Source organism: Nicotiana tomentosiformis, chromosome 3, assembly GCF_000390325.3.
Source record: "Nicotiana tomentosiformis chromosome 3, ASM39032v3, whole genome shotgun sequence".
Classification (NCBI taxonomy): Eukaryota; Viridiplantae; Streptophyta; class Magnoliopsida; order Solanales; family Solanaceae; genus Nicotiana; species Nicotiana tomentosiformis.
In genome coordinates this window covers 37,729,665-37,801,753 of record NC_090814.1, presented here as the reverse complement: position 1 = coordinate 37,801,753, position 72,089 = coordinate 37,729,665, and the positions used below count along the sequence as shown (strand labels likewise).

General features: G+C 37.7%; 3 protein-coding genes across 3 annotated transcripts; all 3 read right to left on the bottom strand.

Moving 5' to 3' along the window:
- Positions 1 to 46,135: 46,135 nt before the first annotated feature.
- On the bottom strand, positions 46,136 to 47,467 carry LOC117280310 (uncharacterized). Its single transcript, XM_070198245.1, has 4 exons — positions 47,330 to 47,467; positions 47,048 to 47,160; positions 46,694 to 46,928; positions 46,136 to 46,561 (listed from the first exon to the last, which is right to left on the bottom strand). The coding sequence occupies exons 1-4, from the start codon at positions 47,465 to 47,467 to the stop codon at positions 46,136 to 46,138; spliced, it is 912 nt and encodes a 303-aa protein (XP_070054346.1).
- Positions 47,468 to 55,947: 8,480 nt separating this feature from the next.
- On the bottom strand, positions 55,948 to 57,946 carry LOC138907010 (anaerobic nitrite reductase MHB1-like). The gene is made up of 4 exons (XM_070196857.1): positions 57,775 to 57,946; positions 57,141 to 57,255; positions 56,875 to 56,991; positions 55,948 to 56,256 (listed from the first exon to the last, which is right to left on the bottom strand). The coding sequence occupies exons 1-4, from the start codon at positions 57,870 to 57,872 to the stop codon at positions 56,128 to 56,130; spliced, it is 459 nt and encodes a 152-aa protein (XP_070052958.1). The 5' UTR covers positions 57,873 to 57,946; the 3' UTR covers positions 55,948 to 56,127.
- Positions 57,947 to 64,838: 6,892 nt separating this feature from the next.
- Positions 64,839 to 66,835, bottom strand: LOC138907009 (anaerobic nitrite reductase MHB1-like). The gene is made up of 4 exons (XM_070196856.1): positions 66,666 to 66,835; positions 66,032 to 66,146; positions 65,766 to 65,882; positions 64,839 to 65,147 (listed from the first exon to the last, which is right to left on the bottom strand). Exons 1-4 carry the CDS (start codon positions 66,761 to 66,763, stop codon positions 65,019 to 65,021), a joined length of 459 nt encoding a protein of 152 aa, XP_070052957.1. The 5' UTR covers positions 66,764 to 66,835; the 3' UTR covers positions 64,839 to 65,018.
- Positions 66,836 to 72,089: the final 5,254 nt, after the last annotated feature.

Sequence of the window (72,089 nt, the reverse complement as noted above, 5' to 3'; positions counted from 1 at the left end):
CGTGTGCGACAACGGGAAACAATTGATCGGCAGCAAAGTAAGCAAGTTTCTCGCAGACCATAAGATTAAAAGGATCCTATCAACACCCTACCATCCTTGTGGGAATAGACAAGCAGAATCGACCAACAAAACCTTACTCCAAAACCTCAAAAAGAGGTTAATTGACACCAAAGGAAAATGGAAGGAAATCCTGCCCGAAGTCCTATGGCATATTGTACGACCTCGAAGTCCAGTATCGCGGCCACCCCTTTCTCACTAGCTTACAGCACCGAAGCTCTAATACCGGTCGAAGTTGGAGAACCAAGTCTCAGGTTCCTATATGCAACCAAGGAATCAAATGGCGAGGTCATGAATACGAGCCTGGAGCTATTAGATGAAAGGAGCAAAGCCAACCTTATCCGGTTGGCCACCCAAAAATAGCGGATCGAGAGATATTACAATCGAAGGGCCAACCTTTGACACTTCAGTGTCGGAGACTTAGTGTTAAGGAAGGTCACACTAAGCAATCAGAACCCAAACGAAGGGAAGCTAGGGCCGAACTGGGAAGGACTGTATCAAATTATCGAGATCACCGGAAAGGGATTGTATAAACTTAGCAATGAATGGTGAACGACTACCGAACAACTGGAACGTAACTCACTTGATGCGATACTACTACTAAGGTACGATCCCTTTCATTCTTTTTGCTTATTTGCATTTCAAACTAACACTTCCTGGCAACCGTCAAAGAACGATACAATTTTTAGGCCTGAAAGCATGCGTTGCACTCTTTTTTCCTTGAACTAGTTTTGTCCCAAATGGGTTTTTCGGCAAGGTTTTTAACGAGGCAACAGTAAATCGTGCTAACTTAGAATCGAAGGTCGGTTAAGAACTGGTATCGAAGATCATGACAACAGTATTCGAGGCCTCTCTATGATCGACCCGAACACTGGGGGGCATTACCCTCGGATAACGACTTTAGCAAGGAAAGAAACTTTGCGATTGAATGGTCTCGGCTTGATCGATAGGATTTACTGTAAGGACCAAACGGTCGAATGAACCGTGCCCACATAGACTGCTCGAGCCTTGACATAAAGCTTGTATGCATGAGTAATTGTATATATTACGCACAAAAATAGGAAGTCTCTACCTTGCAGATAAACATCTTGTCCCTTAAAAAATTTCTTTTCTTTCTGAATTTCCTACATTCGATCCCCTAAAGGTATCGAGCCCAAGGGCCGCCTTTATCCGGGTTCAAACGATCACTCCCACTTGGGGACTACCGTCCAGAAATAAAATCTGACGGCCCGGGCTATCAGAGCCCGGGGGCACAAGACCTATTAGGCAGCACCCGAACCTTAAAGTCTAAGGCCATCCCTATTCGGGGACTGTTATCTTAGGCAAGTCCGGATAACTCGAGGTGACAAGCCCAATGGGCAACACCTGAACTAAAAGGCAATAACCATATTAAAATGGCTTGGAGACGTCCGAGACCCGTAACAAAAAACAAAGCCTTGAAAATTTTCTTAACCGATTCTAAAGTCTACCCTCAGCAAACTATAATCTAAAAATTTATAAGTACTTTAGAGAAACTTTCTGGTCATACCAAACCCCCATGATGCCTTAAACAAAATAATGTCAAAGGCAAGGCCTGTTCGAACCTCCGAACATGACCTAACTATTTTATTCTAAGGCATTTTGATCTTTGCAAACATAAAGAATAAAGCAAAGGAAAACAAAACTCAGAAATTGTCGAAGGGAAAAGGAAGCCTTGTATTATATATACATATAGTCTTTACAAAGGAAAAACGGCCTTGACAAAAAGTAAAAAAGTACAAAAATACAAAAAACAAAGAAAAATATACAAGGATCTTAAACGGCCTGGTCTTCACCGAAGCCCGCCTTGTCCCCAGGGCCTTCGGAATCTCCTCCACCCTCGGATCTGCTCGAACCCTCGGAGTCTTCTTCATCCTCGGGTTAAGACAACTTCTTGGCCTCAGCTTCGAGACCCTTAGCACTCTCAATTATGGCCGACAAGTCGAAACCCCGAGCATGAATTTCCTCAAGGGCCTCCCTTCGGGATTGCCTCTTCGCGTGCTCGATGATATTCTTTGTTTGATCTTGGACTGCCTCGGCATAGGCCTTATATTAGGCCACCATCTCATCAACATCGGCTTTAACCACCACGGCTACTGACTTGGCCGTTTCAAGCTCCTTAGCCGGAGTTTCTTGATCAGAGGCGGACAAACTTAGCCGAGACTGGAGCTTCTCAACCATTTTGGCCTACACCTCGGCCTTTTCCTTTGCCGCTCGAAACTAGGCCTCAGTTGAAGTCATTTGCGCCCGAGCATTCTCCTTTTCAGAGGCCAGACGGTCCATCGTGCCTCTCCATTCATCGGTCTCGGTCTTGACATCATCCATCTCAGCTCAAAGTTGGTCGATCCGATCAATTTTCTGTTGGACCTGCAGATTCCGACTATTAGTCTCCAAGTCTAGCTCATCGTCACGAACCTCAAATATTTTTACCTGCTCGACCAGGTCGGCATGCTCTTTCTGAGCACCTCCAGCTCAGCTCGGAGGCTCTAAGTGATAACAACATGATAGGGGTCCAAGAATTACTAAAGAAAATCAAGAAACGTGCGGAAGCTAAAAGAAAATAAAGAAACAAAAAAACAACGGAAAATTAAAGATAGATTGAATTCAAGAAAGAGTTTCTTGAATTCAAGAAGTCTATTCTTGAAGTTGAATCCTAACAACAACAATTAGCTAACAAAGAACTAATCGCCTTTGGTAGAGAATTAAAAACAAGAGATAGATTGTGAAACCCGACCCTTTAGAATAACAAGAACAACAATAAGCCTAAACTAATCACCTTTCTTGAATACCTAGAAGTGATCTAAGATTTCGAAAGAGTTTAATCTTACCACCTTAAGTTGAGTCTTAAAGGTTGAAGAATAAATCCAAGAGTAGCCACACACAAGAGTGCAAGAAAAATCTCACAATTTTTATTGATATTGTCTATAATAATCTAAAATCTAAAAACAAAGATGACACCCCTTTATATAGAGAGGGTCACGAAATTTCTACCTAAAAACAAGGAAATAAAGTCCTAAACTACTTTGGACAACAAGTCCAAATACCTTAGGAAAAGAAAAAATATTAGGAAACAAAAACCAAGTCAATCTTGGAAAGTAACTCCAACAATCTTAGGAAAAGGAAAACATAACCTTAATTACCTAGGAAAGCAATAAATCTAGTAACAAAATATATGGAAATAAGTTAAAACCAATCTTGGATAGAATCTTGAAAGTCCCAAACCAATCATGAATAGGATCTTGGAAATCTTGAAGGCAACTTGCAAGAAACTTGGCACCAACTTGTACCCAACTTCTATCACGCCTATTGAGCCTTTCTTGGGCAGAAAGTAAGTCCTTTTTATGTTATAAAAATGTGGCTTCATGTAGGACTTATTGGGCTGCAAGTTTGGACACATTTTTAGGTTCCAAATAGGTCCAATAGTGGCCTGATCTGGACCTTCTTCAGAAGATGTCTTTTGGGATCTAATCCACCTTTTCTTGGACATTAATTTGGACCATAAAATAATTATAATACCTAGACAACTCATATCCTTTATCCTTGAGCTCTCCATCCCAATTAACAACTTCTTTATTTACACTTGAAGTCTAATGACCTTGTTTTGCAACTCTTTAGCTTGACATCTTGTTAAAGGCCCTCTTTGAGATTCCAAAGCTTTATTCTTGTCCTTGAATAGATTTGAACTTCCTAAGATGCTATCATTCCCCTCTTCTTGAAGAAAATTCGTCCTTGAATTTCGACCTTGCAAGAAAAAAAAAGTCACGCACTAGTAAATGGCATCCACTAATCTGAAAAAATGGTAGGAATAAAACAAGATAATGACCATGTGTCCACTTAACCCAATTAAGCCTAATAGGTGTAAATACTCCTTTATAAAGCATATGGACATCATCATCCCAATAAAATTTATGCCTACTTAGAGTTGTCCAATAAAAACCTCTCTTAGATGCACTATGTAATGAAATTTGCAATGCGATCTTGTCAATAAGGTAGTCCAAAGATGTGCATGCCAAAGAAATTACAAAATATTGGTCATGCATCCATTTAACACAAGTATCTCTGCCACATGTATCAAATAAGACACTCTTATGATATAGCCAAGTATCAATTATAAATCCCATGGATTCTTCTACATGTAAGTTATTCAAAGAAGCACATAAATTCTCAGAAAGGTCAGAAGAACCCATAAATTCCAAAATATAAATTTCAATACATTCAAGCTCATGATTATAATTTTTCCCAATAATATTCGCAACATCAATGGATTCTACATGATTCCTCAAACTGTCACAGAAAGAGTCATAGATAGGTTCATGAAAGAGTATTTGATCACTAATGTCACAATAATTATGCATATCCTCTTTACTAGTAGCAAACACTTTTATTGAGATAGTGGTAGTTGCTAATAAGTTTCCAAAAGAGTTACAAGAGGCAGATATAATATAAATATGAAAAGATAAGGTGAATATAATGATGAAGTATTCATACCTCTCTTTTCTACTGTTTACCCTCAGAATCTGATAACAATTAAATTTGTAAGTGATTTTAAGGATACGCGGATTAACTTGATACAAAGTGATAAATTAAGTTGCAATTTAAATAAACAATGACAAAGTAAATTCAAATCACACAAATTGGCAAGTTTCAATCTCGGAAGGTTAGCCACCCTTGAGCCAGATGCACTTTGATCGGTATCACGATACAGAAGAACAAGAGCTTAAAGAGAAAAATAATAATGTATTGCTTTGGAATGCATGCTAAAATATCTCAAATAAATTAACAAACCCATTTTATATAGTCGAGGAGTCCTACTTTAGGTATAATTCTATAAAAGGTAAAAACTCTCTTGATTTGCTGATTGCCGGTTCCTTATTGATACGTGCCGAGATTCCCGCCGTAATATCCGACTAGTCACGGATATTTCAATCTTCTGTTGGCTACACTAACAATGTTCTTTCGAGCTCTCTCGAGGCTAGGACCGATTCTGGGATCACAATCTCGATATTCTCGAAGGCAGACGTTCTGCCCTCGGGTTCTAGCCCGGAGGACTTGGGGTCGATATTTAGTCCTTTATTGCCATGTTTCGGGCTTGACCTGTCATGTCGTAGGTGAGCTCGATTTTGATCGTATATAGATAGTCCCCTCAATTTTTAGAGAGTAGTCGACGAGAAATGATATGAGCTTCTGATTCTTACTTCGATACCCCGTGACAGAATGACAAAACAAACGAAACGTCTCGTCAGTCAAGTCTTAATGGCATTAAATGCATGTCAGCCGCCGGTCGTCCATTCCTGGATGTGAACCGCCATTGAAATACTATAAATACCTCTTCCCTTGTTCATTCCAACTTTACATTCAAACCTTCAACCCTCGTACCTTCGCAATTTCAATACTTTCTAGCAGTTATACTTTGGTTATTTGAGATCCTTTGCAAGAACCCTTTGTTCATTTCCATATCAACCCATAGGTGTACTCCTTCATCTTTCTCTCTTCCTCTATTTTTAAAGAAATGGCAAAGACTTCAAAAATAGTTCCCCAAAAAGAAAACCCTTCAACTTCGCGGCCGGTTACTAAGGCCAGAGAAACTGTTTCGTATACTGTCATCGACGAACCAGTAACGGAACCCCCTTTGAAAATGTTCGTCCCTGGAGGATGCTCGGTAACCGTCGATTTTAAGGTTGAAAAACCTTCTTCTATACAAGGTCGGTGTGAAGAGGTCTCGAGATACATATGCTCGATTACTGAAGAAGTCCTCTCTATGGTAAAAAAGGATTGTAATTGGGTTGACAAGCACATGGTGGTTCCTGACCCCGATGAAGCCATCACCACCCATGACTAGGGATACCAAAGTGTCTACACTTATCCCTTTACATTGGGCCCATTGGATCCGGTCATCATCGACTTTTGCGAAAGATACGAGGTATGCCTTGGTCAAATTCACCCCTCACTCTGGAGGATCGTGATCCTTCTCTGGTTCATTGCGAGCAAGATTGATGGATGCTCATTCACTGTCAACCACCTTATGCGCTTATACAGTCCCCGAATCTTCCAGGGGGCGGGGGGACTGATAAATCTCACGCGCTGGGCCAGCAAAGCCCTGTTCTCGAGTTTTGATGAAGACCAGGATCGAGGCTGGCAAGGCTGTTTCGTCCGAGTGAGGACTTCGAATTTGATCCCAGCTGATCGTATGCCGTTATTCGAGAAGTGGAATACATCACGTAAGTAAACATTTTGCTTTCAAAACTTTATCTTACGCTTTTTTCCTTCTTTCTTATCGATTCTTTGTGGTGGTGCAACTGTTGCTCGGGTCCCAAACGCAGTCCCTCGACTCAAGGAGTTGGTCGAGGGCATCGTATCACAAATGCCCTATCCCGAGCGCTCATGGTGCAAGCTTTCGAAGGGCCGTTGGGAGGCCCGTTCTCATGGTGAGACTCATTTCCTGAGTAAGTAATTTTTGGGTTCCTTTTGTGTCACTAAGTTCTCACTTGTTTTATTTCTTTTCGCAGGTTTATCCAAGGATGTCAAACCGAGGCCTCCAGCAGGTAGTGAGGACTTACCTATCGAGTCATCTGCTCCGAGATAGGCCAAAGAGAAGAAAAGAAAGAGGGCTCTGAGTTCTCCGAGCTCGGAGAAGAAGAAAACAAGAAGAAGGCTGGTGCACAAGTCTAAAGAAAGCACCAGCGCTCGAGCACCATCTTCAGATTCACTCTATCGGTTGAGGGATGAATCCGAAGAAGAAGATGAAGCTTTAGACCTGATGGGCCGCATTTCGTCGCGACTCGAAGGGCAAGGGGCCTCTGAATCGGAGAGAGGCAAAGCCGACCTGCCTCATGTTAGGGAGGCCGACAAAGAGGATGGGGCCGAGGTTTCCTGGAATGCCGGCAATGCCCTGAAGGAAGTAATCAGTGTGATAGACATCACTGAGTTGCCTTCATTCACTGAGTCCATGTATAACAAGGCTCAGACGGGGAAAGAACGTCCCAACGAGGGGGCCCACGGAGCAGACGATCCCTTTTGCGGCTTTTTTGATAGCGTGGATTCTACTGCCACGGAGGATGTCACTGGATTAGGTGACTTAGAGGTGCCGAAGAAGAGTCCATCTTCGGGAACAAGCGGGCCTTCCTCAAGACTGAAACTCATCAACCGGTTCCCAGCTCCGAGTGTGGATCCTGACCGGAAGTGATCGATCGTCATCTCCATTGCCCGAGTCCTCTCTGCCCCCGTAGGGGTGGCCAGTTACCTTCGGTGTCTGGTGACTATGGAAGACCAAGTCAAGATGAATGAGGTGGACGCGCCCTTCCTGTTCAACGAAGCACAACAGGCGCTAAACCGGGTAACTTCATATACTTCTTGATGACTTTTGTACTTAGAATAATTTATAGATAATCCTAACATTTTTTTGTGTCTATAGGCCTCGGTGCTTCATCATGAGACTTTTCTCAGATATCGGGACGAGCTGAACCAGCTTGAGGCTGAGGTCCGAGGGCTCACTAATAAGAGAGATGCTTACAAACTTCTCATCGAGCTGCGTGAAGGGGAGGCTTAGTGATAGCATCCTAGGAAGCTCAAATCTATTCAAGGACAAGAATAAAGCTTTGGAATCTCAAAGAGGGCCTTTAACAAGATGTCAAGCTAAAGAGTTGCAAAACAAGGTCATTAGACTTCAAGAGCAAATAAAGAAGTTGTTAATTGGGATGTAGAGCTCAAGGATAAAGGATATGAGTTGTCTAGGTATTATAATTATTTTATGGTCCAAATTCATGTCCAAGAAAAGGTGGATTAGATCTCAAAAGATATCCTCTGAAGAAGGCCCAGATCAGGCCACTATTGGACCTATTTGGAACATAAAAATGTGTCCAAACTTGCAGCCCAATAAGTCCTACATGAAGCCACGTTTTTATAACATAAAAAGGACTTACTTTCTGCCCAAGAAAGGCTCAATAGGCGTGATAGAAGTTGGGTACAAGTTGGTGCCAAGTTTCTTGCAAGTTGCCTTCAAGATTTCCAAGATCCTATTCATGATTGGTTTGGGACTTTCAAGATTCTATCCAAGATTGGTTTTAACTTATTTCCATATATTTTGGTACTAGATTTATTGCTTTCCTAGGTAATTAAGGTTATGTTTTCCTTTTCCTAAGATTGTTGGAGTTACTTTCCAAGATTGACTTGGTTTTTGTTTCCTAGTATTTTTCCTTTTCCTAAGGTATTTGGACTTGTTGTCCAAAGTAGTTTAGGACTTTATTTTCTTGTTTTTAGGTAGGAATTTCGTGACCCCCTCTCTATAAAGGGCTGTCATCTTTGTTTTTAGATTTTAAATTATTATAGACAATATCAATAAAAATTGTGAGATTTTTCTTGCACTCTTGTGTGTGGCTACTCTTGGATTTATTCTTCAACCTTCAAGACTCAACTTAAGGTGGTAAGATTAAACTCTTTCGAAATCTTAGATCACTTCTAGGTATTCAAGAAAGGTGATAAGTTTAGGCTTATTGTTGTTCTTGTTATTCTAAAGGGTCGGGTTTCACAATCTATCTCTTGTTTTTAATTCTCTACCAAAGGCGATTAGTTCTTTGTTAGCTAATTGTTGTTGTTAGGATTCAACTTCAAGAATAGACTTCTTGAATTCAAGAAACTCTTTCTTGAATTCAATCTATCTTTAATTTTCCGTTGTTTTTTTGTTTCTTTATTTTCTTTTAGCTTCCGCACGTTTCTTGATTTTCTTTAGTAATTCTTGGACCCCTATCGTGTTGTTATCAAGTGGTATCAGAGCATAGGCTAATCAAGATTTCAATCTTGATAATCTTGGGAGGTTCTTGAGTAAAACAAAACCAAAAAAAAAAACGAAAATTAGCCAAAAGAAAAGCATTATGGCTCATTATTATTTGTAGAATTCAAGTGTTATTTGGTTTCCAAATCAAGAAAGAAAACAAGAAGAGGGGATCCTAGTTCTTGAAGATTAAGGTAACTTCTTTCCTTATTCTTGTGGGTTTTGGGTTTCCTAAATTCTTTCCTTATTTTTTCTACATAACCAATTTCTATTCTTCCAAGGTTTGGTCCTTCACTTTCCTTTTCTTTTTCTAACTCTACATTCTTATCACTAAGGGTTGTGACTAGTAAGGTTTATTAATAAATCTAAAGTTTAACGACTAAGAGTTGCTTTGAGTGGAAAAAGGCAAGAGAGGCGAGAACATTAGAGGAAAAAGCCAAAATTTGAGAGATACATAATTCTTCTAATCTTTGTTCAAGATGTTTCAAATAGGTAGTTATAGTGAAAGGAGGCGAGTTATGACTCAACAACTTGAAAAGTCGAACTTACAGTATACCGAATGGAAGGAAGACAATGGTAAAATTATTTTTCAAACAAGAGCTAAAGTGATGTCTGCGATTTGTGCCCTTAGAATTGACAAAGAGTTTGGCTATAACTCAATTAGCACTTATATGGTTGAAAAATTGAACTTGCCTTGTGTTGAGCATATTGAACCCTACATGTTGAGAGGAGTAAAGGTAGATAAAAGAGTGTTATTACTATTCTCTATTTGAAGGTATGAGGATGCGATCTGGTGTGATCATCCCATGAATAATTATCATATCTTGTTGGGAAAGCCATGGTATGCCTATAGAAGAGCTTCATATAATATAAAAAAAAAATAGATACTCTTTTGAGGTTAACGAGAAGAAACTTATTCTTGTACCTTTGACTCCCTCACAAATTTATGAAGATGAAAAGACTGTTAAAGAGAATATGGAAAAATATGAGAGAGAAAAGAATGAGAGGAGTAAGGGAGTGCATGTTGACATCCCAAGAGAGGAAAAAGGAGGGGTTGTATTGAGTGAAGAGAATGGGATGTCAATTGAGAAAAAGAGTGAGCTTGAGGGAAAAGAAAAGAGAGAAGGCAATGAGATAAGAAAAGTCTTTGAGGTAGAGAGAGAAAAACAAGAGGGTTTCAGTAACGAAGAAGAAAAAAACTTTAGTGAGAGAAAAAAGGCTAAGGGTGAGGGAAAAGTTAGTTTCGTGATAAAAGCCAAAGAGAGTGTAAGCAAGAATAAAATTTCTTTACTTCCTAACCCATTAACTCATTCTTGTTTTAGTTCTTGTGATTTTGTGCAGCCACGTGTTGAAAGACCTTTTGAAAGGAGAGGTGAGGCGCGAGAAATGGTGGTAAAGGATCCAATTGGATTCCAACATGAATTAGGCGAAATTAATTCTTGTTGGATGGTGGAAGATAAAAGCTTGGTTAAATTCTTTGTTATTGAACCTTTTGACTATTTTAATTCTTATTTACAGGTTTATGACATGGAGTTTCCTAAAGCTATTGCTAAGCTGGAATCATTGTATAAAAGAATACAAGGTGATGTTGTTCCATTAGTAAATAAGTCCAAGTATGATATGTATAATTGGTTCATTCACATTCTTGGCCTTTCTAGAACACCTAAAGTGTATGTTTGGAGGTAATGAACTATACTCTTATTTCTTATGTTGGTGACTTTATAATTTTTGTGGATGATGATATTTTGATGCATACCAAGTCATTAACTGTAATATCTAAGTTAAAGTGCAAGAGTAATTTGCTTTCTTTTGAAATTGAGTATGACATAGATGATTATGCATTCCAACTTGGTGGAAAGAGGCATGAAATTTATGAGAAGAGGCTTGCTAATGAGTTAAATGTTCTTTCTTCTCTTATTCAAGTGTCTAATGAGTTTTCATGTAAATTGCTAGAATGTGAGTTTTGTTGTTTGATGGGAAGTCATTCCTCTAGTCATGTTGATTGTGAGCTCAAACTCCTTTCTTAGTTGAATCTTTAACTTCTCAATTTCCTCCTGACTTTTGGAAGCTATCAACATATCATCAACGTATAAGAGAAGATATATGAAGGATCCATCTTCAAGCTTGTGCAAATACACACAATGATCGTAGGAGAGCAGTGTCAACTAGCTCTTGTAGCAACCACCTCAAACATCCCTAACCACCGGACCACGATAACGATTCTCAAGACCATCCACGAATCTTCTCATATTTTCCTGCTCATCTGCAACCATAAAGTGTGCATACGTGGCTAACTTAGTAAACTTAACCTCATACTTTGTAATTGTTATAGTTCCCTGGCGCAGTTGCTCAAACTGATGTCTCATGTCATTTCGTTTTCTCAGTGGAACGAACCTATCCATAAATGTAGCTGAAAACTCTGACCAAGTAATAGGTGGCAGACGTACTCGTCTACCTCTCTGAATGGAATCCCACCATGACTCTGCAGATCCTAAAAATAGAAAAGTAGCAAACTCTACCCCACGAGTCTCCTTCGGTCCCAATGTAGTTAATATTTTTTCACAACGCTCAATGAACTTCTAGGGCTCAATAGAAGCCTGTGTAGCATCGAACTCTGGCGGCTTAACATCCATGAAATTCTTAAGATCCTTAGACTGCCATGTATTTGCAACTGGCTGAACAACTTGCTAAGGGGCCATCTTAGGAGCTGCAACATTCAGCTGAACTTGTGTTTGCGCCTGCGAAGTAGTCTTAGGAGCTGGAACTTCCCCCTGAGTAGGCACTAATGGCTCTAACACATTCAACAACCTCATCGCTGGCACTAGTGGTGGAGCATCATGAACCACCTATTCTTGCACTTGATCTGCCATAGCAGCTTGGGATTAACCCATATTTACAACTTCAGGTTGAGGAATGACATGTCTTCTAGTCTGAGCTCTAGTCTGATGAGCCCCAACTTGACCACCACCCGGGGTAGTACCACGTCCAGCAGATGAGAGTGTGTGTGTGTCCTAGCCATCTACGAAAGAAACGCTCCAAACTCAAACTCAAGTTATCTCAACGCATAATCAAGGAATGAAAGAAGGGAAAATATCCTAAATGCTTGGTAACCTCAAATTCATAAGTATGAGCACATACCCATGAACAAGACTCTACTAAACACTACTGAATGACCCAGGACTTAAAGCCTAAGCTCTGATACCAACTTTACCACGTCTCAAACTACCCCCTAGACATGACTGGCACCGAGCTAAGATCACTCGCCAGGCGAACCAATTTCTGTACTCTTAACCTTTTATATAAGTCTTGAGAGAAATACGTACAAGTCCAAATGTAGTAAAAATTATTAAATGCGAAATGATTATCCAACTGAAATTTTAATTTATTAATAAAATCTAATGAGTACTCAAATACTAAACCTCTAACCCAAATTCCATACTAAGGTCAGGGAGCATCTAATAGTGTAATATGAGTTTAACTGATGGGCATGCAACCCCCAAAAGAAATAATAGATAAAAGATAGGTAGAGCTGAAAATGCGGCCTCCGTAAAAAATGCAGCGGCTCACCTCAGCAATAGAATCCACTCAGCGAACTAGTTAGCCACTAGCCTCGTCATCAGGAACAGTATCTGCATGGACATGCAGGTAAGGAATGAGTTATACGTAAATATAACCTAGTAAGATCCTCGACCCGCCACTCTGAATACCTCTGGAATAAGTGTTAAAAAATACAAACACACAACGACCACAGAAATAATATGCACAGAAATGTTTTCACCATATAATTACTCTATAAGGTCCAGACAATTATTGAACAACAACACTATATATCTCAGCACAATCTACACTAAGGACTTGTCATAAACTGCAGCATACACAATGCCCCAAATCAATTACGGCAATGAAGAAATAATTTCTAACGCCATAGCACGTAGTTACGTCACACCACACCATACCACAAATCACTTATTAAATAATTTCAGTTTTTACAAAATAATATATATTTGCGGTTGGTCAAAAACCTTCGATTCTGCCAAGCGCACGCTCGTCCCAACACATCGACCAGGCAGACAAAACAAATTTTCAAAACGGGTTTTGAAAAAGTAAGTATCAAAGCTTAAAGTCTCACTTATCTCGCTAACGGGAAGTTCCCAAACTTTACAATGTCTATAACACCAACCAAACGGCCTCTAATGGCCTCAATCTATCCAAAATATTGAATAACACGTCCTAATTAGTCTCGGTGAATAATGTTCATAATCTTAGGACGAGTCAAAAACCAAAGTCAACCCCGAGTCCAATTAATAAAATTCATACACTATTAAATATTAAATAGAGCACTTTAGCTGTGCATAAATCGGCACAACGGTGGCTTTAAAAGCATCACATTAGCTTATACTCCAATTCTTTAAAAAATATTAGTAATATTATTTTCATATGATTGCTTCCTACCATGGCATAATAATTATATCCCCTATTTAAAAAAATAGAAAAAGCATTATTATTTTTCATTATGCCATTCTTTAAATTCCATTCTTATATCATTATTACTAAATTATTTATGTCAATCATTAAACATTATTATTATGGTCCCATCACTGTTATCCACTCATTAGATAATCATAATGTAAAATAAATTAGAAGTGAAAAATACCAAATTATAACAGAACCGATACAAAATCAGATTATATCATTCTTGCAAATTATAGATCATTATGTAAATATTGGGAACCAATCATCACCTAATTACACCCACATGACTACCCAAATAATTAGATAATCGTTATTTTCCCTAAATTGAAGATAGCATAAACGAATTGCACCGGATTAAGTATTCCAAGTTTCAACTCCAATACATTATATCCAATTCAACTACTAGCCAATCATTATCAAATTAGCGGCCTACATTCCGTTGTTTTTCACCATTATTAGTTAATCAAAATAAATATCAATCGAACAGCATAACTTAGTGGGCGTTTGGACATAAGAATTGTAAAATTTGGGGAAAAGGTGAAATTTCTTATCAAGTGAAAATGATATTTGAAAACTAGAGTTGTGTTTGGACATGAATATAATTTTGGGTTGTTTTTGATGTTTTGTGAGTGATCTGAGTAAAAATTTTGAAAAACAGCTTTTTGGAGTTTTTTAAATTTTCGAAAAATTCTAAAATCAATCTTCAAGTGAAAAATTAAAAATTTATGGTCAAACAGTGATTTAGAAAAAAAGTGAATTTTTTGAGAAAAAGTGAAAATTTTCTTATGTACAAACGTGCTCGTAGTTAAGTACTACCTGAACTTGTGTTTCTCCTCGTATTTGGTATGGACCAGTCACCGTTTATTTTTTTTAGCAAATCCACTAGGTAAGGTGTCTAGGGCTAGTTTTTATATATATAAAACTCAAAATAAAATAAAGTATCAGGAGGTCTTATAAGATGAAAGAAATATACTTTGACGAATACATAATTTCTATTATCAATGTTGGACAGTGTGCTCAACACTGATATCACAAAAAGTAGGCTAATAAAGCAGTGAAACTGTTTTATAAAAACTAGCCATGCTAAATCTTCACAATTGAAGCCCATATGTAGCCTTCTTTTGTTGCAATTTTGACTATCTTCCCTTTGATGTATCAACTGTGAACTTAATGAAACTAGTAATGAATCTTTCAAATTGATTTGCAAACCTGCATCTGCATCTTCCTCAAGTGTGTCCTACGATCATCCGCATAATCTGTAGCAACTTCTATTGCAAAGCCTTGGAACGCCCTTGTCTTTCCAGAAAATTATCGTGACTACCCTTACCTCTGCCAATTCTATCCCTTAGTATTATTTGATTGTCATGATGCCTAGTATCCAGTAATGCAACTGCATTCTCACAGTTTCTTGGACAACTATACTTGCTTCTCAATGAGACTAAGTTCCAGCATTTTCGAGCATGCATGAGCATACACTGTTTGAGCAGGTAGTCGTGTGATCTCCAGCAACCATCTGTTGATGTCAATGGTTGGCACCATTCTTGGGATGTAGAGGTACTGATATTCATTAGAGTGATGTTCCACTATGCATCCAGTGCTCCAAATTTTGAGTTCCAAAATCCCAAATCATGTAGTAAATCGATCAAGCTTCTGGGCAGCTTTCTCTTGCATATCCCATATTTAGACATGTGATCGTGTGATATCCAATAGTAATCTGTGGTAATCATTGATTGGAACCATTCTGGGATATAGAACTAATAAGGTGTATTGGTGTTTTACAACACAATGCACTCATTGTTCCCATATTCGACTGCCAAAATCCCCTGTCGATTAACTTTCTAGGCAGAATTTTACATGTTTCCATGCTTATGCCTACTATTAATACTCCTTCAAGGGAATGAGCATCAACTGCTAATACCACCCTTTGAATTTGTAGCAGATAGTAGGACATGGATACAATAAAGATCCCTGCAAAAAAAAAGAACACAAAGTTAGTATAAAAAAATATCATCATCTCCTCCTCCCTAAGGACTTGAGTATGATGATCCGCAGAAACATATTGTTCTGCACAACTATTCGTCTGGCTCCCTGTATGTGATGTCTATGCAATGTGCATTAGCTTTCTCCACAACACACTCCTTGATCCTGTTAACTCCAAACTGCATTCAATCCTTATTGCTTCATGTAACCATATTTCTCCAGTTGTTTCCAGCCTGCTACTCCACCTTGTTATATCCTCTCCTCCTAATTTCTTGCTACTTTTACTCTTAGATACGGGCATTGTAATTTGCCATTATTCACTATCTTCCTCCCTTGATTATCTAGCTCCCAAAAACAGTGAGCCTTAATAGATCCAACATCTAATGCATAATTAGCTAGATGATCAACCAATCTATTTTCCTCCCTTAATGTATGGGCCACTGTTACGTTGATCCTTGCCATCATTTCCTTAATCTCCTCTACCTGTGCAGTAATGGTACATGGCACACTCCATTCTCCAATTATCATATTTTTTAGCATCATTGAATCAGTGTGAAGCTCAATAAGCACATAGGCATTTTTCACACAAAACCTTAAGGCTTCCAAAATTGCCTTTGCTTCAGCTTTAGTATTTGTCCCTTCCTGCACCACCCTTCCACATCCATATATTACATCGCTCTCCTCATTTCGTAGCACAAAACCAATGGAACTTCTTTCAGGATTTCCCCTAGAAGCCCCATCTGTATTAACCTTGATCCACCTTGGACTTGGATATTACCACATCACCTTAGTAACCTTCAGTTTAGGTATATAGGCCTTCATCATATTCAGCAGTTCTGGAAATTTATGTGGCACATTCTGCAGGCCTGGCTTTCTAACTTTGACTAAGGATTGCATAGTCGTGAAAACCTGATAGATGACTCTATTTATAGTTACCGCATCTCCATATTTGTAGCTGTTTCTTCTCTTCCATAACTCCCATAATAACAGCCGGTAAAGCTTGCAAAATAGGCTGCAATCTAGGAATCACATCAGCAGTCCAGCACTTAGTCACATCCTGATGAAATGTAATCCCATCCAAAGCAATACCTTTATGCCCAAGAAAATATTTCCACACTCTACTAACAGCATCTGATGTAAAGAAGAGATGCTGCCTTGTCTCCTCCTTTGGTTTAGTATAACACCAGCATTTAGAAGCCATTAGGTATCCCACTCTCCTGAAAAAATCATCCAAAGACAGCTTATTTCTCCATACTTTTCACATGAAGAAAGGAATCTTGAAAGGCAGACCTTTCACCCATATTTTCTTGTAAGCATTGGAAGGTTCATTTCTTCTTCTCAAGTATTCCTATGTTGACTTTACACTGAACTCTCCTCTTGTTTCCAGCATCTATTGAGGCTTGTCTAGAACATCATGCACCACTGGAGGCTTCATCTGCAAATTCTTCTTGCAGTATCTCCAGAATTTTATCTGCATTCCAAACACTATCATCCATCACATCATACACATTATGGACTGTTTCATCTACTCCAAACTCTGGAAGAACAAGGAAATATAAAGCTGCCAGTCCCGTCTAGTTATCAAACAAAAAAAGAGAGGATCCCATCTTCGGATACTAAGTAATTTGGTGTTCAATTAAATCCCTGCACTCCAACATCTTCTTCCAAATCTGACACCTCGCCCTCCATGGTACTATTACTGCATTTAGTTTCTTGTAATATTTTTGACTCATAAAGGCACTCCAAAGGCTTGGCTTAGTTCAAAAATTCAACCACAATTTGCAGAATAAAGCCTTTGAAACATCATGCAAAGATCTAAAACCAATTCCCCCCTCATCACATGGCATGCACAAATTATTCCAAGAAACCCAATGTCTACTACTGTCACCTATAGAATTGCTCCAAAAGAATTGAGCAAAACTCTTGTGCAATTTTTTGATGACATTATTTGGAGGATTAACTGCTGATAGTAAATGAATGGGATGCTTTGAAGCATATGAGAGATCAACACTGCTCGACCACCTATGGATAACAATTTACCCTTCTATGCTTGTAGTTTATCCATCACTTTAGTGATCAATCCTTGATAGTAATCCATCTTCCTCCTAGCGTAAAAGATAAGACATCCTAAATACGTAAATGGAAATTCCTGTCTACCAATTCCAGTGATCCTTTCCACCATTGTAATTACCTCCATGCTAGCAGAGTGATGCATATAAATGGATGATTTGCTCTTATTCACCAACTCTCCGGATGCAGCTTCATATACTCCCAAGACCTCCATCACCAATTGTAAAGAAATAGTGCATGAAGAGGAAAAGATAATGGTATCATCCGTATATGATAAGTGATTGATTTTAGGACTCCACTTAGGTAATCCAAATCCACAAAAAAATGGATTCAAATGCAAAGCATTTAAGCCCCTGGACAATGCTTCAGCAGCCAAAATGAATAAAGTCGGTGAGACTGGATCCCCTTGCTTGATACCTCTAGTTGATTTGAAAAAACCATGAGGTTATCCATTTATGAGTACTGAATACCAATTGTTTGAGACAATTCCAAACACAAGCCCTATGAATCTCTCGCTAAACCCCATCTTCCTTAGTACCTTTGTCAAAAATAACCAAGAAAGTCTATCATACGCTTTGGTCATATCAAGCTTAATAACTACATTAGGTCCAGCCTTAGTTCTTAACCTAATGTCCTTTATAATTTCTTGAGCTAGAAGCACATTTTCAACAATGTTCCTCCCCTTCACAAATTCAGCTTGCTCCTCATATATTATGTTAGGAAGCAATCCTACTAACCTCTCATGTATCACCCTTGAGATGATTTTGTTGGTGTGCTAAGGCTTATGGGCCTCATGTCTGAGAATGTTGTCACCTCTTTCTTCTTTGGCAATAAAACCAGATTTGTGTGTGTAACACATTTGGGCAATTCTTGGCCATTGAACTAAGCTCGAACCATATCAAAAATATCATCCCCAATGATATCCCAGCAAGCATGATAAAAACTGCCTGTGAATCCATCAGGACCTCCTGTACTTTCTCCGTTGAGACCATAAACATCTATCTTGACCTCATCTTTAGTTGGCTATTTGATCAACTCTACATTTTGTTCTATCTCTATCAATATCGGTACATAATCAATTATGCCAAATGCTGAAAGGACCGATGATTCTGTGAACTGATCCTTGAAAAATCGAACTATCTCCTCAGCCATTTCATCCTCTTCTTCTATCAAATTTCCAGCACTATTTTGGATCCTTTTAAGCTGGAGTCTTTTCCTTCGACCATTAACCTGTATATGAAAGAACTTAGTGTTTCTATCCCCATCCTTGAACCATTGCATTCCTAACTTTTGTTTTCAGAATTCTTCTTCACTAGCAAGATATCTGTTCATTTCTGCCTGCACCTTTTGTAGTCTTTCTATATTCTCTTGTGTAGGAAATGCCTCAAATTGAGCTTCATGAACCATCACCAGTTCCTACAAACTAGCTATCTTCTGAAATATATCACCATATGTTGCCCTACTCCAAACTGTCATTGCCTTCTTCAACTTCTTCAGTTTGTGGTTAAACATGATAAACGGATTGGCACTAAAGTCAACATGCCAATTCTCCCTCACTACGTCTTTAAATGTATCATTCTTGATCCAGAAATTGAGAAATCGAAAAGCCTTTTTCACTGGAGCAGTTTCAATGTCACGCTTCAAAAGCATAGGGTAGTGATCTGATCCTATCTTTGATAGATGTGTGACTTCCAATCCAGGAAAGGTTTGTTAAAATTTCATATTAGCTAAATATCGATCAAGCCTTTTAAAAATGTATTCATCATCTGCTCTTCCATTCCACCATGTGAAGATGCTACGAAGCCCAAATCAGTGAGATTGCTCAGCCGTTAATTTGCTCAATCGTGCGCTTGTTTTTCCTTTTCTTTTTCTTCCATTTCTAGTAATTGGGACTTAAGTTTCAGTTATATAGCCTATGCAATCTCACCTAACTAACTAGTAAACTGCGAGCTTGGCCCACTTTATATCTTTATAATAGTTAATTAAACTCACTTACTTATAACCCACTAACCACTTATTTAATATACTATCTTATATATTATAATAAATTCTCTTCTACTATCTTAGACCCAATAACAATATAAAAAAATTAATTATTCAATCCCACAACTAATAAGTATATCAAAATATTTTGGGTTATTACACAAAATGTATTCCCAAATCCCTAATTTTTATTTTCCAAAACATAATTAAAAACCCCTAAATTTCTCTTCCAAATTTCATAATCTAGGTGTATTAATCTATGGAAAACAAGATATAATATCAAAATCAATTAGAAATAACTTATCCTCTTGCCTTCTGTGAAAATCCTCTTCAAAAATCGCTCATCTCCAAGTCTAGGGTTCAAAATATGAGGTGATAGGTCTAAGCCTCGAAATTCCTTCATAATAACTAGCTGCAGAATTCGCAAATATGGCCGGGGGTTCACAAATGCAAGCCTCGCAAATGTGAGGAATGGCTCGCAAATGCAAACTAGCTCCCTCAACATCAGTCCTCGCAAATGCGACAAGGAGAGTCGCAAATGCGACCATGTGTTGCAAATGTGATATTCCTTTTGTAAATGCGGATGTCGCAATTATGACACCAGCTTCCCAAATGTGAGGCTGGCCTTCTCGGCCAACCATCACAAAAGCGATCAAATGCCGATCTTCGCAATTACGAGCAGACCATCGCATTGCAAATCTGAAACCTTCCCAAAACCAATTTGAAACTCACCCGAGCCCCTCGGGCCCAGCACCAAGCATCCACATAAGTATATAAACCACATACAAACTCGGTTATAAGCTCAAAACATCAAAATAACATCCACAACCACAAATCAAGCACCCAAACACATAATGCAAGCCTTTATGTTCAAGAACTTCAAATATTTAAAACCAAGCGGCGGATTCATACCAAACCTAACTCGGAATGAAACAAAACTTTGCACACCAGTTCCAAGTGACAAAAAGGACCTCCTATAGGACTCGAAACAACAACCCGAACCTGATAGCCTCAAAATCAATTGTTGGTCAAACTTATAAACTTTCCAAAATCTCAAATTTCCAACTTTCGGCAAATAGAGTTAGGAGCCTCCAAATACAAATTCGGGCATACTCCGAAGTCTAAAACCACCATACTAACTCATTGGAACCATCAAACCTTGGTCAACTTCTATAACTTAAGCATTGAAAAATGGAACTAAGTGTTCCAATTTATTTTAAAATATTCCCGGAACCAAATAAATCATCCCCGCGAGTCACAATATAACAACCAAGCACACGAGAAGCATCAAATGGTAAATCGATGCTCAAATACACAAAATAATTGATCGGGTCATTACACAAAGTTTGCTAATGTCTAGGTGTAGCAATAGGTCCCTCAGGTGCCTAAGCTGGTCCCACCTGCTCAACATGATTGGGAACCTACCCCTTAGTTGGAGATACTAGTGACTCCACAGTGACTGCTCTAGCAGGACCTCTAGCTGCGGCGTGTGCCCCACCTCGGCCTTTGCCACGGCCCGGGCCTCTAACGGCTCTGATAGGGAGCACTAGTGTCTTCTCAGCTACTCCAGAAGAATATGTCCTCACCATCTATGAGAGAATAGAAGGTAAAGGTTCAAACTTTGAAATAAACAAATCCGCATAATAAATAATGAAAGAAAGTGAAGTTTCCTAACAATCCAGTAGTGTAACGACATGACCGGTCGTTTTGTATAATTACGTCCTGTTACCCCTTTTTATGCTTCACACATGTGTGTTTAAGATTGTATGACTTGCAGGGTGGGTTAGTTTCATTCTGGGAAGCTTTCGGGTTGATTTGGACCCTTTGATTCTTAACTTAGAAGCCTAAGTTAGAAATGTTTACTAAACTTTGATTTTTGTGTAAATAACCCTAAAATAGTATTTTTGATGGTGTTGATAGCTTCGTATTGTGAATTCGGACTTGGGCATGTGCCCGGAATTGATTTCGAAAATCCGTAGGTTGATATGTGTTATTTTGCTGAAATTTGGCAATTTGAGGTTGAAAAGTTTGACCGTAGGCTGAAATTTAGCTATCAAGTTTGGAATATAATTTTGGGACTTGGAATAGGTCCGTTATACCATTTAGAACTTGTCTGCAAAATTTGGTATCATTTGAAGTTGATTTGGTAGGATTCAGATGTTTAATTGTAATTCTGGAGATTCTTGAACTTTACTTTGAAATACATGCATTTTAGTGTTCGATTCGTAGTTGTAAATGTTATTTTTGTATTTTAATCGCACGAGCGAGTTTGTATGATAGTTTTAGACTTGTGTGGATGAGTTTCAGACATGTTTCAAAATGGATTGAATTGAAATTGAACTGTTGGTGTTGCTGGTGCCCAGTTATCATAATTTGCAAGAACCAACCTCACAATTGCGAAGGTGACATTAGGGGCACAGGTGTCGCAATTGCAACTTCCCCTTCACATTTGTGAAGTCGGCAAGATTTTGGCTAGGTTTGCAATTGCGAAGCCTTTTGTAGCAAATGTGATGTTGATTGAGGCGGTCAGGGTTCGCAAATGCGAGTTCTGGTCCTCAATTGCGAGGGTTCGCAAATGCAAACCTGTGTCGCAAATGCGACAACTGTAGTTGGTACAAAGGGCTGGGAAACGGGACTTTTCAACACATTCCTTCATTTTAGAACACTAGACTGGGTAGGAGGCGATTTGGAGAGGGGATTTTCATCTACAAACTTTGGGCAATTGATTCTAATCTACTTCTAATCATATTCCATCTATATATCTTAGATTTTAACATCAAAATCATGTGAATCAAAGTGAAAAATTATGAAACTTTGTCAAGTTTTTGATAAATAAGAATTTGAGTTTTGAGAGTCAATTTGGACTTGGATTTTAAAACTAATCACAGACTTTTGTTGACGTTTTTGGAAAAGTGTAAAGATCTTAGTTTAAACTATTGTAATTGGTTTCCCTTGCATTGTTTGGTGATATTATGTCGATTTTGGTTATATTTGAGCCCTGTGGAGGCAAATTTTAGGGGAAATGTTATTTCCAAGAGTTGAATTGGTCTAGTTGAGGTAAGTATCTTGCCTAACCTTGTGTGGGGGGAACTACCCCTTAGAATTTGGGATTGATTGTGTCATCCGTGCTATATGAAAGCTATGTACGGAAGGTTACAAGTGAGTACACGGGTCTCGTCTCTCAGGTGACAATCTCAGCAACACTCAGCTACTGGTGGCTCGGTCCAACACCTGGATCTAGGGTTGTTCAAAACTGAACCGTAACTGTTAACTGAACCGCAAAATTGGCTTATTGGTATCTGGTTATTAGGGTAATGGATGGTGAACGGATAGAGATTTTATAATTATCGGCTTAATGGTTTGGGAGCGGATTACTCAATTTTCTTATAGAAAAAACCGTTAACTCGTTAAAAAGTTTTATACTTATACTTTTTTCCCATGTATACAAAGTACTATTGATACCCTAAATGGCTAAATCTCTAATTTCTATTTCTCAATTCAATCAGTCTGCAGCATAGCAGTCGACTAGTTCTTACTTCTTTGGCATAGAACTGATATATGAGTCACAAGCAAAAAGTGAAGTATTTAGTAGTTTTTCCCCTTTTTTTTTGACATGAAACAGGAGAGCTATGCAACCAAAAGAAGTACTTATAATAAGTGCAGTACAAAGTGTTAACATATTCTATCATGTAACAACAGATATTAAGAAGCCTGGTAAACTAAAAAGGGGACGGAACTTATATGTTAACGAGGGAGTTGAGTTCTCTACAAATTCTCTGTTTTTCTAGTTCTCTTTTATTGTCTTTTTGATATAGCCGATAAATCGCTCGATAGCCACCCGATTATTGTTAATATGATACCAATCTGCTCGTTGTCTTATTGGATGACTAGCAGATTACTATAGTTATAAACCGATAACCAATAAGTCGAACTGTTAAGCGTAATTATCCCGCCCGATAAGCACCCCTACCTGGGTCTGCACAATTAAGTGCAGAGTGTAATATGAGTACAACTGACCCCATGTACTCATCAAGTATCATAACTAACCTCGGTGAGGTAATAGAAGCAAGAATTATAAATGATACTTGCTAATCACATGTACAGTTCATAAATCAAACAATTACACAATAATAATATGATCAAGTCATTAATCACAGATAGAAACCAGCTTGGTAGACATAATAACTTAACGTACTCTGGTCAGTCAATAATCCAGCATATAAAGAAGATATGCAAACAAATCAAGTAAACAACAAAGGAAATTGCAAGTAAAGATGAAATATAATAACCAACTCAAACAATGGCCAGCTTTTCGTCAAAATCTCAGTTACTGAACCAAACCAATGATCAGCTTTCCCCAATGATCAGAAACATGAGAGGGTCACCCTAGGGGGATAGATCCATATCCATATGTTGCACGGTGTAGTCACGTGCCAATAATCATAATCTGCCTACCGTGGTCACAGGCTCAATATTACAATCCGCTCGGCGTGGTCACGAGCTCAATTTCACAATACGTCCAGTGTGGTCACAGTCTCAATATCACAATCCGTCGAGCGTGGTCACAGGCTCAATATCACAATCCGCACGGCGTGGTCACATACTACCAGTCCAAACCATATCACACAGAAAGCAGATATACAACAATATATGTACATGATCAATGTACATCAAATTTCGTACTCCTGGACTGGTATAAGTGACACGCTAAGGTGTATGCATGTGCAAAGTATTCTATCATAGCTCGAATCAGGCAAAAAAATCACGAAAGTAGCAATTATTAGGTTCAATCAGGAGATTAGCTTCTATGTAACCTCAAACATGGCATAAAACGCTCACAACATGGGTACAAATATAGGAACCATCACAGCATGAAGCTTGGCAATCAATCTAAGGCCTATCATAGCCTAAGCACTACCCCGAGCATGAATAATACCCGGTGCACGCAGCTCGACCCCACAAATGTGTGTCACCCATAGCACGTAGCTATCACAAATAACTTATACAACTAGTGCCTCAACCAAGTTTAGGCAAGATACTTACCTCAAGCAATCCAAATCAGTACTCTAAGAAGCCCTTCCCACGTGAATCATCCTCCGGATGGCTCGAATTTAGCCAAAATAACTTAATAATATCAATAGAAGCCATATGAAACAATTCCAAATGATAATGCTAAGATCTTGAATCAATTATTCAAAGTCAACACAAAAAGTTAACCCCAAGCCCGCACCCTGAAACCTAAAAAAATCAAAAATTCTGAACACCCATTCTGACACGAGTCCAAATATATGTGTTTCATCCAATTCCAACCTCAAATCGACCCTCAAATCATCAATTCTCACTCTCCAAACTCATAGCCCAAAAACCTCCAAATCCCACATTAAATTCATATAAATTACGCATAATATTCTATGGGTAATCAATATCTATTACCAAAATCAAGTAAGGATTACCTACCCCTTCAATTGTGATGAAAAGCCTTCCAAAAAATGCCTCCAACCGAGCTCCACAACTCCAAAAATGAGAAAATGACCAAACCCTCGATATTTAAGAATTTTCCCATCTAAATCGCATCTACGATCCACAGTGTCGCATCTTCGATGCTGCATCTACAGGAAAATCCATCACATATGCGGAATCCATATAACCTCCGGACTAGCCGCCTATGCGGACACCAAGCCGCATCTGCTGCTCCAGTTCTGCGGAAGCTCCTGCACACCTACGCTCCACAATCTGCACATGCAGACCCAACCCTTATAACCCACCACCGCATATGCAACCACCCTAACCACTTATGCGGTCACGCACCTGCATCCTTCACAGGTGTGAAAGCACAAGAAATCAGAAACCTTCAGCCATGCCAACTTAACCAAAATGATCTGAAAACTCATCTGAATCATACTCGCGGCCCCCGGGACCCCTTCCAATCACACTAACCAATCCCATAACATAACACGGACCTACTCGATGCCTCAAATCACACAAAACAATATCAAAACTATGAATCACACCTCAATTCAAGCTTAATGGACTAATGGACTTTCAACTTCCAAAACGCATGTCGAACCATAACAAATCAATTCGGAATGACCTCAAATTTTGCATACAAGTCCCAAATGGCACGACGGACCTATCCCAACTCTCTAAACAAAAATTCAAATCCGATATGAATAAAGTCAACTCTCGGTCAACCTATCAACCTTCCAAACCTTCAACTTTCGCTAATTCAAGACAAAATGTACTAGGAACCTCCAAATCCAACTCCTGACATACGCCTAAGTCCGTAAACACCATACAAATCTATTATAACCATCAAAACTCCATTCAAGTCCGTAGGCCACCTCTCCCACTCTCTCAAGTACCTCAAAAAGACCAATATACCTAGGTGTCAACTTGCCCTTCTTCCCGAACCTCATCACACCCTTCATGAGAGAACGTCTGAGTAGAACCTTCTCACCCACCATATATGCAACATCATGAGTCTTCCTATCAACATAACTCTTCTTCCTAGACTGCATTGTATGAAGCCGCTCCTAAATCAACTTCACCTTCTTCAAAGAATCACGGACCAAATCAGTGCCCAACAACCTAGTCTCTCCATGATCGAACCAACCAACCGGAGAATGACATCGCCTCCCATATAAGGCCTCACACATAGCCATTTAGATACTCGGCTGATAGTTGTTATTGTAGGAGAACTTTGCTAGTGGTAGAAACTGATCCCATGATCCCCCCTGAAATCAATGACATAGGCTCGTAACATGTCTTCCAATATCTGAATAGTATGCCCGGGTTGCCCGTCCATCTAGGGATAAAAGGATGTACTCAACTCGACCTGTGTGCCCAACTCTTACTACATTCTCTCCAAAAATATGATGTGAACTGAGTGCCTCGATCCGAGATAATAGACACGGGCATACCATAAAAGCATACAATCTAATGAATGTAAATCCGAGCCAGCTACTCTGAAGAATAGGTAGTCATAACTGGAATAAAGTGTGCAGACTTGGTCAGTCTGTCAAAAATGACCTGCATCGAATCTCCTCAAGGTCCATGGAAGCCCAGCTACAAAATCCATAGTGATACGCTTCCACTTCCACTCAAAAATATCAAGCCTCTGAAGCAAACCACCTAATCTTTGATGCTCGTACTTCACCTACTGACAGTTCAAACACCACGCAACATACTCAACCATATCCTTCTTCATCCTACGCCACCAATAGTGCTGCCTCAAATCATGATACGTCTTCGCGGCCCCCAGATAAATGGAATACCACAAATTATGGGCCTCCTCAAAAATCAACTCTCGCAACCCATCCACGTTTGGAACACAGATACGTCCCTAAAGCCTTAATACCCCACCATCTCCAATAGCAACCTCCTTAGAATCACCATGTTGCACCGTGTCTCTCAAGACAACCAAGTGGGGATCATCATATTGATTCACCTTGATGCGCTCAAACAAGGACGACCGTGATACAGTACAAGCAAGTACCCGGCTAGACTCCGAAATATCCAACCTCACGAATAGTTTGGCCAAATCCTAAACATCCAATGCTAGCAGTCTATCTCTAACTAGAGTCTAAACAAGACTCTTCATGGTCTCAGGCTTCCTACTCAAAGCATCGGCCTCCACGTTAGCCTTCCCCGGGTGATAATGAATGGTGATATCATAGTCCTTTAGTGGTTCTAACCACCTCTGTTCCCTCAAGTTTAGATCTTTTTGCTTGAATAAGTGTCGGAGACACCTGCTATCCATGAACACCTCACAAGACATGCCGTAAAGATAATGCCTCCAAATCTTGAGCGCATAAACAATGGTAGCCAACTCCAAATCGTGTACTGGTATTTCTTCTCCTGGGGCTTCAAATTACTCTACCCTCATGCATCAACAAACATCCAATGCAAATCCGTGAAGCATCACAATAGAGTGTATAAGAACCCGATCCCGACGGTAAAACTAGAACTGGAGTTGTAGTCAAGGTAGTCTTGAGCTTCTGAAAGCTCTCCTCACACTCATTGGACCACCAACATAGAGTTATTGTTTATTGTTATCATCGATGAAAACTATTACAAAGGAATCAAGATATGGATGAAATACATTTTTTATCAAGTGCATAAAAGTTGTTGGGGGCATTGGTCAGCCCAAAAGACATCACCAGAACTCATAGTGGCTATAACGAGTCCTAAATGTCGTCTTCAAAATATCTGAAGCCTGGATCTTCAACTGACGGTTCTTAGATCTCAAATCAATCTTCGAGAATACCCTAGAACCTTGAAGATGATCAAATAAATCATCAATACGCGGTAGTGGGTCCTTGTTCTTGATAGTAACTTTGTTCAACTGCCTGTAGCCAATGCACATCCTCCTAGAACCATCTTTCTTCTTCCCAAATAGTATCGGTGCACCCCAAGGTGAGACATTGTGCCCTATGAAACCCTTATCAACTCCTGTAACTATTCCTTCAACTCTACTAGTGGCATGTGATATGGTGGAATAGAGATGGGCAGAGTGTCCGGCACCAAATCAATACCAAAATCAATATCCCTATCAGGTGGCATGCCCAGCAGTCTGCAGGAAACATATCTGGGAACTCCCTCACCATTGGAACCAACTCAATAGTTGGAGTATCAGAATTAACATCCCTCACAAAGGCCAAATACGTTAAACACCCTTTCTCGGCCATCCGTTGAGCCTTCAAATATGAAATTACTCCACCAGAAATGTGACTAAAAACCTCTCCACTCCAACCTAGGCAACCCCGGCATCGCCAATGTCACGGTCTTAGCGTGACAATCAAGAGTAGCATGGTACAGAGATAGCCAATCCATACCCAAAATTACCTCGAAATCAAACATACTGAGTAATTAAAAATCAACTTTAGTCTCATAACCTCCAATGGTAATCACACATGACCGATATACATGATCCACCATAATAGAATCACCCACCGATATAGATACATGAGCAGGCATATCTAAAGAATCGCGAGGCATATCCAAATAACGAGAAAAATAGAATGACACATAAAAGTAGGTGGAACCAGGGTCAAATAACATTTAAGCATTCTTGTAACATGCTAAAATAATGCATATGATCACCGCGTCGGAAGAAACTACCTCTGGCTTAATAGAAAATGCATAGCAACGAGCCTGACCACTGCCTGACCGACCTCCCCCTCTAGGGCAATCTCGAACTGACTGAGCCCCACCCCTTGCTAGTTGTCCAGGTGATGTAGCTGCTGGTGTTGATACCATAGGTTGTGTGCTCTGCTATGGAACTCTACTCAGAAGTCTGGGGCAATCCCTACTGAGATGACTCAAGTCTCCACACTCAAAAAAGCACATCCAATGACACTGTTGACCCCGATAACCCGAATAACTACCTGTGGAATCCTGAGCAGATGGAGCACAGTAAGAACTCTGTGCCGGCAGCGCACTGAATGATGACTGAACTGGGCGAGCGATGTATGAACTGTGGCTAACTGATGAACCACAAGGAATCTGGCAAGCTATCTGAATGGGCCTAAAAAGACGATCTCTATTGTAATGTGACTCGCCTCCAGATGAGGCACTGCTAAAACTACCTGAATCACGGGGCCTCTTGGATTCTCTCTCCTCTCGATCAAGCCTGTGAACATCCTCCAACTGCCTAGCAATCCTAATCACCTAGTCAAACCTAGCATCCGTCTTGGCCTCTCGAGCCAAACTGTAATGTAGACCATAGTTGAGGCTATCAATTAATGTCTTGATCTTCTCCCTCTCAGTGGGAACCAACCATACTGCATGACATGCCAAATCTTTGAATCTCATTTGTACTGGGTCACAATTATACCCATCTAGTGTAGCTGCTCAAACTCCCTACACAGCTCCTCTTTATGAGTCTATGGGACAAACATCACTAAGAAGAGGACTGAGAACTGATGCCATGTAAGTGGTGTTGCACCAGCTGGCCATCCTAACTCATAAGTCTGCTTCCATTTGTAGGCTGCCCATGTTAGCTGAAAAGTAGTAAAGGCAATTCCACTGATGTCCACAATACCTGCTGTGCGAAGAATCTGATGAAACCGATCCAAAAAACTCTGAGCATCCTCTGACTCTCCTCCACCAAACTCGGGAGGATCAAGCCTCCTAAATCACTCCAACCTCTTCTGCTCCTCATCGGACATAGATGGACAAACCTCGGCCCGAGCAGCAACAACTGGCTGAACTAGTAATATCCCTGGTGTTTGATAAACTTGATCTAGCTGCTCTAGTGTACGAACGGCAGGAGTCTAGGCTCCTCCCCCAGCATGTGAGGTAGCTGGTTCAACTAGTATCGTACCCTCTTGAGCCAAGCTTGTGCATACGCCCAAAATCTGATCTAGGGCCTCCTGAAAATTAAGTCTAACAATAGGTACCACCGGTCTTTAAGCTGGTCCTACTGGCTCAATAGTATCTGCAACTTGCTGCTCTACTGGAGTGACGGGTGTCTCCACATGTGCTGCTCTAGTTGTAGCACGAGCCCCATCTCAACCTATACCTTAGCCACGGCCTCTCACGGCCCTAACCTGTGGTATTGGCGCATGCCCGCCCGATATGGCTGAAATTGTCCTCGCCATCTATGAGGTAATAGAATAGTAAAGGTTCAATTTTTGGAATTAATAAATTTGCATGACAAGAATGCAATAAAGTGACATTTTCCTAACAGTTTGGTAGCCTCTCGAAGATAAGTACACATGTCTCTGTATCGATCCGCAAGACTCTACTAATTTTGCTTATGATCCGTAGAATGTATGAACCTTGTGCTCTAATACCATATTGTCACAACCCCAAATCACCAACCAGTCATGATGGAGCCTAATGAACTTGTTAGGAAAGCCGAACATATCAATAACGAATCATAATAATAGAAATGACAAAAATAGTGCAAGTCTAAAGCCATCAACATACCATAATAACGTCGATACATAATAAATCCCTCAGAACTAGTAAATACAGAGTAATGAGCTCTAAAATGGAAATACAATTCTAGAATACTAAATAACAATACAATTTGAATAAAAGACAACAATATAAATGAAAAGAGACGCGGAGATTGCGGTCGAGATGCAGCTCTACCTCGTCGCTCGGGTGACATTCTCACCAACAAGACTGAGCTACTAGTGGCTCGGTCCAATACCTGGATCTACATAATTAAGTGCACAGTGTATTATGACTACAACAGACCGCATGTACTCATCAAGTATCATAACTAACCTCGGCGAGACAATAGCAACAAGAATTATAAATGACACTCGCTAATCACATGTACAGTTCATAAATCCAACAAGTACAGAAAATTAATATGATCAAGTCAGGAATCACAGATAGAAACCACCTTGCTGCACATAATAATTTAACGTACTCTAGTCAGTCAATAATCCAGCATATAAAGAATATATGCAAACAAATCAAGTAAACAATCGAGGAAATTGCAAGTAAAGATGAAATGCTATAACCAAATTAAACACTAGCTAGCTTTTCCTCGGAATCTTAGTAACTGAACCAAACCACTGATCAATGTTTCTCAAACCGCGTGTACACCATCAAGAAGAAACATGAGAGGGTGACCCTAGGGGGATAGATCTATATCCATACATTACACGGCGTAGTCACGTGCCAATAATAATAATTTGCACGGCATGGTTATAGGCTCAATATCACAATCCGTCTGGCATTGTCATTGGCTCAATATCACAATCTGCATGGCATGTCCACAGACTCAATACCACAATCCACTCGATGTAGTCACTGGCTCAACATCACAATCCGCACTATGTGGTCACGTGCTACCAGTCCAAACTATATCACACAGAAAGAAGATATGGAAAAATACATGTACATGGTCAATGTACATCATATTTCATACTCCTATACATGTATAAGTAATATGCTATGGTGTATGCATACGCAAAGTATTCTATCATAGCTTAAATAAGGCAAATAAATCACAAAAGTAGCAATTATTAGGTTCAATCAGGAGATTAGCCTCTATGTAACCTCAAACATGGCACAAATAGCTCACAACAGGGGTACAAATATAGGAACCATAACAACATGAAGCTTAGAAATCAATCTAAGACATATCATATCCTAAGCACTACCCAAGCATGAATAATACTTTGTGCACGCACATGAGCTCAACCCCACACATGTGTGCCACCCAGAGCACGTAGCTATCACAAATAACTTAGACATCTAGTGACTCAACCAAGTTTAGATATGATACTTACTTCAAGCAAGCCAAATCAGTACTCTAAGAAGTCCTTCCCGTGTGAATCAGCCTCTGAATGTCTCGCATCTAGCCAAAATAACTTAATAATATCAATAGAAGCCATATGAAATAATTCTAAATGATAAAGCTAAGATCTTAAATCAATTATCCAATGTCAACCCGGGCCCGCACCCCGAAACCCAATAAAAATCACAAATATCCAACACCCATTCGGCCGATACGAATTCAAATATATGTGTTTCATCAAATTCCAACCTCAAATCGACCCTCAAATCATCAATTCTCAATCTCAAAACTCATAGTAAAAAAAACCCAAAATCCCACCTTAAATTCATGTAAATTAGGCATAATAATCTATGGGTAATCAATATCTATTACCAAAATCAACTAAGTATTACTTACCCCTTCAATTGTGATTAAAAGCCTTACAAATATCGCCTCCAATCGAGCTCCACGGCTCCAAAAAGGAGAAAATGACCAAACCCTCGATATTTAATATTCTGCCCAGCTAAATTGCATATGCGGCCCACAGTGTCGCATCTGCAATACTGTATATACGGGACAATTCATCACAGATACATAATCCACTAAACCTCCCTACCAGCCACTTCTGCGGATGATACGCTCAAATTTCACCTATATAAATGGTGTAATATGGTCGGTGTCAAATATAATCATCCAACTAGGTTGGGGTCGAATCCCACAGGGAATAGGTGTGAAAAGGTTACCTCTATAGTGTGAAACTTGACATAAGCCGTAGTTCTACTCCGTTAGTCTAAAAAAGAGTTTTGTAATTGTGAATTGTCAAGAAAAACTATTTGATTTAGAGAATTTAATTAATATGATTAAGAAACCAAGGTTGTTTCCCCATCAATAGAATGTAATGCTATCAGTGTTAATATGATATATTTCTAATGGAAGGTCCTTTTATATGCAAATGGTTTCTAAATGACTACCCAATATTTTCCAATAATTAGGTAGTATTTCCTCTTTATAATTTTCCCAAATATAATAGAGTTACAATTAACAACAACCAATTTATGCCAAGTAGAACCCACTTATCCCTAAGCGATTCTATTAAACAAGGTTTAAAGCATTGAGTTCTTGCTATACAATTCTACCAAACCCTAACCCATTTTTTCAAGTAAAGATAGAGTAACATGGCACTAGTCAATGTTTGCAACCATCAACCATAAATGAAGCATGAGAAATGATTAGAAATCAACCAACCATTATATATATATTCAATGGTAAACACTCATTAATATTACACCCACTTAGGGTCCACAACCTTAGTATTTAAAGTTACCTACTCATACAAGAATACAAGAATGAAGTAATAAATAAAGTCATAAAGCTTACAAAGAGAATAAAGTCTTGGATTCTCTCTCAGAAGCTTCCAAAATAATGGTATATTCAATGCTCTAAGTGTAGCCTCTTTTTCAGACAAGATGGTCCACAAAAATCCTAATCATTCTATTTATAAGGGTCCAAAAGTCGTGGTCAAAAAGTGACCAAAATGACCCTACAGATCATGTCTGTGACCGCAGAATGGGTCGCAGAATGCTTTCGCAGTCTGCACATCTTCAGTTTTCACCACATAATTGATCACAAAGTTTTCCAGTTTTTTATCGCAATATGCAGCCCGCATATTAGTTTTGCGATCGCATAATGTACTGCAAAGTCATCTTCATCGGAACTCCTTTTTCATTTGTGCGATCACTATGTGCTCTGCATAAGCGTTATGCGATCGCACAATAGATCACAGACTTGACTCGCAGAAACTGGGATGATCTGCTTCATTCTACGATGGGTCTGCGGTCCGCACATCACTTTAGCGGTCACAGACCTACCGCATTTCTGCCTTTCCATTGATTTTTGTCATCTTTTTCTTGTTCTTGGATCTTCAAGTCTAGTTTCCTGCAAAACATCAAAACTACATAAGAAATGACTTATAATGGTTTAAAAGAAGAGCTAAATTCTATGTAATTAGTATCAAAAGTGTCGCATTTCTTTGGCACATCAACACCCCCAACTTAGACTCTTGCTTGCCCTCAAGCAACTAAAAAGTCAACCTACCAAATACTCATCTACTTCTGACTGGTCACAAAGCAACAGTGACTATGAATGGTGCTGATTGTTAGCTAACAAGCATGTAACTTCTTTTATTCACCCTTCTTCGAAGACAAAGATCATTTAACAGTTTGAATAATCAGTTTGTAAACTTTGAGCCTCAAGATCAATGACAGAGTGCTACCCACAACTAGATATGCACTTGTATCCTACTTCAAGAAGCCTAACTTCTGCTAAATCTTGCAATTCATGCGTGCTCACATCAAAGAAAATCCCCAACTCAACATATATGTACAGGGGATACAATCAAACACTCTTGCACTGAGGAAGAAGTCTAAGTGCTACAAGTATCAGTCCATATGCTTGCCCTTATTTTAACTCAATCCTACCTTAGGAATAATTGGTTTTAGATCAAAAAGGACTTTTTAAGGGTTGTAGTATAGGTTTCGGGATAGGTTGGATGAATATTTGGGAATATAGTGACTGTACCCTCCTTGAACGCTACACATATTGTATTTTTTTATTTTTTTTTTGCATTTTACTTCTTTTTTAAACCACATAGCCCTTATTGACCTTTAGTACCAACATATAACCACCTTAAAGTACCTCTCTAATTTTCTCAAAACTCTATTTTGTTATATATATATATATATATATATATATATATATATTTTCTTTTGCTTTTCTATTGGAGCTTAAGTATCTTCATCTAACACAACATTGAAGTATTTACTTCTACACACAATGAACATCTTCACCATTTCCCAATTGATACCAACACCCCCAACTTAGGCTTTTAGCCTCATTCTCAACATTCAAGGAGGGACGGGTTCAAAAGAGGGAATTATTTCACAAAAGGGTAAAGGTTTGTAATGTAGTAGCCAAATAAAAGGTTAAAGGCTCAACGGGGGATAACTTGGATGATACATGCACTAGGGAGGTCAATTTGGTCAAAAACTAGTTAGCAATTATCAAGAGAGCCTAAGATCATTTCGAAACCCAATCATCAACCTGAGATTTGCATTGAGGAACCAACCGGGCATGTTCTAGACATTACAAGTTGAGCACATGTATTATTTACACAAATTTTCACCACTCACGATGCATGAACTGCTCGAATCAGCATAATTTCAGCCCTCAAGTGAATACAAGGCAATTCAATGCTTCATCACATGATATTTGAGATTCTAAGTAAGCACAAAGTCAAAGAACGAGCCTCGATTTCACAAGAATAACTAACTGTTTATTTACAAAATTTGAGGGGTGCAATTTATTCTGAAAAAACTTATCACATGCTTGAATCTAGAACAAAAGCACCAAACAAGTCAAAATGTTTTATGCTACGACCATAGTTCTACTATTACACCCTTGGAAAAGAACCCAGCAAAGAAAAACTAAGGGGAATTCATTACTATATACAAATCTACATTATTAAGACTAAGAGTTTATATACAAGTTGCAAAAGTTGACTACCCCACCCCCAACCTAAGAGCATACATTGTCCCCAATGCATTGAGAAAGTAAGAGCAAAGTTTAGGGGCTTCCTGGGGCGCACTAGGCACTTGGAGGGGTTGGAATATCTAAGACGGCCGTGGGGCCAGGAGCTAACACTGTGGAAGCAGTGGGTGGATCCTCTAACAGGACAGTGGGTGGAATATCTGAGGCAGCTGTAGGGCCGGGAGCTAACACTGTGGAGGCAGTGGGTAGAGCTCTGACTGGGCAGTGGCGTCCGAGACCAAAGTAGGAAGCTCCGCCAGTTGCAGAGCTAGGTCCTGGACCTGGGAGCTGTTGGCCTCACCAGATGATGGTTGTGTAGTCGTGGTAGTAGCCCTGGCAACCAAATCTGCAAGGGAGTGTGCGATAGCTGTCTGCACATCCGCCTCTTCCTTATCCAGTGCATCTGTAGAAACAGCAACCTAATTGCCTCTGTTGTCCCTCTGATCATCACCCTCCTTAAGTATCTCCTCCTCATTAGTTTCCTCATGAGACTCTCTAGATTACTCATCTGAATGATCATCGGTGTGTGCAACGGAACGTGGAACTCGTGAGATGTCAGTACCATATGCCTCCTCAGCTGACAGGAGGTTTGTGAAATCTAGATCGAAGCTTGGTACGTGGGGGGTGCCAGTGCCCTGCTCCCCTTCCACTGGAAGAAGAGTGGTCAACTCAAACTTCAGTGACTGCATCTTATGCAGCTCTGACTTGAGCTCAGCTACATCCTTTTTGAGTTGAGGCATGTCCCCAGCTCCACCTTGCTCAACCTTCTCAAGGCGAGCTTCAAAGTGATTGAGTCGATCCTCATATGATAGATGTTACTTTTGAAGATCACTTACTGAGGTTTGGATCGGGGCCAATGCTTTCCGGATGAGCGATGGAAGTTCTTTTGTCAATTTGTCTACTTTGGCATTTGCATATTGTGCCAGTAGACCAAGCTTGGAGAGTGCAGGCAGTGAGACAGGTGGTGTCGCAGTGGCTGGTCTGGAAGTGGATATGGAGGTAGCTAGTACGGAAGAAGTGTCTGGCACTGATGTGGCAGCAGGTGCTGCTGAGGTGGACGAGGCCGGAGGGAGAGTGAGTGATTACTCTGGTAGATCTTCGACCAATATTTATCCGTAGCATCATTATGCCAAGTGATGTCAATGTCTTGAACATATTTTTCTATGCATTCATGTTTGGGGAACAGAGGAGTCTTTACACAAAGCATGGATTAAGCATGAAAAATGGACCAAGGTTTCAGTCTGATTTGCCTGGATCCCAATCTAGGGAATATAAGCTCTCCCACATCAATCTTGATACCCGACATGATGCAAGCAATAAGAATCGCCTTCTAGATACTGATGTCAGTCTCATTTCTCGTAGGCAGTATAAGAGAACAGACAAAACTTAGCCAATACCGGTCTTCTTGGGTGAAATCCCTCTTGTGAATCTTCTGGCACTGTGCAATCTAGGGTGGAGTTCCCTTGGCTATGACAGATGCTACCCAAGAACGCTCATATTCCTTTTTTGCAATCTTTGCCTCATATTTTGCCATGCATGGCTCCCACTCTTCGAAATATACATCATTGATTGATTGGGAATCACAGAGTATTTCAAATCCTCGGACGAAGACAGAGTTCAAGTATCTACTGTTTCTCTTTTGTTCTGAGTTCATGGATGCAGCATATGCAGCATAAAATTCCCTAACAAGCGTCTTGTTGTACTCCCCCGGAACCTTAGTGAAGAACTCACATCCCCTCGTTTTGATGTTTTTGACCACATGGGGGTAGTGTTCTTTAAGACCGTTCAAACTCAGCTGCTTTTCTTGATGGATCTTTCGTTTTGCCAGGCCATCTCTGTACAAGGTCCAAGAGTCGATAATCCTAAACTCGAGTAGGCTTTGATAATGTAGGGATCATGTTCATGATTCTGAGATTTAAATAAATGAGTCATAGATAGGACAGCAACAATTGTTTCATTCCATATGTGCCTTGTTCGGCAATAGTAAACCTCAAAGAGAAATGGCGAAGTACATGACACCAGTCGCCTCCTGGAGTGTAGGAAAAAACAGTTCAACTCGAAATGAGAATATTTTGGCACCCAGAATGTGATATGGGTTTCAAAATGCATGAAATTTCATTACGCTCTTAGCATTAACTGACACAAGGAATCTATGTCACAAGCCCATGGGGATGAAAAAGAAGTTGAACACTTGAGAGATTATTATCATTCTGACAACTTAACCCTTCCTGATAGTTGATTCTATATGAGAGGACTAGAGATATAACTAACTTTTCTTTCAAATCAATATGCTCTCATGTTACTAGACGGTGAAAAGGATTCATGATAATATACACAAAGGAACAAAGTGATTGTTCAAACCATAGGAGCAACATACACCGGAGAGAAAAAGAGTGGCTCAAGAAGGACCTCAACACTAGGCTGCTTTACATTAGATTTGATACCACATAGGTAAATATTATGGTAGTGCGTGCATAGGCACAAGTGAGAAGATGTTATCCATTTGAATCAAAATGTTCTGTAAGAAATTCATCAGGTATGGTTTCTTGTTGAGAATTTAGGAAAGCAAGTGGGAAGTATTAATCCTAGAGTTATAACTCAATTCAAAGACATAATTATAGAGCTCAATTCCACAAAAGGTTATAAATAAGAGAATTTGTGATAGAGTGGATTCACGAATAATGTGCCTCATTCAAAGAGTAGATACATGCAATGTTTTGTGTTTCAACATTTTGGTTAAGACCATATTTATGTAGACCTCTTCAATATGAATGTACATTTACAACAAGTAAAATAATGCGGTGTTCATAATGATGTGTTAAGGAGTAACTTACTTGATGACTTTAGATTGACAGAGCAGTAACTTAATTGATGCCCCTCTACTCCACATCTGAAACATACATTAGTACCATAGTGACATACACCCGAATGAAATCTCATACACTTCAAACAACGAGGATGGGGTCCGCTAAATTGATTCTCCCCACTTACCCGATATTTACCCTTTTTGCATATATCATAAGCATTCCCCTTAGTCTTCCTCCAAGCCTTCATGGCGCAGATCTACCACCCCTAACACGCTTCTGAGCATACTCACAACATGACGCAAATTATTTTCGCCCGCATATCGGGCATACCGGGATGGGTATATCCAACCTAAGGGCATTTGTTCTTCATGTGCCCCTCTTTCCACAACCATAATATATTTCAAGAATCATCCAACATAAACCGAGTGGCTCTTCTTTCATATCAAATATTTCGGCTTATTGATACCAATAATCCTCTTTCATTTCTTAGGTGATATCACCACATAAACTGGTGGCGGGGTAACATTAATAAAAATAGGGACACTTCCCCTAGCAACTGGTTCTTTCATTCCCTTCTCGCTAACTCGAACCTGTGGGTTACTCATATGAAAAATGAGACATGACGAGGAAATAAGCTTCCTATCTTGAGTTCTATCGCACGATCTGGAGTATCAAAGAAGTGTGAATTTCCTAAATGTCCAAGTAGCCTCCCCATTATAGATTTGGTCGACAACACATCGATAAGAAGGGCACTACTAGACGCGGCTCCGAGACATCCTAAGACACTTTAAGACCTTAGGCTCTGATACCAAGTTTGTCATGCCCCAAACTCGGGGAGCGCGACCGGCGCTCAACCGAGAGAACCCGGCCAAGCAAGCCTATTAGATTTCCTTCTACCCAAACTCATCCATGAATAAAGAGGAGATGTACTCCATTAATCAAACACTGAAAAGATTTTATTAACAAATTCCACTTCATTCCATTAGTAGCTTCAATCATAATTTCCAAAATATTATGAGCTTTTAGAATTAATGAAAAATATGACTTCCAAATACCAACATTTCTAGTTCAATAACCAACATCAACCCCAACCCACAACGTGTCTACGGAGCCTCCAAGTACAATAGTAGAGTAATATGGAAATGTCGACAACAAGGCCCCGGCTATACCTCAAAACATAGTACATGAGAAACAAAAGATACATGACCCCGAAATGAAGTGGGACTCACCAAATCAGCTCAAAAGAGTGCACTGCAATCACTGATCAATTCCGCCTGATGTAGAACCACCTGCATCCATTAAAGATGCAGCGCCCCGACAAAAGGGACGTTAGTACTGTCGAATAACACTAGTATGTATAGCTAAAAGTCCTCTTTCAAATTAGAATGCCAATATAAGAAAAGGCAATACATAGAAACAGCAAGGCACAATCAACAATATCCAAATGTCCAGTTAAAACATAATAATTTTCAAAATACGAACTTCATATACAATTTTGGTTGGAAGATCATTAGCACCGATATACCACCGTCTTTGTTAGCACGGAGTCTGACCATGCCCGATCGGCTAGGCCATCTCCCCACGAACAATGTGGTTTGACATGTGATGCGAAAGAAAGTTGTTACTAAGAGTAGCACCACCATATGCGCAAGATGGCGTCCGATCTCCACCCGATCAGCTAGGCCGCCTTCCCACATATGTCGTGTGGGTTGAATTTTCCAATCCATAATTATTACCAGTTTCATCCCAATTAAGGGGAATAATATCATAATTTCTCCAATATTTCAATTTCATCACAAATAAAGGGAATAATCATAATCCACCACTACACCGGCACGTGTAGTTTCAGGTGTGGGCCTTATGACCCAACATTCCTCGGTTTTGCTAATGATGCTCCTAAAAATATTTTGATTTGATTTGGACAAAGAGGTAACATAAATAAAATTGTACTCACCTCAACATCTTTCACATTGTATAAATTCTCATTAGTATTTCCAGTCATTCACAACGACAATATTTCCTTGGCTCATTTGGCCATTCACAAGATTCTTTATTCCTAGAACGATGGTCGTATTTCATATTCCACACTTTCACCTCTTTCAATTTCAAAGATCACCATCAAATATCAACATATAGAATATTTCAGAAATCATATACTTCAAATCCATTTGAAATGGGAACTTCAAACATAAATGATTTCTTCCCAAAGAATGAGGCATACCAACTAACAATAGAAACACACATGAAAAATCATAAACAATCAATACACCATTAATTCTTGCAATACTCTTCCCCAGAAATGACAATGTACAATTTCAACATATGAGTATATAGAACTCGAATCACACTGGATATATTTATAAAGCAAAGCAATAGTTAAAGCAGCCACTAATGGGCATGAATTGAGTACAAAAGCTCTTAGGCAAATTCTATTTTCCAAATCACTTTTAAAACAGTGGAGTCGAGGCTCATTTCATATTCTTTATTGCATCCTCTCAAATCATTTGCACTACTTGACACAATCATAACTTAAATTCTTGGCATGTTGGCCACACTCTACATCCCCAATTCACTTATTTCACTTCCAATCATCTTTATAGATTATCAACAATAAGACATTTCCAATCAAGACTTTAGGTACACATATGAGCAATTAAGAGTCTTAAAAATATTGAGATTTTCTCACACAATTTGGCAGCATAACCTTCATTTGGAACACGACTCAAAGACATAGCATTTTAATACGCAAACCATACTTTGAACAACTATCTTTCGATATAAGGCTCATTCGGAATAATCAAGTTTATAGGGAATAACCCGGAATATAGAAGTCAGGAATCTTGAGCCAATCATACTTGACCTTACAGAAACATTATGGAATTCAATTCTAAGAGAGAAAGTTTAGCCAACATAGCTTACTTTGAGCTTTACTTAAATTACTACAATGTTCCAGAAATTCTAGCAATCCCAATCTATTTTGAGACATTACAAAATTGAACCATAATTAGGAAGATATTCATGGTCTCAGATCATTTGAGCATTTTATCAAATACTAGGTGCGCAAATTTAACTACAAGGTTCTTCTACAAGATTTTCTTCACTCCACAACTCAATCTTTACTTATGTGAGCTCAACAATCTTCCCACAAACCTTATTAGTACAAGCATGTATAAATAATACTCTTACACCTAAGAATCATACTCCCAATCTCCCATCTTTTACCCCAAACTAGAAATTGAAGACTAGGGGTTTGAATCTTACCTCTTAGATGAAGATCTTGTGAAATTTTCTTGTTGGATTTAAAAGCTTGGGCAAGATCTTGATGAACAAAACACTTCATCTACTTTCTTTCTCTAGAACACTCTCACTTTTCTCCAAAAAACCTCAGATGATTGCCTCAAAATAAGCCCCAAAGCCTATTTATCAAAATGGGGTCGGGTTATAAAAATTAAAAACTTAACCCTCCAAAATCAGGTCTGCAGTCGCATAATGGACCGTAGAATGGCTATGCGAGCCGCAAATGCACCGCAAAATCAGTTCCAAAAACTGGGCTGTACTGGTTCATTCTGCGAACAGTTTGCGGTCGCATAACCACTTCTGTGATCGCATAATGGTCGCAGAATCGGTCGCAGAATCGCATTTTTCCATCCTTTGGTAATTTGGTCATAACTGCTTGTAGGAATGTCCAAATAATGAACGCTTTGAAGAGTTAGAAACTAGACACATAGATCTTTTGTTTGATAGGTAATACACCATATAAATCTTCATATCAAGAGAGTTATGCTCGTTTGAAATTAGGTCTTGTGCGAACTCAGTTGAAACTTTATCAAATCATAAAATTTTCAACTTGACTTAGCCTTGGGGCTCTTCTTAGACCATAAACCATTCTTAATACACCTCATACATATATTATCATGATCAATTGATATATTTCTTATAATAGCCCTTGTCTTTATACAAAATAATATAATTAGCGCACATCAACTTTCTTAATAGCGCTTAATTACTTCAAAAAATTTCGGGGTATTATAGCTTATAGCTGTAGCCCTTCATTTTCCTCGAGTGGTGGGTGTTCGTGATGCTAATGATTTCTTTGGTGCCATTCCTGCCAATTAACGAGGAGTTAGTAAAAGGCATATGTAACATATGGCGAAGAAATGACAGACATAAAATGTGCTACGAGCAGTTATGCGATCGTAGAACAACTATGCGGATCGCAAACCACAACACAGAAGATAACCATCAGAAGCAAAAAAGAATTATGGGGGCCGCAGAAGCGATCGCAGAACAAGTACGCCACCGCAGATCGGTCACATTTTGAACTTTGAACTAAGCTTGACTCTACTTAGGTCTGTGACCATTATGCGGTCCGCAAACCATTTCTACGGCTGCAGACTCAACCGCACCTTGGTTGCTACAAAATTCCCAAACACACAGAATGTGATGACTCTGCGGACCGTAAAATAGTTATGCGGACCGCAAAGATTATCTTCTCTTCTTAAAATTCACTCACATCAACATTTATGCAACACTAAGTAGCTAATGCTCAAATTTTGAGAGACCATTACACACACTCAACATCAGGTCAATTTCATGCTCAGCCTCACAATACCTAATGCAAATTGTCATAAATCTCCAACCCCCATGCTCAAATCAGTCCCCTAATACTAACTCCCAAATTTTGATTGACCCAAAGCATATATTTTCTCCCAAAGTTGATTCCCAATACAAGAGATAAGAAGTTGGGTAGATAGAGAAGGGTATCATGGATGAGAGGGGAGAATGAGGCGAGTGAAAACACACGACAATCTTGAACTTGACCGAGAAAGAGAAATGTTATAAATTTACATACCATATGTCAGACGATCGAGCAAGCCACTTTGGTGTGAATCGCGAGCAAGGTGAGCCTTTCTTTTCAAATTCTTTTTATTTTTCTCAGTGTTTTTCTTTTGTGTTATGTTTCGTGCTTGGGTGTGTGAGATTAGAGACGATAGATGGAACTGAGAGAGAGAAAGAAGTAGGGTTTAATACCTGAGGATTTTGCGGTGATAAGACCATCGCATAATATATTATGTAGGCGCATATGTGTTTTGCAATGGGTTAGTACCTGGGTGGTGCGCAACAGAATGATTCTGCGAGCTGCACAAGTTGAATTTCCTCTGCATTTTTAAGGCCCAATTTGAATGGTGTTCTTCTTGTGTCTACGACCATTATGTGGTCCGCGAACCCTTTATGCGGCCGCATATGTTGCCACAGAACAATAGCTGAAGCTCAGCTTGTTTTCCTTCATTTTTCCTCTGCCTTTACATCCTATTTCTTTGTATTTTTGGTAACCTGCATTCTAACACACACGTCAAACTGTTCAACACTTACAAATAAACCTACAAAAATCAAAATCTAACCAAAAAAAATATTACCAACGCATGGGTTGCCTCCCAAGAAGCGCTTGATTTAACGTCGTGGCACGATGATGTTGCCCCCATTTTGGCTAATCAGTGGTGGGGATTGGTACAGGACCATCCTTGAGTGCGAATTGTTCTATCAGTTGCCTTTCTCCAATGGTTCCGAGGTAATGCTTGACCCTTTGGCCATTTACTTTGAATGTTCTAGTCCCGTCCTCGAATTCTAATTCAATAGAACCATAGGAAGACACACTCAAAACTTTGAACGGGCTAGACCATTTGGAATTGAGTTTGCCCAGAAAGAACTTCAATCTTGAGTTGAAGAGTAAGACCAAGTCACCGAATTTGAATTCCCGCTTCAAAATCTTCTTGTCATGAGCAAACTTCATTCTTTCTTTATACATGGTTGCATTCTCGTATGCATGGAAACTGAACTCTTTCATCTCGTTGAGTTGTGTCATCTTTAAATTAGCAGCTTCGGCCCAGTCAAGATTTAACTTTTTTAATGCCCACATGGCTTTGTGTTCAACTTCCACTGGCAAGTGACAAGCCTTACCAAAAACCAATCGATAAGGTGAGGTGCCAATGGGTGTCTTAAATGATGTTCGATTAGCCTGCAATGCATCATCTAGCTTCTTTGACCAGTCAATTCTGTTTGCATTAACAGTTTTTGCTGGAACGTTTTTGATCTCCCGGTTGGAGAATTCAACTTGACCGCTTGACTGAGAATGATAAGGGGTAGCCACCTTGTGCTTAACTCCATATTTTGCGAGCAACCCGGGAAAATCTTTGTTGCAAAAGTGAGAACCACCATCACTAAGGATGGCCCTTGGGATTCCAAACCAAGTAAATATGTTCTTCTTCAAGAAGGCAGTTACACTTCTTGCCTCATTGTTCGGCAAAGCAATTGCCTCAACCCATTTGGAGACATAATCTACTTCCACCAAGATATATGTCATGTCGTAAGATCTTACGAAGGGACCCATGAAATCTATCCCCAACACATCAAAGATCTTTGACATTGATCACATGCCTTGACCATTTGGTTTGCATCTTGGTATATCGATGGCTAATAATAGCCACATTCAAGAACTTTTTCCGCAGTACGATTTCCACCGTGGTGACCCCCAACTGGGGAGTCATGACATGCTTTGAGAATTTGAATTACCTCATCTTTCGGAACACAACGCTCAATGATGTTGTCGGCGCAAATCTGGAACAAAAAGGGTTCCTCCCAATAGTATTGCCTACACTCCCGCAAGAACATATTCTTTTGATAAGCTTCCAATTTGTCGGGGATAAGGTAACTAACCAAGAAGCTAGCGATGTCGGCATACCAAGGAGTGGAGGTGCTAGATATTACCAATAAGTGTTCATCTGGTAAGGCGTCATTAATTTCAAGATCTTCTTTTGGTCTCCCTGCCTCTTCAAGCCTAGATAAGTGATATGCAACTTGATTCTCTGTTCCTTTACGATCTTTGACTTCAAAGTCAAACTCTTGTAACAAAATAACCCACCAAATCAATCTTGGTTTAGCATCCTTCTTCGCCATAAGGTAGCGGAGAGAAGTATGATCGGTATAGGCTATCACTTTGGATCCCAACAAATAGGCCAAGAATTTTTCAAAAGCATAGACAATAGCAAGCAGTTCTTGCTCAATTATAGTGTAATTCATTTGTGCACCATTGAGTATTTTGCTTGCATAGTAGATAGGGTGAAGAATCTTGGTATGTCATTGACCAAGTACTGCTCCAATAGCTACACCACTGGCATCACACATGAGTTCAAATGGAAGAGACCAATCGGGTGTGACAATAATAGGTGTCGTGGTGAGCCTTGCTTTCAATTCCTCAAAAGCTTTGAGGAACTTCTCATCGAACTCAAACTTAGCATCCTTTTTAAAGAGCTTTCACATGGGACTTGCAATTTTTGAGAAGTCCTTGATAAATCGCCTGTAAAAATCGGCATGCCCCAAAAAGCTCCGAACAACCTTTTTCGAAGTGGGAGGAGGAAGCTTGGAAATGATCTCGATCTTTGCCCGATCAACCTCTATGCCTTGCTTGGAAATTTTGTGGGCAAGAACAATACCCTCGTCCATCATGAAGTGACATTTTCCCCAATTGAGCACAACATTTGTTTCCTCACATCTTTTGAGCACTTGACTAAGGTTGGCAAGGCAATGTTCAAAGGAATCACCAACTACCGAGAAGTCATCCATGATTACCTCTAAGAAGTCCTCCACCATGTCCGAGAAGATTGACATCATGCATCGTTGAAAAGTAGCTGGGGCATTGCATAGCCTAAATGGCATCCGGCTAAAAGCAAAGGTTCCATATGGACATGTCAATGTCGTCTTCTCTTGGTCCTCCAAGGAGGTGTTGATTTGGTTGTAGCCGGAGTAACCATCCAAGAAGCAATAAAATGACCTTCCCGCTAACCGATCAAGCATTTGATCAATAAAAGGCATAGGGAAATGGTCCTTGCAAGTAGAACTATTGAGCTTCCGGTAGTCCATGAAAACTCTCCACCCGGTCACCGTCCTCGTTGGGATGAGTTCATTTTTGTCATTTTGAATCACGGTCATGCCTCCTTTCTTTGGCACACATTACACCGGACTCACCCAAGGACTATCGGCAATGGGGTAGATAACCCCAGCATCCAACCATTTTATGATTTATTTCTTCACCACCTCTTGCATGGAAGGATTTAACCTTCTTTGAAGCTCCACACTAGGTTTGCTCCCGTGCTCCAATTATATCTTGTGCTCACAAATTCCGGCGGAAATCCCTCGGATATCCACTATAGTCCAACCAATGGCTTGTCGGTGCTCCCTCAAGGTATCCAATAAGTGTTCAACATGCACATCATTCAACAAAGAAGAAACAATTATGGGTAGAGTTTCATTAGATCCAAGAAATTTATACCTTAAGTGCGGTGGAAGTGGCTTGAGCTCAAATTGTGGTGGCTCAATAATTGAAGGCTTAGCGGGAGGAGTGACTCTATTCTCTAAGTCAAGAGAAAGCTTCTTCACTGCATAAGTGTAGGACCCAATCCCTTCCAATGCATTCACCAATTCCACGTATCTTTCCATGCCCTCACCATCAAAATTTACCAAAATAGCCGCCAATGCCTCACCAAGGCATTCCTCTTCCATCTTTACCTCGACTACATCCTCTACCTAATCAACAACATCAATGACTGAGATACTCTTGTATGCATGTGGCAATTTCATACCCTTACTTGCTTGAAAGGTAGCTTCTTTGTCATTAACTCGGAACTTGATCTCATTTCATTTTGAGTCCATGAGTACCCTATCGGTAGCAAGGAAAGGTCTCCCCAAGATGATAGGGATCTCTTTATCAATAGCACAATCGAGAATAACAATGTCAGCAAGGAGGAGAAACTTCCCCACTTTCACAAGCACATCATCAACTATACCCACCGGCCGCTTTATTGAACGGTCGGCCATTTGCAACCCCATACTTGTAGGCCTAAGCATACCTAATCTCGCTTGCTTGTAAATAGGAAGGGGCATTAAGTTGTTGCTAGCCCCATTATCACAAAGGGCTCATGCAAAGTCACGCAATCCAATAGTGCATGGAATGGTGAAGGCTCCCGGGTCCTCTTTTTTTTGGACGGCGGTTGTTACAATGATGGAACTAACCCGGGAGTCATATTCACCACTTCATTCTTGGTGGTTTTATTTTTAGTGATAAAGTCCTTCAAGTACTTAGCAAAGCCCGGCATCTCTTGAAATGCTTCCACAAATGGAATGTTCTGATAATTGCTTTAGGATGTCATAGAACATTTCGAGTTTGCTATCATCAACCTTTCTAGCTAGTCTTTGAAGGAAAGGAGGAGGAGGTCTAGGAATTGGTGCTAGAGTTTTTGGTGCCTCTATTGCCTTTCCCTTAACCTATTCATAGTTTACTTCTTGAGTTCTCACCTTCTTCGGGAGTTTTTCAACTTCAATAACATTTGGCACCTCAACTTGTGCCTCGACTTCTTGTTCAAAATCTTCCACTTCAACCACTTGTTCATTCTCTCCTTGAAGTAGTTTCCCACTTCGAGTTGTGATTGTCATACAATGAGAAGTTTTACCACTCCCACTACCTTTTGGGTTTGCAATTGTATCACTTGGGAGCATGCCTTTTTGCTTCGGATTTTTGATCTCTTGATAGATCCCTCATCTGCATCTCCAACTTTTGAATAGATGCGGTGTGAGAACCCACAAGCACAGTCATATTCTTCATTGAAGTGTCGGATCTCTCTTGATTTTGCAATACTCTTTCAAGCATGTTTTCCAACGTGGACTCACTTGAAGAACTTTCCTTCCAATATGGAGAGTTAGAATATTGCCCCTTTGGTGGAACATAGCGGTTTGAACTCCAATTTGAAAAATTGATGATGTTGTTACTCCAATTTTCTTGATTTGAACTACCTTGGTCTTTTTGCCACTGTTGGTTGCCTTGTCCTTGCGGGTTAGACCTCCATTGATGTTGTTGTCCAGAACCTTGGTAGGGTTGTTTTTGATATCTTCCTTGAGGATTGTTGACATAATTTGCTTCTTCGTATTCCTCATTTGACATGGGTTGCACATCTTCCACAACATTCACCTTTTTTGTTTGGCTTTCAGTGAATATTTTCATCAACACGTTGACATTAGTGGCAAGCCTAGCAGTTACTTAATCTCTTTCTTGGTTCTCCTTAATCATGTTATTCAAGGAAGGAGTACCATATGCAATTCCACCCATGATATCTTCCGAGTGCCAAGCTTGGTTATGTTCTACCATCTTGGTCTAGGATTTGTGTGACCCTTGTAAATGTTTTATCCATAAAGGATCCATCCGCTATATTTTTGGCTATGGATTGATTCATAGGATCCAAGCCCATGTAAAACTTCTCCAATAAAATATTATCCGGAAAGCCATGATTCGGCGACCTCACCAAATATAGCTTGAACCTATCCCATGCCTCATGTAAATTCTCTCCATGTAATTGCTTGAAGAAGAAAATTTTATCCTGAAGCTCGGACTTCTTGCTTTGCTGAAACCATTTTGCTAGGAAAGCTCGGACTAGTTCGGGCCAAGTATGGATGGAATTAGGAGGTAGATCTTGGATCCACTATCTTGTCTCTCCAGTTAGAGAGTACTTGAACACCCTTAACCTTAGGGCATCATCTGAGATACGATTCTGCTTGTGCATTGCACACACACCCAAAATACTTATGAGATGTTATGTTGGATCATCGTCGGTGGAATTTTGGAACAACCCTTCTGCCTTTAGCATTAGGATTAGATTGTGTTCCACTTTGAAGGTGGCAGCATCAACTCTTGGAGGGACAATGAAATTTGTATCCTCAATATATTCATCCATATCCGCAAACACATTCTCCTCTTCCGGCTCGCCCATGTTTACCTAATGGCACCAAGCAAAGCAAGAAAAGTGTGATGGAATAGAAGAAGACGTAAAGTAAAGCACACAAAAGTTAGTAATTTCAAAACAGTAATTCCCGGCAATGGCGCCAAAATTTGATACGCTCAAAATACACCTATATAAATGGTGTAAGGAGGTCGGTATCAAATATAATAACCCAACTAGGTTGGGATCGAATCCCACAGGGAATAGGTGTGAAAAGGTTACTTGAATAGTGTAAAACTTGACTTAAGCCGTAGTTCTACTCCGTTAGTTTAAAAAAGAGTTTTGTAATTGTGAATTGTCAAGAAAAGCTATTTTGTTAAGAGAATTTAATTAATTTGATTAATAAATCAAGGTTGTTTCCCCATCAATGGAATGGAATGCTATCGGTGTTAATATGATATATTTCTAATGGAAGGTCCTTTTATATGCAAATGGTTCCTAAATGACTAACCAATATTTTTCAATAATTAGGTAGTATTTCCTCTTTATGATTTTTCCAAATATAAAAGAGTTATAATTAATAACATCCAATTTTATGCCAAGTAGAACACACTTATCCCTAAGTGATTCTATTAAACAATGTTTAAAGCCATGAGTTCTTGCTATTCAATTCTACTAAACCTAACCCACTTTTTCAAGTAAAGATAGAGTAACATGGCACTAGTCAATGTTTGCAACCATCAACCATAAATGAAGCATGAGAAATGAATAGAAATCAACCAACTATTATATATATATATTCAATGGTAAACACCCATTAATATTACACCCACTTAGGGTCCACAACCTTAGTATTTAAAGTTAGCTACTCATACTAGAATATAAGAACAAAGTAATAAATAAAGTCATAAAGCTTACAAAGAAATAAAGTCTTGGATTCTTTCTCAAAAGCTTCCAAAATAATAGTGTATTCAATTCTCTAATTGTAGCCTCTTTTTCAAGCAAGATGGTCCATAAAAACCCTAATCATTCTATTTATAATGGTCTAAAAGTCGTGGTCAAAAAGTGATAAAAATGACCTTGCAGATCATGTCTGCGATTGCAGAATGCGTCGTAGAATGCTTTCGCGGTCCGCGCATCTTCATTTTTCACCGCATAATTGATCATAAAGTTTTCCAGTTTTCCATCGCATTGTGGTTATGCGGTCCGCATATTGGTTTCGCAACCGCATAACATACCGCAAAGTCATCTTCACTAGAACTCCTTTTGCATTTGTGCGATCATTATGCGGTCCGCATAAGCGTTATGCAACCGCACAATGGATCGCAGACTTGACTCTCAGAAACTGGGATGATCTGCTTCATTCTCCGATGGATTTGCGGTCTGCACATCACTTTTGCGGTTGCAGACCTCCCGCATTTCTTCCTTTCCATGGGTTTTTTTCATCTTTTTTATGTTCTTGGTTCTTCAAGTCTGGTTTCCTGCAAAATACCAAAACTATATAAGAATTGACTTATAATGCTTTAAAAGATGAGCTAAAGTATATGTAATTAGTATCAAAAGTACCGCATTTCTATGGTACATTAGCGGACACCATGCCGCATATGCAGCTCCGCTTCTACAGAAGTTCCTGTGCGCCTGTGCTCCACAGTCTGCACTTGCGGACCTAGACCTTCCAACCCAGCACCGCATATGCGACCATCCTGACCGCTTCTGCGGTCACGCACATGCAGCCCTACCTTCGCAGGTGCGAAAAGCAGCAGTAATCAGAAACATTCAGTCATGCCAACATAACCAAAATGATCCGAAAACTCATCTGAAACACACCCGAGACCCCCGAGACCTCATCCAATCACACCAACCAAACTCAAAACATAAAACGGACCTACTCAAGGTCTCAAATCACACAAAACAATATCAAAACAACGAATCATACCTCAATTCAAGCCTAATGAACTAATGAACTTTAAACTTCCAAAACTCATGTCGAACCATATCAAATCAAATCGGAATGACCTCAAATTTTGCATACAAGTCCCAAATAGCGGAATGGACCTATCCCAACTCCCGAAATAAAAATCTGAACCTGATATCAACAAAGTCAACTCTCGGTCAACCTATCAACCTTCTAAACCTTTAACTTTTCAACTTTCGCTAATTCAAGCCAAAATGACCTAGGAACCTCCAAATCCAAATCCGGACATGTGCCTTAGTCCAAAATCACCATACGAATCTATTGGAACTATCCAAAAAAATACAATCCAAAACTTCACCGAAATCAAACTAACCAACCCGGCAAGTCACATAACCACAAATGCACATATGTAAGGTATTAAATAGGGAAAACGGGGCTAAAATACTCAAAACGATTGGTCGGGTTGTTATATTTATCTTATGATATTGCTATTTAGTATTCCAGACAATGTGTATTTAGTACTCTATAGAGATCATGCACTCGGTGATATCATTATGGCTTCAGTTATTTATGTTATTCGGCTATTTGAGACTATTTCATATTATTGCTTATTCACCAAGATAGTTTTGCTCGCTCCTGAACTCTGCAGTGAGTTCAGTCACCACCTCTGGGTCTGAGCTCTACTCGAGCATAATCATCCAGCTTCATGACTTTGCTTAGCTTCTAGCGCTTCAAAGGGATAACCTTTCACTACCTAGGCGCCCTCGAAGGAGGAGTCCCACTTAATTTCGCATATTTGATGTTGGCTTGCCTAGCAAGGCGGTGTTAGGCATCATCACGGCTCTGATAGAATCTTGGATCTTGTATATATATATATATATATATATATATATATATATATATATATATATATATATATATATATATATATATATATATATATATATATATATATATTGAGTATCTTTTGACTATACTCTCGCTACTACTTCATTGAGAAAATTATTAATGATATTTATCGAGTATTGCTCATACTACACATCTGCATATTTTTGTGCAGCTTATGGTCCCAGCACTGGTGGATCACCTGAGTAAGCTTAGGAGCTGATCAGGAGACTTTACAGTAAGTTGCCTTGCTTGGTTCACAACCATTGAGACAGCTTCTATCTTTCATTTACTATCGTTCATTTGGGATGACTTTGTACATTATTTTTTAATAGCTCGTGACTTTTACTATCAATTCTTGAGGGTTGCTTTAGCACTTTGTTTAAATTATGACTGTTAGACATTATTATTGTCTCATCTATTGGTTGTTGCATATGTTGATTTGCCTAGCAGTTGAGTTAGGTACCATCACGGTCTTCGTAAAATTTGGGACAGACGAGGGTAAAATTCAGTAAGAAGGCAGAGAACAAGACCTAGGAGAAGCTGGATTATGTCCATTTAGACTATTGAGGTCTGAATAATTTTCACTCTAATAGTGGTTCTATATATTTCATGACTTTGATTAAGGATTACTCAAGAGTGGTATGTGTGTATTTTCTAATATAAATGATGATGTATTTTTTTTAAATGAAAGGCGATAATTGATACAGACCGATAGAAAAGTGAAACATCTTCGATGTAACAATGGGTTAAAATTTTACAATTTCAAGTTTAATAATTTTTAGAGTAGAGAGCATAGTGAAATACCATTGTGCTAGAATATATGAAATTTATAAATCATCGTATCAATGACTTCATAGAGCTAGAAATTGAATCCCGACGAGCTTAGCCCGATAATTTAAAAGTAGAGGAAGTAGAGAAAGTGCAAAATCTTGATCGAGATGATGCACCTGTCCCACGTCAATCGTATAGCATTGCAATAGGCAGAGAAAATAGAGTAATCAGACCATAGTTGATAACAATCTTCATGGATATGTAAACCATGTAGATGTTATTTTTTCGATTTCACAGACAGTTTATTTGTTGGAGCCTAATAGCTATCCGAAAGCTATTTTGAATACAGAAGCAGATCAATCGAGTGGTGTTACGCATGAAGATATTGAGTCTCTTAACTAGAATCGGGAGATGATTTTTATTTTTACATTTCACTGGTTGTTAGTGCATGAGTAGATACATGGTGTATCTTGATAAATAAAATTAGTAGGGACTGAAATAGATCTTGAGTTACTTGAAGGGTACTACAGTTCCGACCAACAAGTTTAGGCATTGCTTAAGCTTGATTGATGTATAAAGTACTAAGTAGAGCCCTTACAAAGGTTGAGGATAAAGCAGAGAGATTTTATTTCTATTGATGAAGAGAACTTAAGCTAAGCCAAGGAGATGATTTGTTGTTTGGGTCTTGAATTTTGTGAATCCTAATTATGTCAAATTTTCTGGTGGATTTGGAGAACTCGTTGTCTTGTAAGTTTGGGAACCCTTTTCCTCGGTAAGTTTGAAAAATTGTAATTAGAGATTTATTGTCAAAGTGGAGGACTCTTTCTCATTAAATTCTTATATTATTTTTTTCTCTATTTAATTTATATGTGATTATGTGTTAATTAACTCATGATCTTCTATAATAACTATGATGCGCCAATAACTCTTGTCCCAATTATAGGAGATGATGATGGCATGTGCAGTGTCAGATAGAAGCGACTCTAAATCTTGAACTGCAATTTACGACGCGTTTTTGTTCTAACCCTTCAACTTTATGTCAATTTGTTTATCCGATGTTTAGATAGGGCAATAAGGAGCTGACTACTCTAGCAGAACTCTCGGGTCTTGCATTAGATAAAATCAACTAAAGTCATATGTATATCAGGGCAGCTCAATACTAGTGGGGTCTAAAGCAAACTTTGAAGTATATTTTTCTAGCTTTTTGAGATGCAAAGTTATGAATAATTATTTTATAATATATTTCTTCTAATATTTCTTTTTTAATTGATAATAGGAAGTATAGTCTTTCGGCTACCTAAACTTGTACTTGATTGCCATCCCGATAAACGAATTAGAACTTTCCCATTTGAACACCCCAACTTAATAATTTGCACATTAATACACAATTCCGATTGAGCGTGCTCTTCAATCGCCGTAACATGGATAGCATGTCATATGCTAAGCCTTTTATTGCCTGACATGTGTAATTTGTGGGTCTCTTTTTTTTTTACTAACCAATTTACTGAATTCTAGTTTATGGTCTTTTTTCTTTCTCTTCCTCTTCACCATATCTCCGCTAGGACAGCCTGAACCAATTCAATTCTAGTTTATGGTCTTTTTTCTTTCTCTTCCTCTTCACCATATCTCCGCTAGGACAGCCTGAACCAATTCAGCTCAATACTAGTCCTCCTAGCTCAAGAATTAGACTCAAAATGCCTCCACGAAATGGTCACAAACTGAAGCCAACTACCCAAGTTCAACAGACTCAAATTTAGTTCGCACAACACTGAACAATTCAATGCCAACTAATCACCAGTTTGTAGGTTCATAACTTGACAAAAATGGCATAACTGTAGCTGCAAATTTTAAGTCTAAGCTAGAAAGATTAAACCAGAAACTAATTTCAATGAAACTAGCAGTGGTAATTTCAATTCAAAGAGCAACTCCAAATGATTTTCAAACACAACCCCAATCAAATTTTCAATATCCAACAATTTAAGATTCAATCATCTCACTTCTCATATTTGAAATATATACTTTCAGGTTATAGCATCAATCAATACAATTTCAGCCCAAGGTATTAGAAATCACAGGCATATCCTCAACCAACGTTTTTCAACTTAAATTTCTGCTCATTTGCAAATGCATCACGTTTGATTAGATGTTAGTTTTGGGAAAAATGTTCTAACTTTATTTTGGGTTTGCTTTTGAAGAAAGGGGAGGAAGAAGATGAGAAAGGGTTGGGGTGTGGGAACAGGAACTAAGTGATGAGGGAGAAATAAAAGAATTGGGGTTTGGGGGAAAGGGGGAGGGGGGGGGTTAGAGACAAGGGTTAAGAGAGGGATTAGGGATTTTTCTTTTTTAAAGTTTTTGCCTTTTATTTACTTTTTTCCTCGTCTTATTCAAATTTTAATATTTTTTAAAATAAACTAACTTGGTCCACACGCTTTTTCAATGTGATTAACACACACCGTGACCACATCAGCGAGGTCTTTGACACATAAGTATGGTCAATGATCAAATGGGTTTATTAATGTGAAAATAGTTAAGTTGAAGTGTTGAAATGGAAAAATTCTAAGTTCGTTTACCGGAATGACAAATGGACGCAAGTTTAGGTGGCCCAAAGGCCACTCCGCCTATTGATAATATAACTAGTCCATTCAATCTCTTCTAAGACATTATTAATCTTAAATAAGATTTTATCAATTTTAATTTTGAAAAACTTTTTTCCGCTTAGTCAACTTACATGAACTGTTAACATTATTTTATAAGCAATATAGACATTTGGAAAAGAATCAAGTTTTTTTATCTGATTGAGTGTATCGATTATAATATTATCATCTACTTGTACTATTTTCCTTAACACTTTTAATTCAGAAAATAAGTCTAAATCGTCAATATCACATACTATAAACTATAGCTTTTCTAGAATAATATTGTGAGATGACTTTCTTGGAAGAACAAAGAAAATATAATTGCAATGCATTGCACTGTATAATTGTAACTTTGTGAGAAACATATAAAAAGAGAGATCTCAGTACTGTAAAATGTAAACCGAGAAGGAAGTGGAAAGGTCGAGTTGAGAGAAATTAACTAGTAAAAAGAATAATTGTGATGATTTCTTCCAAAATTTGCATTCTTAACGTCACCTTAATTGATTTTTGGGGCCCACTTTGTTGGTCAAGGTTTCTTAGTAGTATATCTTTCCTTTTACATGCACGTATGCAGTAGTCTTTTAAAAGGAAACCTCATATTGTTTTTCTCAAAATAAATATAAGCTTCTGATCCTATTGGTACAAGTGGGGCTCCCAAATTAGGGGCCTAAAACTAAGGCTTTATTGGCTTTACCCAATAGCCGCCCTTGTGTACATGTGGACAATAGAATAAAAGTTCAAAATAAAAAGAGCAACAAATATGTATATCAATATTATATTAAAGAAGAATAGTAGACAAAGCTATTAAATCAAATGACAAGCTAACAAAGAGTCATAATACGGGGATAATATCATTTTGTAAATTCTTACACGGACCATTTTATTTTTTTTTTTTGGTTGACTTTTGAGTTAAAGGGAATTTCCTTTCCATTTTAAAGGTGAGGGGTATTGTTTCCCAACTCTATAAGTTTAAGAGGAGTTGAAACCAAGTACTTCTCGTAACATCACCGACATGGGCGTATGACCTTCCTCTTTTAGAAAAATGTAATCCATACACATACACGAAAGACATAACCTCATAGGAACTACGTATTACATTTTGATGAAAACTTGAAGAAAGAAATACTATTAGTATGTGTTTGCATTCAACTTTGTAGCATAGGATGAAGAAGTCTACTTCATCTCGGTCTTGATACCATTGACCAACTGATCAAAGGCCTCACCCCACGCATTCTTCATATCAACGCTCCACATATCTGGAACAGCTTCTTTGATTGTCTCCAACAAGGCAAACTTTGTTACCTGTCAACTCAAACATTCTTCCGTCATTTATTTTGTCATTTACACACTCGAAAGTTGGCTCTTTTAGCTATCAAATTAATTTTCTAAGGCAGAAAAAGAAAACTTAAATCACTTATGAGAGAAATTAGAGAAAAAAATAAAAGACACTGAGATTTGCATGAGTTTATTTCGAGTATTTACAATTATAGCGGAAACATTGTAAGCCCCTTTTGTGATATAAGAGCCAGAAGCTTATTTCGAATATTTATAATTCTAGTGGTTATAACACTTGACAGATAATTCGTTAGTCGAGAAACCATCTCCCGAATGCCTATCAGAGGCAGTCACCAATTTTTTAAAATCCTTAATGTCAAAATTAGTCACCTTGGACCGTTGTTGATTTTTTAATGCAATTTTTGTGTTGCTGTCTCTTTATAGTTTTTGAAATATTTAATTTAAGTTTTTTATTTGAAAAAGAAGTTTTGATAGATTTCATGTCGGACACTAATTAATCAAAAAGACAGTTATGTATTACTCCATTAAACATGACATTTATAGTAGGAAGAAGATCCATTCTTACTTGAAAAATGAAAATCGTTTTGGTACGTCAAATATAGCTTAATGCAAGGGAGATTATACCTCAAAGTGCTCATCAGCGACGCCGTATTTGAAGTGCGCAGCACCCAACTTTTTGAGAGTCGAATCCCTCACCACTACTTTTCCTGCTTTTCTAAGTTGAACTGCGGCTTCACAAGTCTTCAGTAAAACAAATAAATGAAATAAAGATTGTCATCAGGGTATAATACAATAATCATGTTGTATTTAGCTTAGCTGATTTAACGAAAAAGGAAAAGAACGTAACGTAGAGAGGAAGGAGTAGCAGCCAATTGTAACGATATTGTTACCATAACAAAGACAGACTTAGCATGAGGCTTGAGTTTGGCATTTTGCTCCAAGGGCACATTTGAATCTTTGAGGAATGAGAACAATTTCTTGGCCGATGGTGCAATCTCAAATATCCTAAAAAGCATCAAATAATCAATCCATCATATATTCAATCAAGGGAAACAAGTCAATTCAAATATAGCGATCGAAAGGATAGTATGAAGGTCGTGTACTCAAAATAGGTCATAAAAATAAAATTTATAGGTCGAAGAATGCATTATATATATTATTCCCTCCGTTCCATTTTACGTGAACCTATTTACTTTTTGGTCTGTTCCAAAAGGAATGACCTCTTTCTAAATTTAAAAAGAATTAAGCTTGAACTTTCAATTATACTCTTAAGAGAAGCTTTTATAATCATACAAATACTTTGAACCTTTTTCTGACTTGTTTAGGACAATAAATTATATCCCAAAAGTTTTATTTTTACTTAAACCACGTGCCTAGTATTGGAATTGAGGGAATATATGGGTATTTGGACAATAATTAAAGAAAATGACAGAGAGTATAAACAAGCCACCCTTGGTATAATTCCTAAAGATATGTATATTAAACAAATAAATAAAAGCTATGGTTGTGAGTGTGCATACGTACTTGAGAAAGAGTTTGAGACCCCATTCTCCGGCATTCTTTTTCATGGAATCCCATGACTTGAGAACCAGAGCTTCTTGTTCTTCTGTAAAGCTACTCATGATGATCAAACTTTTGGATAAAAAGTGAGTATGTGAATTTCCTTACTGGATATGCATGGTGCTACGAATACACTGTGTATATATAGTACTTTGACTGAAGTGCTTAACCTTTCATGGTGATGGAGAGCCATTTCTTGTGGCACAAAAAAGAAAGTTTGAACAAGTTGAAATAAAATTTAATGCCACCAGGTGTGGAAGATACGAGTCTAATGGGAAATATTGATGAAAATGAAAACCAGGGGCTTGTCTCTATGGCGACTGGAGGCTGAACATGGTTTTTGATTGCTTTTGTGGGCTTTAGTGAGCGATGACGTAATTGATGGTTTTTTTAAATGGTTGACAAATGGTATTACAGAATGTCTAGTGGGAGAGCAACAGTCAAGATAATATAGAATTCGCTTTTTATGTTTTTAGGCCAAATACACATAGGCCTCCTAAAATATCTCAACTAAGGCTATTTTCTATTAGATACTCATATCCACCAAAATGTAATTATTAAACATCTCGGATTTGGCTCACCTCCAATATAGTATTTCTTTAGTTTCATCTCATCAAATTTAATGACATTTGTCCACTTTGATCTAAGAATTAAGATTTATTTAGATTAAACAGCCTCTTAACCCTTGTTAAACTAGAAATTTGTTTAAATCTTGCTGAGAATTTCATTTAACTTTCTTCGTTTCCATTTCATTAGTTGCTTATTTGGCCAAGTTTCTAGAAGGCAACAAAAAATATTTTTGTTTTAAAGTTAAAGTGTTTGGCCAACCTTTTAGAAAGAAAAAAAAAATTGAGTAGAAGTAGAAGTAGTTTTGAGTAAGCAGAAAAAAGTAGTTTTGGAGAAGCAGAAAAAAGTAGTTTCTCCCCAAAAGTATTTTTTGAAAAAAATACACTTAAAACCACATTTTAAAAGCTTAGTCAAACACTAATAGCTGTTCAGAAGTGCTTTTCAAATTAATTAGTGAAATACAAGTTGTTTCTCCTAAAAGTACTTTTGAGGAAAGCACATTTGAGAAAAAAAAAAAACCCTCTCAAAATAAGTTAATTTTAAAAGTTTGTCCCAACGGACAATAAATCGTGAGCAAAGGCCAACTTTGTGTGTTTTAACTTTGTTCTTCTTCACATTAAATTCAATAAAATCTAAGACTTAACACAATAAACTAACAAAAAGTCAGAATGCTTAGGTTTTGTAAATGGTGAAAAATTATACTTTAGATTAAAAAAGGTAAAATACATAAATAGCCACCTGAACTATACATCAAATTCTTGTTACATACTTTGAAGACCAATATCACCTTACACACACAACCTTTTAAAATTGTATTTAGTGCACACTAGGGGTGTTCGTCGGTCGGTACGGTATGGTATTTAGACTTTTCGGTTCGGTATTTTCGGTATTCGATTTCGTAAAATGATATACCAATACCGTACCTAATTAAATAAATTCGGTATGGTTCGGTTTTTCTCCTTTTTGTTTCGGTTTATTCGGTTCGGTAACTTCGATTTATTCGGTTTAAATACTAACTAGTGCATAGAGTCATAGACGGTAATAAAGTACTCAAAAGTAAAAAACTAAAAACGTTTGTTGACAAAAGTTTTGTCCAAAATCAGCAAATACCAACCTAGAGAGAGAAAACTTAGAGAAATATCTTCTTACTTGCTTAGAGTTAATTGATGAACTTAGAAAATAAAGGAAAGTATAATTTTAGATTTCTTATATTTAAGTTATAATTAATAAAATGTGTATTGTGTTATATAATATATATTTCGGTACGGTATCGATATTTCGGTATTTTATTTTAAAATACCAAATACCATATCTAATACCAATTTTTTTAAACTTAAACCAAATAGCATACAGAATACCAAAATATCGAATACTGAATACTAAAATTTTCGGTTTCGGTACGGTAATTCGATATTTACCAAATTATGCACAAACCTAGTGCACACTACTTTTTTCTTGACTAGCTTTTTATTTGGAGATTGCATTCGTGTGCCAATCAATGTGACACGTGTCATAACTTATTTGTAAATAAATACTAATATATTTAAAATAAATCTTAATTGATTAAATCAAAAAAAAATATTATATCATCTTCCCCAAGCACCCACCCCCTCCCCCTCTTTCCCATCAGCGTCCTCACCAGTCATGGAGTTCAGAAGAGGAGAGCAATATCATCTAGCATCTATAAAGAGTAATACATGGAGCTTAGAAGAGAGGAGTAAAATCAAGGGCAACAAACGAAGCCAAGAAGGCCATCATCATCACTGCAACAATATTTTGAGATCTAAGAATGAAAGAGATGAAAACTGAAATTGTAATTTCTCTTTTCTCCATTTTTCTCCTCCATTTTCAGGTCTCATACCACGACCAAACAAAGCAAATCAAAGTTAATTTTTGATTTATATGAATTAAAGAACTCCATTGTGAATAAAATCTCCAATCTTTCCTTATAATTTTAGTCATTCTCATGAAATACAAAAAACTATTCTTTGTTACTCCATTTATGTAAAGATTGGATGTTTTGGTGAGTTTTAATGGTAGAAAAGAAAGTAAGAGAAGTTTGGAAGGGCAAGAGACGAAAACGAAGGGTTTAATTTCTGTAATTCCCATATATATATATATATATATATATATATATATATATATATATATATATATATATATATATATATATTGAGTATCTTTTGACTATACTCTCGCTACTACTTCATTGAGAAAATTATTAATGATATTTATCGAGTACTGTGTCACTGTATTCATACTACACATTTGCATATTTTTGTGCAGCTTAGGGTCCCAGCACTGGTGGATCACCTGAGTAAGCTTAGGAGCTGATCAGGAGACTTTACAGTAAGCTGCCTTGCTTGGTTCACAACCATTGAGCCAGCTTCTATCTTTCATTTACTATCGTTCATTTGGGATAATTTTGTACATTATTTTTTAATAGCTCGTGACTTTTACTATCAATTCTTGAGGGTTGCTTTAGCACTTTGTTTAAATTATGACTGTTAGATATTATTATTGTCTCATCTATTGGTTGTTGCATATGTTGGTTTGCCTAGCAGTTGAGTTAGGTACCATCACGGTTTTCATGAAATTTGGGACAGACGAGGGTAAAATTCAGTAAGAAGGCAGAGAACAAGACCTAGGAGAAGCTGGATTATGTCCATTTAGACTATTGAGGTCTAAATAACTCACTCCAATAGTGGTTCTATATATTTCATGACTTTGATTAAGGATTACTCAAGAGTGGTATGTGTGTATTTTCTAATATAAATGATGATGTATTTTTTTTAAATGAAAGGCGATGGTTGATACAGACCGATAGAAAGGTGAAACATCTTCGATGTAACAATTGGTTAAAATTTTACAATTTCAAGTTTAATAATTTTTGGAGTAGAGAGCATAGTGAAATACCATTGTACTAGAATATATGAAATTTATAAATCATCGTATCAATGACTTCATAGAGCTAGAAATTGAATCCCGACGAGCTCAGCCCGATAATTTAAAAGTAGAGGAAGTAGAGAAAGTGCAAAATCTTGATCGAGATGATGCACCTGTCCCACATCAATCGTATAGCATTGCAATAGGTAGAGAAAATAGAGTAATCAGACCATAGTTGATAACAATCTTCATAGATATGTAAACCATGTAGATATTATTTTTTCGATTTCACAGACAGTTTATTTGTTGGAGCCTAATAGCTATCCGAAAGCTATTTTGAATACAGAAGCAGATCAATCGAGTGGTGTTACGCATGAAGATATTGAGTCTCTTAACTAGAATCGGGAGATGATTTTTATTTTTACATTTCACTGGTTGTTAGTGCATGAGTAGATACATGGTGTATCTTGATAAATAAAATTAGTAGGGACTGAAATAGATCTTGAGTTACTTGAAGGGTACTACAGTTCCGGCCAACAAGTTTAGGCATTGCTTAAGCTTGATTGATGTATAAAGTACTAAGTAGAGCCCTTACAAAGGCTGAGGATAAAGCAGAGAGATTTTATTTCTATTGATGAAGAGAACTTAGATGATTTGTTGTTTGGGTCTTGAATTTTGTGAATCCTAATTATGTCAAATTTTCTGGTGGATTTGGAGAACTCGTTGTCTTGTAAGTTTGGGAACCCTTTTCCTCGGTAAGTTTGAAAAATTGTAATTAGAGATCTATTGTCAAAGTGGAGGACTCTTTCTCATTAAATTCTTATATTATTTTTTTCTCTATTTAATTTATATGTGATTATGTGTTAATTAACTCATGATCTTCTATAATAACTATGATGCGCCAATAACTCTTGTCCCAATTATAGGAGATGATGATGGCATGTGCAGTGTCAGATAGAAGCGGCTCTGAATCTTGAACTGTAATTTACGACGCGTTTTTGTTCTAACCCTTCAACTTTATGTTAATTTATTTATCCGATGTTTAGATAGGGCAATAAGGAGCTGACTACTCTAGCAGAACTCTCGGGTCTTGCATTAGATAAAATCAACTAAAGTCATATGTATATCAGGGCAGCTCAATACTAGTGGGGTCTAAAGCAAACTTTAATGAGAGGCCTTAAAATAATTTCTTAAAATATATATATATATATATGTATGTATTTGAAGTATATTTTTCTAGCTTTTTGAGATGCAAAGTTATGAATAATTATTTTACAATATATTTCTTCTAATATTTCTTTTCCGGCCACCTAAACTTGTACTTGATTGCCATCCCGGTAAACGAATTAGAACTTTCCCATTTTAACATCCCAACTTAATAATTTGCACATTAATACACAATTCCGATTGAGCGTGCTCTTCAATCGCCGTAACATGGATAGCATGTCATATGCTAAGCCTTTTATTGCCTGATATGTGTAATTTGTGGGTCTCTTTTTTTTTTTTTACAAACCAATTTACTAAATTTCTAGTTTATGGCCTTTTTTCTTTCTCTTCCTCTTCACCATATTTTCGCTAGGACAGCCTGAACCAATTCAGCTCAATACTGGTCCTCCTAACTCAAGAATTAGACTCAAAATGCCTCCACGAAATGGTCACAAACTGAAGCCAACTACCCAAGTTCAACAGACTCAAATTTAGTTCGCACAACACTGAACAATTCAATGCCAACTAATCACCAATTTGTAGGTTCATAACTTGACAAAAATGGCATAACTGTAGCTGCAAATTTTAAGTCTAAGCTAGGAAGATTAAACCAGAAACTAATTTCAATGAAACTAGCAGTGGTAATTTCAATTCAAAGAGCAATTCCAAATAATTTTCAAACACAACCCCAATCGAATTTTCAATATCCAACAATTTAAGGTTCAATCATCTTACTTCTCATATTTGAAATATATACTTTCAGGTTATAGCATCAATCAACACAATTTCAGCCCAAGGTATTAGAAATCACAGGCATATCCTCAACCAACGTTTTTCAACTTAAATTTCTCCTCATTTGCAAATGCATCACGTTTGATTAGATGTTAGTTTTGGGAAAAATGTTCTAACTTTATTTTGGGTTTGCTTTTGAAGAAAGGGGAGGAAGAAGATGAGAAAGGGTTGGGGTGTGGGAACAGGAACTAAGTGATGAGGGAGAAATAAAAGAATTGGGGTTTTGGGGGGGGGGGGGGGGAGAGAGATTAGAGACAAGGGTTAAGAGAGGGATTAGGGATTTTTCTTTTTTAAAGTTTTTGCCTTTTATTTACTTTTTTTCTCGTCTTATTCAAATTTTAATATTTTTTAAAATAAACTAACTTGGTCCACACGCTTTTTCAATGTGATTAACACACACCGTGACCACATCAGCGAGGTCTTTGACACATAAGCATGGTCAATGATCAAATGGGTTTATTAATATGCAAATAGTTAAGTTGAAGTGTTGAAATGAAAAAATTCTAAGTTCGTTTACCGGAATGACAAATGGACGCAAGTTTAGGTGGCCCAAAGGCCACTCCGCCTATTGATAATATAACTAGTCCATTCAATCTCTTCTAAGACATTATTAATCTTAAATAAGATTTTATCAATTTTAATTTTGAAAAACTTTTTTCCGCTTAGTCAACTTACATGAACTGTTAACATTATTTTATAAGCAATATAGACATTTGGAAAAGAATCAAGTTTTTTTTATCTGATTGAGTGTATCAATTATAATATTATCATCTACTTGTACTATTTTCCTTAACACTTTTAATTCAGAAAATAAGTCTAAATCATCAATATCACATACTATAAACTATAGCTTTTCTAGAATAATATTGTGAGATGACTTTCTTGGAAGAACAAAGAAAATATAATTGCAATGCATTGTACTGTATAATTGTAACTTTGTGAGAAACATATAAAAAGAGAGATCTCAGTACTGTAAAATGTAAACCGAGAAGGAAGTGGAAAGGTCGAGTTGAGAGAAATTAACTAGTAAAAAGAATAATTGTGATGATTTCTTCCAAAATTTGCATTCTCAACGTCACCTTAATTGATTTTTGGGGCCCACTTTGTTGGTCAAGGTTTCTTAGTAGTATATCTTTCCTTTTACATGCACGTATGCAGTAGTCTTTTAAAAGGAAACCTCATATTGTTTTTCTCAAAATAAATATAAGCTTCTGATCCTATTGGTACAAGTGGGGCTCCCAAATTAGGGGCCTAAAACTAAGGCTTTATTGGCTTTACCCAATAGCCGCCCTTGTGTACATGTGGACAATAGAATAAAAGTTCAAAATAAAAAGAGCAACAAATATGTATATCAATATTATATTAAAGAAGAATAGTAGACAAAGCTATTAAATCAAATGACAAGCTTACAAAGAGTCATAATAAGGGGATAATATCATTTTGTAAATTCTTACACGGACCAATTTATTTTTTTTTTTTGGTTGACTTTTGAGTTAAAGGGAATTTCCTTTCCATTTTAAAGGTGAGGGGTATTGTTTCCCAACCCTATAAGTTTAAGAGGAGTTGAAACCAAGTACTTCTCGTAACATCACCGACATGGGCGTATGACCTTCCTCTTTTAGAAAAATGTAATCCATACACATACACGAAAGACATAACCTCATAGGAACTACGTATTACATTTTGATGAAAACTTGAAGAAAGAAATACTATTAGTATGTGTTTGCATTCAACTTTGTAGCATAGGATGAAGAAGTCTACTTCATCTCGGTCTTGATACCATTGACCAACTGATCAAAGGCCTCACCCCACGCATTCTTCATATCAACGCTCCACATATCTGGAACAGCTTCTTTGATTGTCTCCAACAAGGCAAACTTTGTTACCTGTCAACTCAAACATTCTTCCGTCATTTATTTTGTCATTTACACACTCGAAAGTTGGCTCTTTTAGCTATCAAATTAATTTTCTAAGGCAGAAAAAGAAAACTTAAATCACTTATGAGAGAAATTAGAGAAAAAAATAAAAGACACTGAGATTTGCATGAGTTTATTTCGAGTATTTACAATTATAGCGGAAACATTGTAAGCCCCTTTTGTGATATAAGAGCCAGAAACTTATTTCGAGTATTTATAATTCTAGTGGTTATAACACTTGACAGATAATTCGTTAGTCGAGAAACCATCTCCCGAATGCCTATCAGAGGCACTCACCAATTTTTTAAAATCCTTAATGTCAAAATTAGTCACCTTGGACCGTTGTTGATTTTTTAATGCAATTTTTGTGTTGCTGTCTCTTTATAGTTTTTGAAATATTTAATTTAAGTTTTTTATTTGAAAAAGAAGTTTTGATAGATTTCATGTCGGACACTAATTAATCAAAAAGACAGTTATGTATTACTCCATTAAACATGACATTTATAGTAGGAAGAAGATCCATTCTTACTTGAAAAATGAAAATCGTTTTGGTACGTCAAATATAGCTTAATGCAAGGGAGATTATACCTCAAAGTGCTCATCAGCGACGCCGTATTTGAAGTGCGCAGCACCCAACTTTTTGAGAGTCGAATCCGTCACCACTACTTTTCCTGCTTTTCTAAGTTGAACTGCGGCTTCACAAGTCTTCAGTAAAACAAATAAATGAAATAAAGTTTGTCATCAGGGTATAATACAATAATCATGTTGTATTTAGCTTAGCTGATTTAACGAAAAAGGAAAAGAACGTAACGTAGAGAGGAAGGAGTAGCAGCCAATTGTAACGATATTGTTACCATAACAAAGACAGACTTAGCATGAGGCTTGAGTTTGGCATTTTGCTCCAAGGGCACATTTGAATCTTTGAGGAATGAGAACAATTTCTTGGCCGATGGTGCAATCTCAAATATCCTAAAAAGCATCAAATAATCAATCCATCATATATTCAATCAAGGGAAACAAGTCAATTCAAATATAGCGATCGAAAGGATAGTATGAAGGTCGTGTACTCAAAATAGGTCATAAAAATAAAATTTATAGGTCGAAGAATGCATTATATATATTATTCCCTCCGTTCCATTTTACGTGAACCTATTTACTTTTTGATCTGTTCCAAAAGGAATGACCTCTTTCTAAATTTAAAAAGAATTAAGCTTGAACTTTCAATTATACTCTTAAGAGAAGCTTTTATAATCATACAAATACTTTGAACCTTTTTCTGACTTGTTTAGGACCATAAATTATATCCCAAAAGTTTTATTTTTACTTAAACCACGTGCCTAGTATTGGAATTGAGGGAATATATGGGTATTTGGACAATAATTAAAGAAAATGACAGAGAGTATAAACAAGCCACCCTTGGTATAATTCCTAAAGATATGTATATTAAACAAATAAATAAAAGCTATGGTTGTGAGTGTGCATACGTACTTGAGAAAGAGTTTGAGACCCCATTCTCCGGCATTCTTTTTCATGGAATCCCATGACTTGAGAACCAGAGCTTCTTGTTCTTCTGTAAAGCTACTCATGATGATCAAACTTTTGGATAAAAAGTGAGTATGTGAATTTCCTTACTGGATATGCATGGTGCTACGAATACACTGTGTATATATAGTACTTTGACTGAAGTGCTTAACCTTTCATGGTGATGGAAAGCCATTTCTTGTGGCACAAAAAAGAAAGTTTGAACAAGTTGAAATAAAATTTAATGCCACCAGGTGTGGAAGATACGAGTCTAATGGGAAATATTGATGAAAATGAAAACCAGGGGCTTGTCTCTATGGCGACTGGAGGCTGAACATGGTTTTTGATTGCTTTTGTGGGCTTTAGTGAGCGATGACGTAATTGATGGTTTTTTTAAATGGTTGACAAATGGTATTACAGAATGTCTAGTGGGAGAGCAACAGTCAAGATAATATAGAATTCGCTTTTTATGTTTTTAGGCCAAATACACATAGGCCTCCTAAAATATCTCAACTAAGGCTATTTTCTATTAGATACTCATATCCACCAAAATGTAATTATTAAACATCTCGGATTTGGCTCACCTCCAATATAGTATTTCTTTAGTTTCATCTCATCAAATTTAATGACATTTGTCCACTTTGATCTAAGAATTAAGATTTATTTAGATTAAACAGCCTCTTAACCCTTGTTAAACTAGAAATTTGTTTAAATCTTGCTGAGAATTTCATTTAACTTTCTTCGTTTCCATTTCATTAGTTGCTTATTTGGCCAAGTTTCTAGAAGGCAACAAAAAATATTTTTGTTTTAAAGTTAAAGTGTTTGGCCAACCTTTTAGAAAGAAAAAAAAAATTGAGTAGAAGTAGAAGTAGTTTTGAGTAAGCAGAAAAAAGTAGTTTTGGAGAAGCAGAAAAAAGTAGTTTCTCCCCAAAAGTATTTTTTGAAAAAAATACACTTAAAACCACATTTTAAAAGCTTAGTCAAACACTAATAGCTGTTCAGAAGTGCTTTTCAAATTAATTAGTGAAATACAAGTTGTTTCTCCTAAAAGTACTTTTGAGGAAAGCACATTTGAGAAAAAAAAAACCCTCTCAAAATAAGTTAATTTTAGAAATTTGTCCCAACGGACAATAAATCGTGAGCAAAGGCAACTTTGTGTGTTTTAACTTTGTTCTTCTTCACATTAAATTCAATAAAATCTAAGACTTAACACAATAAACTAACAAAAGTCAGAATGCTTAGGTTTTGTAAATGGTGAAAAATTATACTTTAGATTAAAAAAGGTAAAATACATAAATAGCCACCTGAACTATACATCAAATTCTTGTTACATACTTTGAAGACCAATATCACCTTACACACACAACCTTTTAAAATTGTATTTAGTGCACATTAGGGGTGTTCGTCGGTTGGTACGGTATGGTATTTAGACTTTTCGGTTCGGTATTTTCGGTATTCGATTTCGTAAAATGATATACCAATACAGTACCTAATTAAATTCGGTATGGTTCGGTTTTTCTCCTTTTTGTTTCGGTAACTTCGGTTCGGTAACTTCGGTTTATTCGGTTTGAATACTAACTAGTGCATAGAGTCACAGACGGTAATAAAGTACTCAAAAGTAAAAAACTAAAAACGTTTGTCGACAAAAGTTTTGTCCAAAACCAGCAAATACCAACCTAGAGAGAGAAAACTTAGAGAAATATCTTCTTACTTGCTTAAGTTAATTGATGAACTTAGAAAATAAAGGAAAATATAATTTTAGATTTCTTATATTTAAGTTATAATTAATAAAATATGTATTGTGTTATATAATATATATTTCGGTACGGTATCGATATTTCGGTATTTTATTTTAAAATACCAAATACCATATCTAATACCAATTTTTTTTAAATTTAAACCAAATAGCATACAGAATACCAAAATATCGAATACTGAATACCAAAATTTTCGATTTCGGTACGGTAATTCGATATTTACCAAATTATGCACAAACCTAGTGCACACTACTTTTTTCTTGACTAGCTTTTTATTTGGAGATTGCATTCGTGTGCCAATCAATGTGACACGTGTCATAACTTATTTGTAAATAAATACTAATATATTTAAAATAAATCTTAATTGATTAAATCAAAAAAAAATATTATATCATCTTCCCCAAGCACCCACCCCCTCCCCCTCTTTCCCATCAGCGTCCTCGCCAGTCATGGAGTTTAGAAGAGGAGAGCAATATCATCTAGCATCTATAATGAGTAATACATAGAGCCTAGAAGAGAGGAGTAAAATCAAGGGCAACAAACGAAGCCAAGAAGGCCATCATCATCACTGCAACAACATTTTGAGATCTAAGAATGAAAGAGCTGAAAACTGAAATTGTAACTTCTCCTTTCTCCATTTTTCTCCTCCATTTTCAGGTCTCATACCACGACCAAACAAAGCAAATCAAAGTTAATTTTTGGTTTACATGAATTAAAGAACTCCATTGTGAATAAAATCTCCAATCTTTCCTTATAATTTTAGTCATTCTCATGAAATACAAAAAACTATTCTTTGTTACTCCATTTATGTAAAGATTGGATATTTTGGTGAGTTTTAATGGTAGAAAAGAAAGTAAGAGAAGTTTGGAAGGGCAACAGACGAAAACGAAGGGTTTAATTTTTGTAATTCCCATAAAAATTATACCTTGTTTAAATTCTTTATCATGGGTTTTGATGGATTTTTTAAGCTACCGTGGGAGAGACAAAATGGAGGGGAATTTTGGGAAGACATGTGAGGAAAGGATCGGTTAGGGGGAATGATCTTGGTAGTTTGGGAGAAGAGAGATGTTGGATAGGTATTTTCATTTGATAGAAAGGAAAAATAAGGAAAATGTTATTACTTTGACACGTGGCACTAAAATACAGATTTAGATAAAAAGAATTACAATTCTTACACAGTCAGTCTATTTGTTAAGCACGCATGTACCACGTAGCAAAAATGGTATGTAATAGACACAATTTTGAAAGGTTATAATGTAAAGTGATATTGGTTCTTAAAAGGTGTGCAACAAGGTGGCGACTTGATAGGTAGTCTTGAGTACTAGCCCTTATTTTCATGTTCTGAGACTTTTATTAGCTTCATTTGATGCTTCTTGGTTTACGTGCGTGGTCACTGTCACTTTTCGAAAAGATTTTATATGAAATCTTGATAAAAATGAATATTATGACTAAAAAAGAGGTTAGAGTTTACCACGATCAATATTTTGGGTAAACGACTCCGGATCGATATTTTGAGGATTCCTGTAGGTTCGTATTATGATTTTGGATTTGGGTGTATACCCGCAATTGAATTCGGAGGTCCCTAGGTTGATTTGACTTATTTTGCCGAAAGTTAACAATTTGGGATGTTTGGAAATTTCTTAGGTTACCGTAGATTGACTTTATGGCTACACAGACCGGAGAGAGGCCCATGATGTCTTCTGAGGGATTGATGAGATTGGATAAGCTCACAAAGCTCTTTCCTATTCATTTTTGATAACAACACGATAGGGGTCCAAGAATTACTAAAAAAAATCAAGAAACGTGCGGAAGCTAAAAGAAAATAAAGAAACAAAAAAATTACGGAAAATTAAAGATAGATTGAATTCAAGAAACTCAGAAGTCTATTCTTGAAGTTGAATCCTAACAACAACAATTAGCTAACAAAGAACTAATCGCCTTTGGTAGAGAATTAAAATAAGAGATAGATTGTGAAACCCGACCCTTTAGAATAACAAGAACAACAATAAGCCTAAACTTATCACCTTTCTTGAATACCTAGAAGTGATCTAAGATTTCGAAAGAGTTTAATCTTACCACCTTAAGTTGAGTCTTGAAGGTTGAAGAATAAATCCAAGAGTAGCCACACACAAGAGTGCAAGAAAAATCTCACAATTTTTATTGATATTGTCTATAATAATTTAAAATCTAAAAAAAAAGATGACACCCCTTTATCTATGGGGGTCACGAAATTCCTACCTAAAAATAAGGAAATAAAGTCCTAAACTACTTTGGACAACAAGTCCAAATACCTTAGGAAAAGGAAAAATACTAGGAAACAAAAACCAAGTCAATCTTGGAAAGTAACTCCAACAATCTTAGGAAAAGGAAAACATAACCTTATTAACCTAGGAAAGCAATAAATCTAGTACCAAAATATATGAAAATAAGTTAAAACCAATCTTGGATAGAATCTTGAAAGTCCCAAACCAATCATGAATAGGATCTTGGAAATCTTGAAGGCAACTTGCAAGAAACTTGGCACCAACTTCTATCACGCCTATTGAGACTTTCTTGGGCAGAAAGTAAGTCCTTTTTATGTTATAAAAATGTGGCTTCATGTAGGACTTATTGGGCTGCAAGTTTGGACACATTTTAGGTTCCAAATAGGTCCAATAGTGGCCTGATCTGGACCTTCTTCAGAGGATGTCTTTTGGGATCTAATCCACCTTTTCTTGGACATGAATTTGGACCATAAAATTATTATAATACCTAGACAACTCATATCCTTTATCCTTGAGCTCTCCATCCCAATTAACAACTTCTTTATTTGCACTTGAAATCTAATGACCTTGTTTTGCAACTCTTTAGCTTGACATCTTGTTAAAGGCCCTCTTTGAGATTCCAAAGCTTTATTCTTATCCTTGAATAGATTTGAGCCTAGGATGCTATCAATTTTGGTGGTACACCTTCTGAGGACCCACATGATTATTTGGACTATTTCCACGAGGTGTTGCGCAACATGGGTATCGTGGAGTCCAATGGAGTTGACTTTGCTGTGTTTCAAATGATCGGGAGGTGGTGGCAGGATTATGAGCGGAGCAGACCAGCAGGTTCACCGCCACTTACTTGGGATTAATTTTCTCAGCTATTTCTGGAGAAGATCACTCCTTTTACTCTAAGGGAGGAGTACCACAGGTAGTTCGAGTGTCTTCAACAGGGTAGCATGACTGTTACCCAGTACAAAATCAGATTTATGGACCTAGCTCACCATGAAGCTATCTTGATTTTTACTGATAGAGAGAGGGTGAGGAGATGTCACGACCCGAAATTTTCCACCGACGAGACCGTGATGGCGCCTAACATTTCACTTGCTAAGCAAGCCAACGTTAGAGAATCATTAAACCAATTCCTTATTCCCATTAAGTAATTAACAATAATTAACTAAGATGAAATATAATAAGTGTGGAATATCATAAAACTATATTACTTACTACCACTCGGATCTGGCGTCACAATTCACGAGCAAGCACACAACTTTCATAAATGATTCTATTCTTATAAGTACTAGGGGTTCCTATGTTCTTGATTCCCCATGTGTCCTATTATTCAATCGTCTGTTCATGGGTCTCAGAAAATACGTAAGTTGATAAAA

Excerpts from the sequence above, each read along its gene's own strand:
- LOC117280310 (XM_070198245.1), bottom strand. The coding sequence starts at position 47,467 with ATGACAATCACAACTCGAAGTGGGAAACTACTTCAAGGAGAGAATGAA. Across the intron at positions 46,929-47,047 it reads GTGGTGAATATGACTCCCGG|CAACAACTTAATGCCCCTTC; the intron begins GTTAGTTCCATC and ends TAATGGGGCTAG. Across the intron at positions 46,562-46,693 it reads CTTTCCTTGCTACCGATAGG|GTAGAGGATGTAGTCGAGGT; the intron begins GTACTCATGGAC and ends GTTGTTGATTAG.
- LOC138907010 (XM_070196857.1), bottom strand. The coding sequence starts at position 57,872 with ATGAGTAGCTTTACAGAAGAACAAGAAGCTCTGGTTCTCAAGTCATGG. Across the intron at positions 57,256-57,774 it reads GGTCTCAAACTCTTTCTCAA|GATATTTGAGATTGCACCAT; the intron begins GTACGTATGCAC and ends GATGCTTTTTAG. Across the intron at positions 56,992-57,140 it reads CTAAGTCTGTCTTTGTTATG|ACTTGTGAAGCCGCAGTTCA; the intron begins GTAACAATATCG and ends GTTTTACTGAAG.
- LOC138907009 (XM_070196856.1), bottom strand. The coding sequence starts at position 66,763 with ATGAGTAGCTTTACAGAAGAACAAGAAGCTCTGGTTCTCAAGTCATGG. Across the intron at positions 66,147-66,665 it reads GGTCTCAAACTCTTTCTCAA|GATATTTGAGATTGCACCAT; the intron begins GTACGTATGCAC and ends GATGCTTTTTAG. Across the intron at positions 65,148-65,765 it reads TCGCTGATGAGCACTTTGAG|GTAACAAAGTTTGCCTTGTT; the intron begins GTATAATCTCCC and ends TTGAGTTGACAG.